Source organism: Apteryx mantelli, chromosome 5, assembly GCF_036417845.1.
Source record: "Apteryx mantelli isolate bAptMan1 chromosome 5, bAptMan1.hap1, whole genome shotgun sequence".
Lineage (NCBI taxonomy): Eukaryota > Metazoa > Chordata > Aves > Apterygiformes > Apterygidae > Apteryx > Apteryx mantelli.
Window position 1 is genome coordinate 76177629 of NC_089982.1, and position 71824 is coordinate 76249452.

Sequence of the window (71824 nt, forward strand, 5' to 3'; positions counted from 1 at the left end):
AATGAGAATCAGACTTAGAAAAGAGGTTTTCCAAAGCAAAAAAACAACCCTCCCAAACTGTTTTTGCTCTTCCAAGAGGTGACATACTAACAAGAAGCCAAGAGCTTAAAAGTTAGGGCTCTATGCTGCACTGCTCTTCACACTGCACACAAATGTTTTATACAAACATACAGGAACCATGGGAACAGATACTTGCTATTTTTCTGAGAACTTTAATACCTACTCACGTATATCTCACACCACAGAAACACAGAAATATCATGTCTTAGGAGAACAGTATATCTACCACAATAAGCGAAGCACTCAGGGCCCATTTCCATTTCTGTTAAGACCAATCTAAATGCCATTGTAAACAAGGCCATTAGGTTTTACCAGTGAAGACCCTGAGACCTTGATCTGACTCTAAGGCCAAGACCTTCCACTGCTGTTACAGAATATCAGGTAGCTCTCTAGATTTTGAAAGAACTCCACCATTTCCAGCAACTAGGCTGTAACCCTAAGTCTCTCATGTGCTCTTTTGGACCACACCAATGACAAAGACACAATATACTCCATCTATCTTGTTCTTATGACATATGATTTTTCCCATGTTTTGCCAACAGCTTTGCATACCCCGTGAAAAACATTCCCTAGGCCAGTTCCCCCTGCCTGAAGCCTTGTGAATGTCCATCCCTAGTTGTTAGATCTCTCAAACATCACTCCATATTTAAAACAGCCTTTCCTTTAACTACTCTGGCACTGCACTGAAAGCAAATAGGCCATGGGTGTGATTTTAAAAGGCATCTGGAAAGCTTCTTGGCTAAAGGTTTTCTTTCTCCTACCTCCTCCTCTTCTCATTTCTTTTCTCCCTCTCCCTTGATGAGAAACTTTCGATCTCAATCATCTAGATACAAGGTTTGAGGAATTTAAAAGTACTGGCAAAGCTGCAGTTTAAAGCCACAGTCCAAAAAATGCATTTGTCCTCCAAAATTCTCACTGGAAAGGTGCAATATTCCACCACTCCTGGCCACAGCTGCACCCTCAGCTATCACTGAGTCCAAGCCATCCAATGCTACATGCAACTCCTTTCACAGATAACTCTTCCATATATTGCCTGTATATTTTTTTAAAAAAGCTGTTCACAAGCTATTTCCTAATTTGCATCTTTATATCTTCCATGTTAAAAAAAAAAAGAAGAAGTAATGCCAGCTTTCTTGTCTACCAGAAATCAAAGTCCTATAACAGTCTGCCTCAGATTGTGTTAACTGGCAAATGAAAATACATGCTTCATTTTCCTGTCTCACTTACAGCACTGGGATATCATTTCCTATTCTTCCCCCATGTCACAGCCCAGATCTTGCTCATCATAGATGAACCAACCAATATACTCTTCTTATGATAAAACTAAGCAATCCTGCTACTGTAAGTCAAAGACTTATATTCAGCAAAACAGTGAAGTTTGTGAGGCAGACTAGAGCCTATCTTTTTTTCAGAAGATAACTTTTCTAGCATGTTCATGTCCTCCACTTTGCTGAATGAACCAGCCCCAGAAATGGGCCAGCCATTCTATTTAAGGCTTTTTTAAGTGGCCTTTTTCTAGTGGTCAACACAAAGGAAGTATGAATTTGAGTAGTATACAATGAGATCATTATTTCAGTACTCCCCTGCTGCATGCAGGAACTGTAATTGTGCTAAGATCTTGTATGGACAGAGAACAACATTCTCACAGCCATACACTAGACATGATCTGAATGAACTGAATGTTGCGACAACAGGATGAACACCTACCCTGATGGACAAGTTTTCTCTGCATGCTTCAACATGGACTCTCATTTGCAAGGGCAAACTTGGGTTAAAGTTTTTTTCTCCTGGGCATTTGCCGTCAGCTTTTCTGGATTTTTTTTTTTTTTTTGCTACAAGTTTTACTCCTTGTGCAAAACATCACTTTATAGAAATTTAGACTTTCTTCAAGAAAAAAAAAAAAGGCTGAAAACAGAAATAAAGGCTGGTTTTCACAGCTGTATACGGTTTGTGTGAATCCAAAACCCAGCATTTGCCTACAGAATATCACAGCTGAACCCTTCCAAAAGTTATATGTAGCCTGATTTACTCTTTCAGTGTCAGGCAACTTGTTGAGAGTTGTTTTTAATTTGAGTTCAAATCTGGAGTCTTCTCTGCGCAGGAAGACCTTTACATTCATGCAGAAATTCATTGCGTCAGAAGGACTTTGCTACCTAATGGGTCTGCTTATGATGACTGAAGGACTGAAGAATCCTTTTCTAGGAAAGATCCTATCATATTTCTACAGCTCCTTAGGCATTGTGGGCCAAAAACCTTATAAAGCATTAATAGAAGATGGTGTGAGAGAAGATTTAAGAGAATCCCATTTCCTATTCAGGAAAACATCCATCCTCAAAGGAATGATTTAAATTTACTTATAGATATGTACTTGCATCTTATTGAGACCAACGATATCAAAATAGACACTTGATTGTCTCTGCTTCCTGACAAGGGCACTCTTTGACAAATTTTACCTTTTTGTGGACAATAGTCTCTTGCAATTCTTTTCAGTGCGTTTTTGTTCTTTGTAGAGAGATGCAGCACAGATATGTGAAAAATGAGTCTTTTCATTGGTATTCAAAGATTTGTTTCTTATTCTTGTCCATACTTGTTAAAGGTTATTGAAATGTGTATTGGTAGCAATGGCTTATTGCTGTAAAGTCATCCTCCTACCATCTACCCCACTTTTGAAGAGCAAAAAGAACAAAATCTGGTTTCTGTTATGCAGCTATGGTTCCCACGCAAACAACTCACCCAGAGGAGGCATCTGGTGGTTGCCTACACTTAATTTCCTTTGAAAAGTACAGGTGCCTGATAATTAATAAATCAAATCTTTACTAAATCCTTCAGTTTACTTTTTCAACTTTTTCTGAAAATTAAGCTGTTTAGACTAAAGTTAATTCAAGCCACTAAAATGGCTTGAAAACTTACCGTTAATACTTCATACTCTGTGGGTTTTTATCAGCCATGAATGAGCAGAAGGGCCATTGCCTGGTGTCCTCTTGTGGCTGCTGTCTCCTCTTGCTGCTGGCTATGATTCAGGTGCTTTGGCACGTCCGCTAGAAGCAGTGGAAGCAGACCCCCCGCACAACATCTGTTGTTTGTTTCCGGATGGCGTCTTCCACGGGTGCTCTAAAAGCGACTGTGCCATGTTGGGTGTTGGCATCAGAGGCTATGGAAATATAGGCATGGCCGTCTTCTCACTCCTGCTGAAAAAAGCAATTCTGGCTTGAGACTTCACTGCAAGATCAGCTGAAAAGCAGAGCTGGAAATAGCAGTTCAGACCTATTCCTCCTGCATGAGGAAAGTCAAGGCGAGCCCCGAGAACAAGAGGAGAGGCCAAGAGCATAGGCACTTTCCACCTGTGCTGTCACCACAGTGGAAGTTTTAATCTACTCTGATTGTTTCCAAAACCCCCTCAAACTATTGTATGCATCATTGTGCCTGTTCACCATTTTCAAAGAGTCTTCTGAACTTTTCCCCCCTCCCTCCTTTCCTGTCTCACACCCCAGGCATAGAGCACTGCCCTGTGATGTGCATGCACAGAGATGAGTGCAATGAGAAGATGGATGAGAAAGCTGCTACTTGCTCACCAAGTTATTCCCAAAAGTAAGGCTACAGATTTTCTGTAAAAATCTGTAGTCCTTTAAATTAGTTGGAAGGGGGATTTAATATTCTGAAGTGCTCTGAGAACATCCACTTGTTCCTGCTACTGTTGAGAATTGTTTATGTTTTCCTTTGCTTTTATAAAGCACTGCTCACAGTGGCAACCTCCCAGCTTTTTCTGATTCAAGTATGGTCTTACCCCCTATATCAATGATAGAAATCATGTCTGTGATTATACAGACACCCCCACTCTCAGTTTTCATGATAGATTTGTTATCTTGTTATTTTGAGAATTTAATAGGTCCATGTGGAGCGTTACACTTCTCTCACTGTGGGTGATGCAGTGCTTTTGAGAGTAGAAATGGATCTAAACACACATCTAAACCTAAGCTCATTCCTGCTTTGCCTAGCCAGGTTCTGATTAACCCTTATAAAGTCCTGCTAGAGGTAATGGACAGCAGGGTTGCTTTAAAACAATAAAATCCATTAATAACTTTCAATTAATTTTATCACTTTCTTTTTCAATAATTTCTACCAAAACCAGTTGGTTTTACCCTTTTAGGCTTAGTCAAGAAAACAGATTACATTTTTAGCCGATATGCCCCAGTACAAAATGCATGTCTGCTGAAAAATCTCGTGCATCAACTCTGCTCAGCTGTAAAGTGTCCAGTTATCATCTTTTCCCTTACCTCTAACATATATTTCCATGGCCAGAACCCATCTGAAAACTTGTCAGTTAGGATGGTTTTGAGCACCTGTTCATACCAAGATGCAAGTAGGCAGATCCATGAACAGACTGCCAACTGTGAACCAGGAGCTGAACAAGAGCAGAACCAAAAATACAATACTTAACTAATGGAGTCCTGCTCTATAACAAGGGCTCTACAATGATGCAAAAAATACAGCTACTACTAATAGCAGCAATCAAATGCAAACAGATTCATCTGGGAGGGGTGAATGAAATTTAGATTTAAACACCTTTCCTCCACTGGGGAATCAGGACACTTACATATACGAAATTCTGAAAAGAAAAATGCATGGTATAACATGCTATGCCATTTTGTTCAAACCTTGTTCAAACGGTGCCTTTGAAAGCTACCATGGAAGCAGGGGGTAGGAAGAGTGCCTGAGATTGCAGATGGGAAATCTGATGCTCCAATTTAAAAGTGAAGAGTGTCCGGTGTCTATAATAGCTACAAATGAAGCCAATCAATACTATGTACGAAATACCACTATAATGCTCTATAGTCTTAGATATCACTAAATGAATACAGATGGCATGTCTTCATCTGAAGTACTTTGATCAGATGGAATATAACATAGATTTTTGTCCCTAACAAAGCTTGACTCAAAACAAGACACAAAATAGAATGGGCCAGAAGGTCGTGTTAACCTTGTGGTTTTATAGCAAAGTGCAGTGGGAGACAAAAGTGGCCCAGTGTTTAGAAGTTTTGCACATGGGTAGAGCCAGAAAGTCTGGCTAGTATCTGTTATCCTAGCATTAGCAGGCAAAGGAAGAAGCGTTAATGGGGACTTAAGGAAAAGATTGGTAACCCAATATTAGTGAACCAATATGTCTGTCACTTTTGTGTTCATTAGTTTGATCAAGCTGTCAGAACTTTAGGAGACTGAATGATGGAAATAAATCTAACAGGTCCCATTTAACAGCAAGCACAATTTCTATCTGTGTACAGTCTGCTTCAGAATTTTCCACCCGTGTTTCACTGCAGTAGTGTGTCAGATGCTGCACCATTTCACACACGGCCTGAGACAGACCACTGAGTGCACTGAAGACTGCAGGGAAAGAAAAAAAAAGAAAAAAAAATCAGTAGATTGTATGTTATCTAGGGGGAAAGCATTGAGAAATCAGATACATCTCCTGAAAAATATCGGCATGTTTAATAGAAGAATCTCTGTTCAGTGCAAACTATAGCAATAACAGCTGCTTCAATTTCATATAGTTTTACAAGCATGCATGCACTTTCCCAGCAGTCTGTCTGGATAAATAAGAGATATTTATGGCTGTTTAGCAGACAGAGGCAGAAGGATTTCTTTTTCCAAAAACAGCAGCTTGCATTTGAGCTTATGCAAATGGCACTCCCCATTTTTATACCAACCAACCAGCAAATACATGCCTAGCAGAGCCAGCTGCCTGCTTACAGGCACAAAGCTGCAGCTCCAGAGACTTCCCAGACTAAGGTTCATTCTCAAAGCAGGATACTTTGCAAAAGGAAAAGATTCTTAAAAATAAGAGACCAGCCTTCAGCAGAGGATATCTGTACCATTACCTGGGGCTTTGATGCTCAGGTCTGCCATACCTAACAGACCGTCTTTCTGGCCATAAGCAGAATCAAGCAAGGAATTTCTCTAAAACTACCATCCTTGTTCTCCTGTGAAAACAATCCCCTGCCCTCCACACCTTGTTGAACTTTTAAGTACTTTTTCACTTATATTTTGTGGAAATCCATAGACGTCAACAACATTTGCATTGCTGCTTCCACAGAGCATCATTATTGCTGCTATAATAAACAATCTTTATGGCCTAGAGCTCAACGTAATATTTCAAAGTTAAAGAGCCTCAATCAATACTTTCATTATCTGTGCTATAAATTATCCGTTAATGGAAGCTCATTAGGAAAGGCACTGTCTTTTTCTCCCTGCACCTCTGAGTGTTGCTCTGGGCTCCACAGCTGGAATTTGCAGGCTGCATAGTTTTATGGAGAATGTTTTCCTTAGAAATGGCCAGGAAGTCTGCTGGTCTGGAGCTTTGGAAAGCCAGAATGGAAGAAAGCAAGGGAGGACCCAGGGCTCTTCTCCTCTTTCCTCTGGGCATAGATCATAGCAAATTGCTTGCCTGCTTTGCAAACTTTTAGCAGGAATTAAGCCAATCTTAGCACTTCTCTCTTCAAAAGGAGTGAGTACACCAGGAGCATATTCTTCCTCCTTATTCAGATACAAATGTCTTCATTCAGTGGCCCTCAAGTAGCAGAATTCAGAGCTTAAAATCCACAAACTGTTCACCACAGCTAGATTAATATACCAGAGGATATTTAATCCTCCTGGTTTTACAGAATTCTTTCTCAAATCTGAGGTACACACTAATTCCAGCAGAAAAACAGAATAATAGTCAAAGTTGCTAGATTCTGGTACCAAATGACTTTACACACATTCAACCAGCCAAGGTGAAGGAAGTAGATGACTTTAATCAGCTGTTTTCCTAAAAGGAAGACTCCCATATCCACATCATTAATTTCGCTAAAAGAAAAAAAATGTATAGATTAAAGTTTATTAGGATGAAATTGGCTTATTTAGAAAAGGAATATAATGATATTAGTTCAAACCACTGTATTCTAGAGATGCATTAGCTTTCTCAGATTCCCTTGACTGGTAACTGCAGGCACATCATAGCTCTGAGGCATTCAAGAAAAATGGAAACTAGTAACATTATATGAGCATACAATTTGGTGTTGTGCATTGCCTTCATCTGTGCTTGAATTCATCTTGCCTGACTATAGACCTGCTAACTAGAGGGGGGAAAAAAGGAAGTGTAAATGGCTAGAAGAGCAGATGGCAACAAAATGCAGGAACTAACAGGAAAGCTTACTTCAGCAAGTTATGTGGCTGATCAAGACACGATGAAAAAACATGGGAGCGAGCCTGCATTTGCAGCAGTCCATGTGCTGCACAGTCAGCATTCAAAAGTGCAAGTTCACCATCCGTAAAATGGTTCTTAATGAGAGTTTGGGGTTTTTTCTCCCCCAAATTGCTATTGGTATATGAGCCTTTTAACATATCCCTGATAAAGGAGAAGCTGAAGAAAACAGCTGTAATACAGTATGAAAGGCTTCTTTAACCCCCAGAACATCCCAAACAATAGGTTTGGGGGGCTGTTGAAAGGAGCAGGCTGGCAACAGACATTTCTCTGGAGCAGAGGCACCAGCCCCTTTCACAGCAGGCTCTTGCTCAAGGAACGGAGTAGTTCCTGAAAGCCACAATCTTAAAAAGACTCAAAGAAGTAGATCAGAGCTATTTATAACTATTCAGTATTTGATTTAAAGTCAAAAATGCAGCTGTTTTAGCCGATTTCTTGGGAGCAAGGGATGTAAAAGACTTTCCTAATTCTACATCACGTTAAAGAACTGCCTCAAGGAAAGCAAAACAGCAGCTATACAAATTCACATACCCTGTTCTCCTTTAAGCAAAAAAATAAGGGGAGGGAGGGAGAGGAACACAGCTTCTTAGTGCAAAGGTAAATTTCTACTCAGTGTATGTAAATAAAATCCTGGGTTACATTTTTTGCTAATGATATTAGTAAAATGGTTTACTTTCCTAGACTGCTGAATCTTCAGCTCTCTTAAAAGTCTTCTGATTCTCAGAAAACTCTTCAGCCTGAACTTGATTCAGAATGGTCTGAATATATCTGGAAACAGATTTCCTAACTATGACATAACACACACATAATTTGTTTTATTTCTATTGCCATAAAACCTCAAGTTAAGCCCTTCATGCCAAGCAAATGCAGGAAAAAAAAGTACCCTACAAGATCTTAATTTGAATGTGAAAAATACTGCTTAGCCACCTTGTGAAACTGTGTTTCTAAGTTAACAACTTCTTAGTTTATGTTGGTGACACGCCAAGCTCTCAATCTCTATTTTCTTGACTGAAGCAAGTGTTTCTCAGGAAAGAAAGTACTAAAATATATATTTTTTCTTTCTGTAGAAATCCAAGTACAATGCAAAAATACTTGCCTCAAACTCATGCAGCCTAAACCTCCTCATTTTACCACTATGAAACATAAAGAGGAAATTACAAATCCCTCTCCTCATATTTATAGTGCTGAAAACTTGTTTTCTTGGGGGAAGGGTACAGGGAATAACAACTCAATATCAAATTGCTTAACTTTGTCACCTGGAAAATACTGTGTTACTGAACAGAATCTATTTTGGTCTCCTGCTTTTAACATTTTGACTTCCCTTTCTAACTTCCAGATTGCACATGCTTGCTCCTGCCTTTTCTTTCTCCCATGCAGCTGCCATAACTCCACGCTACATCCTGAATCACTGTTTGCGTGAGCGGCCACGGAGGCATGCAGCTGAGCACCAGGGCGAACTGTTGCCTCATCCTACATGTGCAGCAGTCCCTCTGTTGCAAGTTCTTCCTGCATTCCCCAAACAATTTTGTGTATGTTTTCCATGCAGAATTTTACACATCCTCTTTCAATAATCAGGCCAAATCTAACCAAATCTTTGAAGGTAACACAACAGCTCCACTGCACATGGCATCTCCATTTCTGTTTTGGCATTCCCCTTTAAATAACCTGGCAACGTCAACATATATGAGACAGACAATCAATCCTCATGTTATTACCAGCTAGAAAATACTATATTATCCCGAAACAATGAATCCCACACTCAATACCTTACTCAAAGTAAAGGCTGACTTCTTGATCAAGATTCACCCAATCTAAGGAAGAAAGGTATCGAAATGATGCCTAAGAAACTGAGGATCATGTCAGACAGCTGATGTGATTAAATTCAGAAACAGAATTATCAATCTGCAATTGCTGACAACGATCAAAATAGATGTCATCTGTTCTATTCTAGATCATGGGATTTAACCTACTCATTATTCCTATGCTGGCAAAATTGGTCTGCAGATTTCATAAGTTTTCTTTAAAGACTGTTAACAGACTATATGCTTCTGATCTACCTTGGACCCCATTCTTACAGGGCTGCAAAAATCTAACTCACCTTTTTGGTTCCTCTCTCTCAGCAGTTTGCAATCATTGCCTCCCTCTTAAGTTTAGAGCAAAGTCTATTTTAAGCAAATGCAGTCGCTTTGTGGTACACTTGCACAATTAAAATTCTGCCGTAATGTAAATAAGGAATAATGTTACCGCCCAAAAGATATTTGTAATGGAGCTGGGAAGGTAGGACTTACAGATGACCTGAACTCTTTACAAACCATATTCCCAGTGAATGAAGGGCACTTCAGAGCACTGCCATGAGGTCCGTATTCATCTTGCGCATAGGCAGGTGAGGAAGCGAGCAGTTTGTTCTCTTCCCCAACAGTGGGCAGCAAGACAGCAGGGAAGCCAGAACTAGCCCCGAGGCCCCATTGCCACCTCTAAAGTCACACCTTCCTTCCTGGCTATACAGAAATCATTTTCAAAGTATTCAGCATTCAAAATTTACCATGAGTGAGTAAAAAATGATTGGGGAAAAAAATCCTCAGATCAGTTTCTTATATCTAAACTTGCTCTTTCATTCTCAGTTTTCACCTTTCCTATGCACTCAGTGACATCAATGAGTTGAATATACAGTTTATGGGAACCTGAGGCAGCAAGGCAGTAAATACCCTCGAGGAGTCTGAGTGGCTGTGCTGGAGCCAGGCTGAGACCTGGGAGCGCTGAGCACCTTTGCAGGGTTCTCAGCACATTGCCAAATTCAGCCTTCTCATTTTGAATTTCCACCTTTTGTTTTTTCAACTTGTACTTAGTGGTATCTGTGTTTCACACCACACATTTACAATTGTTCTGCAGTCTGAGACCGTTTTGTATTCTGGTATCTGTGTGCTGATTTGTTAACTTCATTTCTGACCATTTTTGAATTTCCTTTCCTTAGGGGCAGTATTTTGTTATTTCTCTCCTATTACTTTCTTTGATTCTGGATTGGCTTAACATTCACCAAAGTATTGGTATGACCAAATGATTTGGGTCCAGCTACTGTCTCTCCAGCAGCAGTGTCTCCTCTGCAGCTGAGCATCTGATCTGGATCTTAATTGCTCTAATATGGCTCTGCAGTCATTGCATTGAATTCACTTGCACTATAAGAAATTCATATATCCTTCTGTCCAACTATTCAGAGTCAGTCCATACCTTCAGCTTTCATGAGCTCTGGGGAAATGAATGCTAAGACTTAACATGAGTACTTGTGGGAGCTTGCAGGCTGTCATTGACAGGAGTTGATGAAGATGGTAAAATATCAGTCTTGGCTAGCAAACATGAACAGAAAAAAAATTACCTCCTACTGAATAACCCTGCTAACTGTTTGATTCATCTTTCCCCAAACAAACTAGTGTCAAGAAAAGCTGCTAGGTAGATAAGAACATTATAATTTGAGACAGACTGCAACTTCTCTGGCATAAGTAATCTCATGTTCCTTCACACTCTTATGGTCTCACCATATATCCGTGATTCAAACTGTGAACTCGTTAGGAGAGAGAAAAATGTCAGCCCAAGCATGCATTAGGCAGAGCATCATGGCCTTTAAGTGTTCTGGCAAATAATAAATCGCAGAAAGAGGTAGGTGAAAGTGTTCTGAGTTCATGAAAAGCAAAAGTCCAACAATAAATGATAATCATAAGGATGAGAGTGGTCTGGAGATTAAGGCACTGCCTAGCATTCATAGGGCTTGCTTCAACTCCCAGTTCTGGCAGAAATTTGCTTTGCTCCCCCACCCCCCAACACAGAGTAAGAAAAACAAACTATTTGTCTCACTTATTTGGACTGACAGTGATGAGCAGTAAAATCTGTTTTTATACTGTGAGCACAAACCCACACAATGGATCCCTTGGGCTGGCTAGTGCCTTTAGATATGCTATAATACAAATATATCACTGTGCCCTTTCAAAAATGAAAAAGGAAAAAGCAATATTTTCTATTCAATTGTGGAAAAAAAACAAAACTCAGCAGCAGCTGTTGTCTGAAGCATCTTCCACAAGTACTTTATTCAGTGCAATAGCAGGCCTGCAAGCCATAGCAACCATTTTCCTGTCATTTTTAAGTGCTATTTTCATTGTATAAAGAACAAAACGTTGAGAGAAAGATAGAAAGACAGAAATGGTGTCTGCCACCAGGCTATCACTTCATTGACATAGCCACAGAAGACAAATTAACCAAACAAAATGCACTTTATTGAGGCAGGTTGAGTTTTGGGTCAATTTCCCAGCTGGAACAGTTGTATGGAAGCAACTACTCATGTGCCTGAGAGGGCACAGCACAAGCATATGCAGGGAGAGGTAGCTCAAGACAGGACTAACAGAGCCATGTTGAGTAAACCAAGAGCAAAACCAAGGAACCCTGCTTTTCATTCAGTACCATGACACAAAAGAACTTTTTCCTCAAAAGCTTGACTGGGACTCGATGTAGGGAGCGTCTAATAGCTTTAACATACAGGAAGAGCAGAGCATTACAAAAAAAAGTTCATTCTGTGGATAAATGCAGATACTGCAGATTCAGTGTGAACTAAGACTTTCAAGGTTTATATTATTAGCTACCACCAAGTTGTGACAATGAAAATAAGACCAGATAGCATGGCTCCAAGACTAGGCACATGATGCAGAGGAAATATAACAAAATGGCACATGAAGTTCTCAGTAGCACCATGCAAAAATAAAGAGGCACATCCTAAAAATTAAATGAGTGGAAACTACTTAGTATTAGACCCTATCCTCTATTAGCTAATAGGAGGGGGGGAGGGGGAAACACCAAAATAAGAAAACCCACACAACTTTCTGTGATGTATTTAATGAGATAGTAGGGCTTTAACTGGTGAATGACCTACACTGATGTGACATCACATTTCTCATTCAGCTTTAACATAAGACACATGCAAGTTATTTTTGTTTGTATTGGGTTGGCAGATGCATCCATTTGAAAAAACGTAAAATGGGAAGCTTGCTAGACAGTGACGCAACATAATGTGCAGTGCCAAAGCAAACTTTGTGTCTGTTTCTTTTCACAATGACATTAAATGAATTGGAATTAAATCCATTAAGAGACTGGATTTACACTCATCTAGAAACCGAGTTCAAGTGAGACTCCCATACAATGTCTTCTCACAAGCAAGGAAGCCACGAGGTCCTTGTTCTGCAGCTCTCCTTTTCCCCTGTTCCATTAAGGGTTCTGGGCAGTGCTACGCCACTAAATATCACCAAAATGTGTTCTTCAAAGGGGGCTTCATCTTCTGGTCTGCCTTTAGAATCCTTCAATTTCATAGGAAGCAGATGACAGGATTCTTTACTCTGTTAGAATGATTTTACTCAAACCCATACAGTAAAACAAGGCAAAACATAGCCCACAAACTTTAAGAGCCTTACTCAAAAACCCTAAAGAAGTAAATCACATTTAGATCCCTCAGTTTGCCAGAAGCTTTCTCTCTTCACCTATTTCACAGTAGAAACTACCTAATCACAGGCAGCAGACCTTCTAGCTACCAGAAACACCTCACACCATAACTCACCCTCAACAAGGCTCCAAGTCAGCTTCCCGTCATCCCAGGACCTAGCTTTGCCAGCCTCCCAAAAATAGCACTACTACCCAGTCCACTGTTTCTGCTCTATGCTTGCTGTTTAGGACATTTCCCTCACAAAATCCCCTATAAGTAAAGACCTTTATACTTCACTGGAAAGCATTTATCTCCTCTCTAAATCTTGGAACAAGTTAAGTGGCCACACCTGCTGCAATAAGTCTCTGTGGTTTAAAAAAAAAAAAAAAAAAAAAAAAAAAAAAAGTTGACTGCTGCTAGGGGAACTTGTTCATGCAGCTGAGGTGAATAAGCAGGAGAGCTCTGACAGGGCCTGTGTTAAAAAATGCAGAAAACAAACCCTGAATCTTTATTGGTTATAAATCAGTGTAACTCTATGTTTTTTAATAAATCTATGATGATTTATTGCAGCTGAAGACTTTGTACAATGTCCTTCAATGGGCTGAAAACTCTCTGTTTTTATTAGAAGACTACTAAAAATGTTTTTCAGTCCCTGGAGAAGTAGCTTGAGATACTCTGGCTGTATGTCCAACTTGTAGGGCTTTGCCTTTATTGCAGACTTAGCAGCTGTGGCTGTTTTCTTGCCTTTAAGGAAGCATGTGTAGGGAATCCTTATGAGGTCTTTTGTGTACAATTCATTGCTTTTCTAGCTGTGATTTTTAGATAGGTTAAACGTATCTTCAACTGTTGCCAGTGAGAATGCTGAGCCAGAGCTAAAGAATTGTAAACAGAGCTGGGTATTAATGCAAGAAAATGGCCAGATTAGTTTATGCATATTATCTAGTCCTGGATGAATCTTCCTCTTCAGGATAGAATTCAGTTGAAAATATGTAAAAATCTTATTGTACACTTTTTCCAAATCCATTGCAGGCTGCAAATCTAAAAACACTTATTCATATATTTAACTTGATACACATGAGTAGTTCTATTGATTTCTCTCTATATTGAGTTCAGTGGAGCTACTCACATGTGTCAGCGTAAACAAAAGCATAAGTGTTTGTGGGACAATGATTTAATTGCTCTGATCTCAATTTTTATGCTATTCTTTACCAAGGATTAACTACTGGAAAAAAACACCAGAGAATAGTAAATTTTGCAGTTCTAGCACTTTCAAATTAAGATCGCAATTCTTGCAAGATTGTAAGTATTCAGCACTAAATATCTACTTCTTAAATCCTTTTCAATTTGTATAATATCTTTGAGTTTTACACCTATATGTAAAAAATATAAAATATATAAAGAAATATATAATGTGAGAACACATATTTGCATGCAGTTACATACCTGCTACATATATTGCTATGGACTGAAGGTAAGAGACAGACTATAAAGATTAGAGATTTATGTAGTTAATATTTATGTCTTTTTTTTTTTACTTTCAAAGCACTTACATATTTGCCATTCTCAAATATTGAGGATCCACACAAACTTCTACCTTGCTCTCATTGCTTTTTAAGACTGCTTTTGACTTGCACTCCCCACTCAGGATTTTGAACATTAAACAAAAAGGCTGAACACTGAATCTATTTCTCAGTGTACTCTAGTCTATGCTTGTGCTGACCATGTTCAAGAAACTGCATTAGGAATTTTCTTTTTTCTGCTGAGAAGGAGAGGATGAAGGAGGAAAGAATGACCAATTATAAACTCTGTTGTCTTTAGATGAAAGAACCTTTTTGTGGTATTCTTCGATCTCTTGTTTGGGCTGTCAACAGCAATTTGATAAAGAATGTTCCTATGTCTGACCTGTTTTTTCAAGATAGTAACCTATATTGTGTATCATCTAAAGCCAGGGGATAATCATCCGTTATACTCTGCATTGCTGTTCCTGCAAGTTGAACATAGCCTTTAAAACCCAGATGAGTTGATTGATAGTTGTGTTGAGAAAGCTGCTACTAACGATATTTTAGTTAAAAGGGGGAAAAAATAAAGTTTCTTTAATCTGATTCTCCCCTACCCCCAACACCACACTTCAGAGGCCAAAGCTCATGATAACTGTTTTGTGGTGAATGGTCAATTGTTACAAAATTCTAATTGGTTCTGGGTCAGTCCCTTTGAAATAGCTGCTGTGCTCCAGTAATTTTTTCAATTAATTCTTAACAACTGACAAAACTTTGGATCTTGTCAAAAATTGTTCGGATTTTTATAGTAGGTAAGAACACGGAACAAGATTAGCCTGGATTAGGAAAGATTCCTAAATATATTATCACCTAGGATATAATTATAGTTTACTTCTCTTTTTGTCTTTGCTCCCAGAAATTAACTAATTCTGTAGGGTTTTCTTTCCTGTAAATGCTTATTGAAGACTTTTATAAGGATAAATTCTATAAATGCATGTGTGCATTTCCTTGTGGATTTATGAATAAATTGGGCAAATACATGCTAAGAGAAGGACTTCAGTTAGGAATACTATGAGACGTATTTTCGCTAGATTTTTGGATCCACCTGAGATCTGTGCAGAACAGGACTTGTGTTAGCCAATCTTATGCCCTCAGTGACATAAATCAAGTGAGCAGGGACCAGTTCTCTGCAGTGTAACTTAGAGCAACCCCAAGACTAATTTATTTTCTACTGAGTTTAACAACTCCAAAGAGAGTGGAGCTTGTTGAAGCACAAAGTCAAGCCACACCTTTTTCTTTCACCAGAATGACCCCAGATAGAAAATGAAATTATCTTTAAGGTCCCTTTTCTACAGCAGAAAATAACTCATACAGAGTCCAGGAACTTAACATATTATTTTTTTGCCTGTAAAACAAGCAGGTAAGTATAAACATTTATCTGAATATTTTGTATTGATCCTTCCTTCTGCAGAAATGTATATAAATCCAGATATATTATATCACCAGAGACAGTAAATCCAGAGTTCATTAGTAAATCTGACTGGATTATAAACTTCAAGTATTTTCACAAGTTTTCTAAATTATCAATAAAGCTTAATCATTTGTACGGGATCTAGTTATTAGCTCTGTTATTTGTTCATGAAGCTTAAAGAACTGAAGTTTGGATCCTCTGGGACTTAAGATTCTGATATAATCCTTTTGCTGTAATTCAGGAACAGTTACATTGGCTTAACTAGAGTTATCACAGTTTTATACCATAGTTCCTGACTGGAAAAGCTAATCCACTATTTTAAGAAGAGATCATCTTTAATCAACTTCACATATTTTCATCCAGCTTGACCTGCTCCATAGAAGTTCTCAATAGTTTGTATTTCCTCAGCTGTTTATAAAAGTTGTGTATATAACTGTTGCTCCCTTAATATGTATGCGTATGACATGGAGAAATGTCATAATTTCTCACTCTTTTCAGAGAATGATAAAGAAAGTATGGTGAACTGTAGACACTGTTAATAGAGCTGCAGTTACACTTTAGACTTCTTATTTCATGCTCCAGAGAGCGGTCATGGAAGTCTGTCAAAGTGCACAAAGCTGGGCTATTCGGAGCTAATTCTTGCTGGTCATGTCAGACTCTATTTGTTACACTTGCACATGTAATGTTGTACTCCTCCTCAACTTTTTGTTTTGGAGCTAATCCATGGAGTACTTCCAAAATATAATTAAAATCAATACTGATTTCAGCATATCTTCATTAGAGATACTGCTGAAACATTTTGTATGCATTGACTTATGCTATGGAACAGGGCTGGGAGAGGAGGTCTGCCCGTGTTTTTGTGGGTGTTTAGGTGTGTTGGGAGTTGGAACCTGAAACATGAATTTTTGTTAGGTTGGCCTATAATATTACAAGAAGCCAGCCTAAAACCCTGAGAATTGAACACCACTTTGAGCAGTGAAATTAGGAAAAGCCTGCTAGAAAGGATTTGAGTTTCACTTGTTGCTAATCCTTATAGAACTTTTAAATCTGTTAATGAAATAATTTTCCAGTCCCACAAGCATTGTTGTGATTTGAAAGATATTCCTGTTCCAAATAAAGATGTCAAAAACTGAAAAAATCAGAAATATCTGAAAAACATTTTCTCTAACTTGTCAATATTTCATCTCCACTTCAGACATTTAAAAACATATTCACTTGATCTGTAATTCTTTTTCCTCTTTTAGAAAAGGAATAAAATCATTATTTAGAACCATGAAGTTAGCAATTGTCATTTTGAAAATGTCGCATCTAAAAATTCGGATGATTTTGAAGTGTTTTTCAAAATGCCCTAGAGTCAAGTAATTCATCCAAATATTCCCTTTCCTATGATGGGTTTTAGATGAATCAACATTTACAATTAAAAAATATTTTGCTGAAAAAATTCCAGATCTACAGCTGGTATTACTGGCCAAAGGGGAAAATATAATAAAATAACATGAACTTGGAGATTCTAGTTACAATAGCCATTGAGGTTGTCTTTCACCTGTGGGGATATCGAATTTCTGTGGGCCTGGAGTCTGTTTCTAGTTGTGTCACAGATTAACGACATAACCTTGAACAACTTAGTTAATTATCCCTCTCCTTTAATTGTCCCCACTTTAGTTTTCTCATCTCTGGGTCAATATTACCTGGTAAATGTGTGGAGAGGCAAAGCCAGATGAGCTAGTGCTGAGAGTGACCCTGCACTGGGGGGCTGCCAGGGTGATGCAGGGGTCAGCAACTCCCTGGGACCAGGCGCTGCAGGGGCTCCTCGCACCTGGGGCTCATCCCACCGCCCCACGAGCCAGCAGGATAGTCAGGGGCAGCCCTGACATCGGGCACTGCCATGAGGACGGTCCAAACAATCACCCATGGGTTGAGGTCGGGGTTGGGATCAGGCCACGCAGGAGCAGAGCCATGGTGGGGCTGGAGCCCGGCACTGCTGCGGCATCACAGGGCAGGGACTGGTGGCCCTGGGCTGGGCTGAGATGGGGGCCCGGGGGTGGACAGGACTGGGGAGGCCACAGCGGTCAGCAGAGGGATGGTGAGGTGCATTCAGGGCCCTGGCAGGGGCATCTAGTCTTGGTGGTCAGAAGCAGCAGTGATGGGAGGACACTAGCACTAGCAGTAGCTCTGAAAACCTACTAGAGGGGCGAGAAGGTTATGCACTCCTCCTTTGATAGTCCATTTCCTCCACAGCAGTTGTCAGGTGGAAGCTGGCACAAATCTGAGTCCAGACTACACCTTTTCTAGAGATTAGCCAGGCCTGGTGGTACATCTTTTCCCCTCAAACCTATCTTCCACCCGTAGGAACTCTGTTACTTCTCCAGCCATTTCCATCCATCCACCCATATTTCATGTATGTAAAACTTCCATGCATGTGTTACATGTAAATGTAATAGAGATTACATATGTAATCATAGAAATCTTCACTCGTAGAAAATGTTACCATCTTGCTTATCTTTATTAGGTCACATCTAGGCTCTGCTCTTAGGCAGGAGCCTGCCCAGCTCCCTAGATGGGTTTGTGTCCCAGCATGTGCAGACTGAGAAAGCTGGAGCAGATCTCAAGTTACATCGTGTTTATTCAATGCAGGATCTCTAACCACATCATCAGCCTCATCACCATTGCTGATGATGTGACACACATATATTTGTCAGCCTTAAGATTACAGCCAAGATCGGTTCTGTTTTGCTAAGCTAAACATGTAATAAATTATAGTTCTACTTTACCATTTTCCCTTGGACGTAATATTTAGGGCAGTGGGGTCATGGGCAAATGCTCTTGAGAGAGGTGCTGTTTAGATGAAAATAAAGGTAGGAGCCATAGATCTGCTTCTGTAAGCAAAATATGTGGTGTTATTGATATACTGTGGTCAAACTGCATAGAGGAAGTGTGAGTGAGATAAACAGGTTGATATACAGACAGATAGGTAGATAGATAGGTAGATATAAAGAATTATTCTATAAATAAAACAAAGCAACATATTAAACAGCTGATCCTGAACAAAATAATATAAAACTATTGTTGTATTGCAACATTGTGTCATTGAAATACAAAGGAAAGTGTATAGAGCAAACTTTTTGAAACTTTCATTGTAAATCACCAGCTTAGGTACTACATCAATGTGCTGTGTGCATTTCTGGTCCATACATTCTGGTGGGGGAAAAACACACCCAGAGCAGAGCACACACAATAAAGACTTCAGGAAAAGGTAAAGAAAAGCCACATCCATGCTAGAAGGATTGGATAGAATCCCAGTTCATAAACCTGGGGATGGAAGAGATTACAGAACAAGTCCTGATGATACTATAAGCTTCTTCAAAGTAGAGGTTTCCAACAATGTGAAAGTGATCAAATCAACGAAGATAGCCTAAAATTATGCATTGAACGATCCGAGTCATTGATTAGGGGGAGAAATCATATCAGACAGAGCGGTTAGGCATTGGGAGAGAGGTAATGGAGGTAATTGAGGCACCATCACTAGAACTATTCAATAATAGATTAGATAAGTAGTAGAAATAATGTAGGGAAATATCGTGCATGAGGCAGGGAGCTGAACTGAATCACCCAGGAGGAGAATAATTGCAGTTATGGATCTGTTCCCTTTGTAACTTGAAAGTGGTGGTGCCAGGTGCAAATATTAATTCTACTAAAAACTGAGCTGGAATGTGCCTACTCTAAAATGTAACCAGAATCCATTCCTGCAGCACAAATATATTCTACTTAGGAATGAGATTCAACCTCATTTCACAGACCTATGTATTGTTGTTTTTATTTTGATTTTGCAAAGTTAATGCTGTCTGACACTGGAAAAGAACTTGACCTGCAAAGTTTATTGAAGAAAAATCCATGCTCCTTGATCCCATTCATGCAGGGAGAATGTTATGCTTGATTTGTGAATCTAACATTTCACTGTAGTTTTGCATGTTCATAAAAGAGACCTTAGAATAATCTGAGTGTATAACACAATCTGAGAATATAAACAGTATATTCCTCTGGGCTTTGTAGCAGAAAGCAGAAACAGCAGTGGAGAATTAGTGCACATAGCCTTTCAAAAGATGCAAGAGCTTCACATTTTCTTTAGATATTTCTAACAGCCTCATGTCTGAGACATGTCATATATATAAAATGGACCTGGTCCTGTTTCCAGTAAATTAAGCCACATTTTTCCTATTACTTTTATTGAGAAGAGTAGCCAGATTGTCTTTCAGGAAAGACCTGATCAAAAGCTCGTTGAGGTGAGAGAACCTTTTCAAGTCACTTAGTTCGGTTTGGTCCCGTGTCCCCACGGATTTGTTAGACGTTTTCCTCAGCTTCCAAGCAGATCTGCGAGGGCGGTAGTAATCTAATCAAGTCTGACAATAGCGCTTCGCCAAAACATAGCTTCGTAGTGAAAAGCCATATGTTTAAAAATGCATGCCTTGCAGAAGTTCCCAGAGCCTCTCCCCAAATTGCTTTCACTTACTATGTTTCTCAATGTTTGCTTACAGTAATCCTGGGCCAGATTTATGGTGGGAGGCACTTTCAGTTCATCAAGTGCAGTCCCCTGCTATTATTGTCACTGCACTAAGTAGTCCCTTTCATAATATGAAGTCAGTGAATTCAACAGAAAACATGAGAATCCATTGATCCTGACATCTGACCCAGGTCAAAAGATTATACAACAAAGGGACAAGTAGACATATTAGGGACTTTTCCCCATCGATTTAGATCAGAGTCCAATGACATGGCAAAGGAGACTGATCTCCTAACTGTATCAGCCATCTGTTACTTTTGATAGTGATGCTTACAGATTCCTTGTCTCTCTTGAGACAGAAGAATTTGTACATGCAAATGACTGCAAGATCGAGTTTCTGTTTCTGGAAGAATTCGTAAAAGATGGGAATTATTTCAATAACTGATTTGCTACTTTTAATTTTTATTTTCAAACTACTTCATGCTACTGAATCAGAAGTCTTCCTTTCAAAAAAATAATTTTTCCTTTAGGATAAAAGCCATCTAGCAAAATAACAGCATGGAAACATTAAAAAACAGTTGCTTCTTGTCGTGCTTTTGGTTCTCTGAGCCTCCAATAAATAGAATACATCTTTATTTTCCAAGTACAATCTCATAGATTTCATGAAGCAATCTCTAAGCTCATGATAGTAAGCATACATTCTTTTTTTGAAAACTTAGTTGCTCTCTTGTCATCTATTTTGCTTTGATCCCAATTCTACAACTTATAACACATGGCTATATAAAGCTCATTGACACAAGGATATATAAACTAGTGCAGTTTTCCTCATCCATTAAAAAAGTCAGGTTTAGGAATCTAGGAAAGCAGACATACATATGTGAAGTAATTATCTAATAATGGAAACTGAATGCAGATATTTAGTTACAAATCCACAAATTAAAGGCTCTTTTAAAAACACATGGTAATCCTACCACATAACATTTCCTAGAGAGTAATTAGAGTTCTTTGCAATGACAATTTGCACATTAATGACTCTCTAAGAAAACATTGAAATTACACAGTGATATACCATAACAGCTCCAGGTTGATTCACTTATACTGTATGAAAAGACAGACAGATAGCTATGTCACAGTATGCATTAGAGAAGTTATCAAATAATCTTGTATGTATAAAATATTAGAGATTAGTATAAATAAAACTTTGTTTACTATTTAACATTTTTCAGTGTCTCATGCTAAAACACAAGGAAATATGTCTGAAAATACATGAATATTGGTTATTTATTCAGCTGATGACTAGGAATCATCGTACAGATATAAATCTCAATAGGCATGGAAGAACATGGTGATATTCAGATCCTTTTCCACTTGTACAAGGTTTCACTCCGACTTCAGTAATAGACAATGAAAGATTCAGTAGACATTGAAGCCCTAAGAAAACAAGAAAAGCTTTCAGTTCATGGGTCCAGCCATTGATTTGCAGCATAGATCTTATGTACAAAAAATGAGAAATGAGGATGGTTATATTGTCGGAAGTAACTTAAGGAAGTATATATTTCATGGTGAGAGTGACTATGGTTTCTACATACGGAGCAACAAGTTTCACCAGTTTCCAAGCCTGTCCATCACATCTCATTTTTTCAGTATAATTTCTTTCATATTATAACTGCAGGGATATTAATATTTCACATAGTTAACCAAGAGAAAGATGCTAAGGACTCAGTCTGGCAAACTCACCTCTAGGTCAGGCATATTCTTGAGGTCATATCCTTGCCTTCAAACTATGTGTATGTAAGGGAGGGCAGAGCCAGCCCTAGCCCGAATTTAACCTGCAAAGCCAGGCCACTAGATACATTCACATGAAGAGGCAAGTGGAGACCTACCACAAAGGTGCAAAGGCTCGATGCAAGATGCAAAGCGAGATCTCATCACCCCAACACCATTGGCACCAGGGACTTTACGTCGGTGTAAGTGAGATGAGAAAACAGTTTCAAGTCTTCAGAGTCTCCTTCCAAATGAATGTTTTCTTATCTGTGATGATTTTGGATGATCACTGTTGTGCCCTTCCTGAGCCTCTTATATTCTTTCTGAAATGTGCTGTATAGCTAGGCTATTTTTTCTAACTGAAAATTCATTCAATAGTAAAAATGAGTCTGACAAATGTGTATCTTTCTGTACATATGTGTATACTACCTACATCCTCACAAATCTAGTAGAAAATATAGGACTGTTGGAACTGTTTGCAAAGTGGTGCTGTGGTAAATCTCTCTTTCTTAAATTTGATTAATTCTGACTGGATTCAAAGGAGTCTCCCACTGGAGGTAAGGATATGTCTCTTCTAATTTTGATAATGTAAATTTGTGGTAACTTCCTTGCAGAATGTGAAAAAATGGTGTATATTATTGGGGTACCACTGCAAGCCCTCCTCCAGATAACTGAGGCTTCTGCATGTCAACAGACAAAAGGTCTAGTAAGATCAGTCCTTTCCTAATAAAGGAAAGACTTACTATGATTGTTGGAAAGGGAAGGGGAAGGGGAGTGGGACAGTTTTCTGTAGTCTAGATCAACAGATCAACCCTTGGCAAGGCCAAAGAGCTACCCAGAGTAACTTTTCTCTCTGTAGGCTGTTTTGTACCTTCTCTCACTTTGGGGAGGTAAGCACCAGTCTAGATAGCAGCAGAAGTCCAAACAGGAACAGAGGTGATAAAAAGAATTGCCACAATGTCCTTGTGCTGGTCCATAAAGCTGTCTGTTTACATAGTGATTAGAAAAGTGATTAGAAACAGCAAAGCCCAGGAAACAGTAGCAAATGTCTGATTTTGGCAGATCAGGAGACTCCTAAAGGAAAACAGCCCTAGGGGAGTTTTGCAAAACCTTCATACAGGGAAAACACACCCCAAAACTTCACTCACTCTCCAGTCCAAAGTAATATTTGGATCTTCTGATTCTCAGCAAGGTCTTGGACAAGAAAAGTTGCCACGCACACCAGTGTGGTTGAGTGTGATCGTCCTTACCCCAGGGAATTTTACACCACCACAAGTGAGATCAGAACCAAGTTTCCTGAGATTGCTGCCTGGAGGATCACCACCATGTGGCTTTTATGAAGGTGGAGGAAAGAGAGCCAGGGTGGCTTTTTAAAGAGAGTATGACTAATAACTATCCCTTGTATTGAAGTGTTTCATAGGTAATGTAATTATGTGTATATCTAATTGCTTTTCCTATTGAGTGAAGTTGTTTGATTACTCACTTTCTTTTGGAAGGTCCAAGGGCCAGATACCATTTGTACTAGAGGCATCACTTCCAACATTGCCCCTTTTCAAATGAATTTTAAAGGGGAAAATCAAATAAGTGAATATTGTCCTGCTTCAAGTTAACATTGGAAACACTTTGTCCCCCTCCAGTGTTTCTCAGGTTAGTCAATATAAAAACTACTATTGTTTAATGCCAGGGCATTGAGGTCATTCCCAGCTCTGCAGCTGAAGTCCTGCCAGGTTTTAAGCATGTTTTCCTTTTCTGTTTAGTTTACAGAGTATTCTGAGGCAGGTTGTATGTCCAGTGTCTAATGTAAGAGACCTCCCATTGCAAATAGGGGGGCCTCCAGCTGTTCTTCTAATGCAAAAAAATTAACTGCAACAAAATATATGCTTGACACTCCCACGATGAGCTTCCAATAGAGAATCTCTCTAACGTGGGAGTAGGTCGTGTCTTCCACCTGCATCTCACCCAGCTGCACTCTCTCTTCTTGGCGTGGGAAACTTTAGCAGCACATTTTTAAATGTCAGTTCAGGCAACTAATCAGCTCTAGCTAGCTCTTACAGAGTTTTTTAAAAGTATCTGGGTAATATGGTAGCTAGTAGTAATCTCCTGCTGTAGTAAGGAACGATTTGTCCTTGCAGAAGCAATTGTTTTAAGGTTTAAAAGAAATTATAGTAGTACTCAGTGTGACTGGAATGGAGGATTCATCTGGGAATCCTGATACCTCATGAACTCGGTTTTCTTCGGAGAAAGCTACCTTGCCACTGGCCGTGTTATACTGAATAGTTACAGTTTGGTTAATATTTTTGATCAATGATCTTAGCAGTAGCACTATCTTGGTGGGGGAAGGATATTTAGGGATGGATATTTACTTCTCCGTCTACCTGAGTATTTTAGACAGTCACCGATGGCAATATTAATTCTTTAAGGACAGTTAGTAACTTTGGAGCTAGGTCGGAAGCAAGTTGAGAAATCGAACTAAACATCGGAACTACGGTTATACAGAAGATTTCCTTCGAGTATTGTTATTATAAAATAAATCTCTCAGTGCTTTGGGGCGTTATTTTCCTTCATTTGCCGATGTAACTCTGGAAACTCACAGAAATATTTCGGAGGCAAATGGATAAAATAGAGAGCAGAGTAGGACTCAAAGTGGTGTGGTAGGTGTGGTGAAAAGCAGATTAAATACAAAACAGCAGCTTTTTATATAATTATCTTTTTTTTCCACGGACACACCTGTACTTGTAGAAGGAGAATTTCTTTAACTGAACTTTAGTTCCATGCTAAAGAACCAGAGAAAGGGTTCTTAACATATAGCTGCTACAGTTGATGAAACAATCATTGCTATGAAATTTGAAAAAGCCGTTTCTGGCTCTTTACCAGTATTGTCTAATCTCATCACAATAGTCAATTCATTGTGTATCGACACTGGAAATAATAAAAGTAATTACTAAAAGTAATTACTAAAAGAAGGTTCCCGTATAGATCATCAGTTAAAAAAAAAAAAAAAAAAAAAAAAAAAAAAAAAGAACCATATCACATCTTTGGAAATAAGAACATCATCACTAATGTGTCTCCGAACGCGTTTAGATATGGAGTAACAGAGGGACTCAGAAGAATTTAACTTCTTTAAATATCCTCGTATAGTCGGATACGAACCGAGGGGACGGTTCAGGCTCTTAATTCGTCGTCTGCACCTTCATGGGAGCTGCAGGTTAGGGAAACCTGAGCTGTGAAGTGCGCCCGAGAGGTCTCCTTGAACACTTAACGTGTCCATTTCATTATATTATTCTTGCAGTAGTGTCAAAAATATTTATTTTTCCAGCGCAGAGGTACTCTGAGAGACTCCTTTCATCCTTGCACCTAATTCGAGATTAAAAGCAAAGAGGAGAGGTCCAGCATGCGATGCTCCTGTGAGCATACATCCACTCCGCAGCCGCGGCGCAGCCGCTAATCTCGCTGTCGAGAGCTCGTCCATGGTCATGTCGGCACCTTCTGCCTTCTGCACTACACCGGGCGATATTCCCTTTAACAGCAGTTTCCAGGCTGGGAAACAAATCACGAAATCAGCGTGCCTGAGAGTCGCAGTCACGGAGCCCCCGTTTACGCCAGGCTCTCCCCGCACTGCCGGTATTCATGGTACTCATTGGCATAGAGGTTTAGTCCATATATTTATTAATTGTCCATGAAAATAAAAGTGGGATAGAGGTGGGGAAAGAAAGGAAAAACCTGGCTTATCTAGCCCAAATGCCTTCCTTTTCCCACTTAGAAACTCTACAGCTTACCGCCCTACCTCATGAACTTGTCCAATAGCTCCTCGCCTGTTCCCCCCTCACAAGGAGTTTCCTCTCAGCGGCTTGGAAGCCGGGCCTGCTTTTTTTAACCGTGTTCTCGCTTTTCCAGTTCTTCTTGCCAATTATCTTACCACTCATTTGGGGATTTTGCCACATTTTTTCTGAAGAACTGCGGGTCTAATCGTAGTTGATTTTAATTTCCCTGATGATTTTATAAACAGCTCAATTATTATTTCGTCTAGCCTGCAAATGAACTATGCGGGCGATATTTAATGCAGAGTAAAATGTGAATTTCATAATACCACAATTGTATTTTTAACCTTTATTTTTAAAATAAAAACCATCGATGCACTCTAGGAAACATCTTTCTTTTTACACTGCCTAGAAGTAACTGTATTGAAAAGGCATGCATTTCAGCTTCCTGATAGAAAAGGCTTATTTCCCGCCTTTGACTATAAAGAGTGTGAACTTGAAAACGAAAGGAAGATAAATGAGTTTGGAAATCTATTTTTTAAAAAAACACACACACACTTCTTTATTCTAGGATGGATAAAATTGTCCCACAAGATTTCAGAGGGGTTAGCACAAAAAGTACGAGAGCGTGTCTTTTCTTGAAAAAAAAATCAGGCAAGCCACAGTTTGGTTTGAGAAAAGGTGTTTACATTTTGATAATATCACTGGGGGGGGGGCAGTTAATTTGAGGGATGTTACAGGTGGAGAGTTTGAGATACAGGAGAGTATCCCGACCTTTGCTTTTAAAATGCTGCATTAAAAGTGACACGGTTGCGCGGTGCCGTTGATGGTTACTGCGCCCGGCCCCCGCGGGCTGCGGCAGAGCCTCGGCTCGCCGGATCGCGGGCGCGGGTGTTTTGGGGGGCCGGGAGGCGCCCGGGTGCCGCGGCGGCGGCGGCGCCTCGGCGCGGAGCAGGGACCGCGGGAGCGCGACGCGGCGCCCCCGGGCGTCGCGGGCCCCGTCGCGGGCGGCCCCTCCGCGGGCCCGGGCTGCCGTCGGGGGTCCCCGGCGCGTGGGGGCGGGTGCCCCACGGCCTCGCCAGGCGGAGGAATAACGTCGGCGGGTTTCCGCGGCCCGGGGAGCGGGGGCAAGAGGCCCGGGAGGGGGCCGCGGGGGGGTTATACGTCCCCATCCAGCAGGCTGAAGTATTTGCCGGGGCTGGGGAGGCAAAGGTAAGGGACGGCACTGCCCGGGCAGAGCAGCGGGAAGGACACGGGCAGCAAACAGCGGCTGAGGAAGGTGCTGTCCTTGTAGAGGGCCGGGAAAGGCAGAGCGGCGGCGGCGGCGGCGGCGGCGGCGGTGGCGGGCAGCGGCTCCGCGGGGGGCTCCGCCGGGCCCGGGCCCTCCGGCTCCGCCGACATCTGTCTCTTGAGCTTGTTGCGGCGGTTCTGGAACCAGATCTTCACCTGGGTCTCGGTGAGGTGCAGCGAGGCGGCCAGGCCGGCGCGCTCCGAGCTGCTCAGGTAGCGCTTCACGTCGAAGGTGGACTCCAGCTGGAAGACCTGGCTCTTGGAGAAGATGGTGCGCGTCTTCTTCTTGCTGGCCGCCGACTTGCTGCTCTCCTTGCCGCAGCCTGCGGCTCCTCCGGCCTCCTCCGGGCGGCAGCGCAGCCCCTCGGGCGGTGGCGAGCCCGCCCCTCCGCTCCCCTCGGGGCCCCGACCGAGGCCGCGGCCGGCAGGCCCGTCTGCTGGGAGCCGGCCGGGCTCGCTGCCTGCAAGGGCAAAGCACAGCATCAGCCCTGCCCGCGGCCGCGGCCCCGCGCCCCGCACCCGCCCGCATGCAGGGCCCGGCGCGGCCGCTCCGCGCGGCGCCCCGGCTGCCGGGGTCTGGCGGAGCGCAGGGAGCGGGGCCGGGGCGAAGGGGGACTCCGGGAGCTGGCAGCGCACCCCCACCCCTCCGCAGGGGAACGGCACCTACGGAGAAGAAGGGTGAGGAGTTTCCATTAAGGATCTAAAGAAATCTCTCTGCCTGCTCTAAGCCAGGGAAATTAAGGGCTCCTGGACTTGGGACAGAGACCCAACGAGGCCGGGGGGGAGGGGGGGGAGCGAGTAAAACACCCTGCGCAAGACCCTGGGAGCAGGTTGGGGGGGGCGGGTGCGCCGGCGGTGTCTCTTCCCATCCGTCCACAGCCACGAAAGGGAAAGCCTCGGTTCCTCTTCTTGCCTCTGTTAACTGAAAGAGGCATGAGCGCCGCGAGTGCTCCGGGGCGCGCGCGCGCGTGTGTGTGTGTGTGCGCACCCCACCTGAGTCGCCTGGCCGCGGCACGGCCCCGGCGGCGCTGGGGCGGGCAGGGGAGGGGGGCTGGGGCCGGACCCCTGTCCGGACGCCGGTGCCCGGCAGCGGCGCGCAGGGCTGCCGGTGCGGAGCCGCCCGCGGAGCCGCCCGCGCGGGGGCCGGGTCGCGCCCCGACGTGCGAGTCAGCCTCCCGCAGGGTTCAGCCTCTGTACCCGAGTTGCCGGAGCCTTTACTGGGGTCGCGCTCCGCAGGCCCCTCTTCCTCCTCTTCCTCTTCCTCCTCCCGCTGCTCCGGCAGCAGGCAGCGGGCTGCGCCCCGCTCCCGCGGCCGCGCGGGGCTGCGGGCCGGGCGGCGGGGGCCGGGCTGCAGGATGCTGGCAATGCTGAAGGCTGGCGGCGCGGCCGGGGCCGCCGAGGGGGCTCCGCGGCCGCCCCCGAGCTGCACCATGGCGCGCCGCGCCGAGCCGAGCCGAGCCGCGCTGCAGGACTGGCTGCGACGGGAGGCTGCAGCGGCAGCCGGGAGGAGGGAGGGAGGGAGGGAGGGAGGGGAACGGGGGGCACCGGGGGAGGGTCGGGGCGGCGAAGGGAGGGGATAGAGCTAGAGGGAGCCAAAGGGCTGGAGGACGGGGCGGGGGGGAGCGGTGCAGGGATGGAGGCAGGGAAGCGCCGGGAGGGAGAGAGCAAGGAAGAAAAAGGAGCAGGAGCAGGAGGGGAAGGAATTGGGGGAGCTGCCAAGGTCCCCTGTGGGTGGGGAGCGCCCCACGGGGGGAGCCTCGGGCAGGCGGCAGCGGGGCGGCAGTGCCGCCGCTGCTGCGAGGGGAAGGGGCAAAGCCGGGCCAAGGGGGGCTGGGGAAAGGGAGAAGGTGAAGAGCAGGTGGGATGCCAGGACGGAGATCTCTCGGGACTGGGTGAAGGAGGAAGAGAAGGATGAAGAGGGAGGCCTGGGAACGGGGGGGGGAGGGGGGGCGGGGATGGGGCCCGGGATGGAGAAAGAAGCGGGCCTGGAAGAACAGGAGGAGAGCAGAAAGGTGGAGAGGAAATACAGCGCAGAGGATAAAGGTGTGGTAGAGAGGGAGTGGCAGTGGGAGATCATCAAGAGAAAGGAGGCAGCGAGTGGGAACGGTCACCGAGGGAGGAGTGGGGGAAGTGGGTAAAAAGAAAGAGATAAAACAGAGTGGATGAAAAAAAGTCAGCAGGTAGTAATAGAGAACTAAGAAGCAGGAGAGAGGCGGGAAGTGTAGAAGTGAAGGGAGCGGTGGATGACGCAGAGTGCAGTTTGGGGCCGTGCGACAAGCAAAAGGAGCGATGATGAAGTGAGATAAGGCGACAGAGAAAAGAGAAAGCCAGGAGCCAGCCAAGCTCCTGAGTGTGTTTGTACAGCATCTGGCGCAGCGGGCCCCCAGTTTGGTGTCAATCATTGCTAAGAATTATCGATGCCGTTTTAAGGGGGTGGGGGATGATGAGAAAAAGTGCTTCCCGGGGCCGGGAGCGACCCTTTGGCCCTTCATCCCCTTCCACCTGCAAACCACCCCCCCGAGTATGCAGGGTGACCCTCGGGAGAAAGGGAGCCCCTTTTCTCCCAAGGAGCCCAGTGGCTTCAGGCCGCCCCGCAACCCTCCCGCGGCTGCGCAGAGCCAGCTCGGCGGTGGTTGTGCAAGGTGTGCAAGAGCGTGTGCGTGGCACGCGAACGGTGGGAAGGTGCTGGCTGCGGGGCCGGGGAGATGGGCTGCTGAGGGCAATGCACCGAGAGGCCTGAGGAGCCGTCCAAGGCGTGCGGGGCCGTGGGGTGTGTGTGTGTCTATGTGTCAGTGTGTTTCTGTGCATTTCTAGGCTGTGCCTGTTGGAGGATGGAGGACACGCGTTCCCAAAGCAAGCGCTTTGCGTGTGCTGGGGGAGATTTCTTGGGGATTTGGGGAAGGATAGGTGTGTTTGTGTATTGTCCGGATAATGTTTGTGCCCCAGCACCTGCAAGCAGTTCGAAGTTTTTAAAACCGTTTGCACTTTTTAAGACAGCGAGTTCTGCTACGTTAGAGTCGGCATCAGTTATTAGGCGCAGGAAACCGTTTCCTTCCCCACATCCCCCTTGAAAGCCGGAGGAATGCTCCTAACCGGCTTTTAAGAGGCCTTCTAGTCCAAGACTCGAAGTTTCAACCACGAAAAATGCTGAGGGCAAGCGAGAATCCCTTGAAGGAGGGTTGACAGCAGAGCTGCTGACAGGATCTTAATATTATGATACCACAGATTCCGTGAGCTGAAATCAGGGCATCTGGAGGCTTTGGACTGCGTTAATCTTTAACGCACTTGTTCTTGGGAGAGCGGGTTTCAGCTCTTTTTCATGAAAATTTGTTTCACTTGATAAATGCACTCAGATTTTAATGCAGCCGTCTACTGGAGAACTGCACTTTTCCACCAGGCGAAAAAAAGAATTCCATCTTCCATTAACACGATCACTGGCTAAATGTCCAAACGCTTTTTATTTGTCTTGCCACCTCCTGTACAAGTTAGCAGTTCTGGTAGGGCGAAATGTCCCGTTAGGAGAGAGCGATAGGGCAGGAGAAGGGACAGGGAGTGCAAACTGCGAAGAAGAGGCAGAATAGATAATTCAATAATTCAATGTCAGCTGGTAAAACTTGGAGCATGGGGGCTTTGGATCACAGTTCGGGCTGGTCTTTGCCCCAGCAGATGTCTCAGCCTCCTTTCCCGCTGTTGGAAAGAGGTGATCTGAGTACACCCAAGGTACTCGCATCCGTTCTTGCTGCAGAACATTTCCCTTTTAGTCCAGCAAAAATCCATCTTAAAAAGTAAAAGCACTGACTCCTGAGCGTGTTTTCTTAAAAGACTTTTACTTGGAACTCGAAAAGGACAGAAAATAAGAAGGCAATTGAGGAAGGAGACATAACTTTTACCTCTATTTTTTACACCCTGGCAAAAGTACTGCAAACGCGCCGGTGAGCAGACTTGCGCACAGTTTATAAACTCAGACTGAAACAGGAGCTCCCCGATCTGGAATACTTTTCTCCTCTTGATCTGACGGCCGCTTTGCTCCAGCACCACCCGGCGCCGGCAGGAGAGGTGCGGCCAAGGCGCGGCGCGGGGAGCCACCGCCGCGGTAACACCCCTTGGGGGAGGCTGCTCCTCGCTCCTCGTCTCCCAGCCCCCTTTGGCTGCTCTAGAGAAACGGTGGGTAGATCTCCCGCATCCTCAGGAAGGGTAGTAAGGAATTGGCTCCGCATGCAGGCTGGTAGAGATCCGCATACTGCAAAACCCGAACAAGCGGCGCGCAGCTGCGGCTCGGGAGGGAGCTCCCGGCGCAGGGGCAGGCGGAGGCAGAGCGTCTCCTGCCCCAGCCCGCTCCGAGCGCGGCTCCCAGCAGAGCCCCTCCGTGCCGGCGCCAGCCCGGGCGGCTCCCCGCAAATCTCGCCCAAAATCCGAGAGAGCCACCCCGGGGTGTCCGGGGTACCCGGGGTGTCCGGGCCGGGCTCGCTCCGGGCGGCGCCTGCTGCGCGGAGCCGCCGGCCGCAGCCGCGCTGCCCGGGCCGGGGCGGCGGGGAGGGGGAGCGGGGCTCAGCTTCCCCCGCAGCACCTCTCCGCACCCGCGCAAGTCACTCTCCGGGCTCCAAAAGGCCGTCGGACAAGGCGCATAATCGCTTCGTTTGAAAGCAAATTTCCTACGGTAGTTAGAGACCTTCCAGCATAGGTATTTTTTGATCCTGCACTTCGTTTCCATTCTGTCTTTAAATAATCCTGTCGTCAGACGTGTCATTCCACGGAGTCCGGTAACACACAGCAGCGGCTCAGCAAAAACGAAACTTTTTTATTTTTGCCTTTTTTCTTCCCCACTGACATATTCCTATAATAGCAGCTAGCATTAAGCTGAATCCTGGGAAAGCTTTTACCAAAAATCACCTGGCGCACATATCTTTATTTCCATTTTAGCCCAGGGTAGAGAGTCTTCTGCTCTTAATCTAAAATTGATTGAAATGAACTCTAATTAGATTCTAGAGAAATACGAAAGAGTGCGGCTTTGCTTGGTGCACGGATTTGAGGTTGTTTTATTTCCATAGGTACTCCACAGTAAAATAGGCCCTCTCTGGATTTCAGAGCCCCTTGCAAGTAAGAACCTAATACAGTCGAGTCATAGCCAAGTCTCGAAAGTCTTTACAGTGTCCCCGCCCAGCACGTAGCCGGAGCGACTAGGTGGGGGAAAAAAAAAAAAAGAACAGAAGGGCTGTCTGAAAAAAAGCTCACCAAATTAACCTTGGTGGCTTTGGCTCATTTAGCGCCGCCAGTCCCGAGAAGGGACTCGATTTTGCGGTCAGCAGCAGCTGGGTGCAAAGGTCATTATTCCCGGGTTTGGGTCCCTCTGCTGCAGCCCGGGTCCTCCCGCTGCGGGGGAGCTGCGGGGGCGGCAGCGAGACCCGCCCGGCGGCGCCGCAGCCGGGGGCGGCGGGACGCGGTGTCGCCGGCTCGGGGCGCCCCGACGTGCGGGGAGCCAGCGGGCGGCGGGCGGGAGCGGGCCCTCGCGTGGGACCGGGCAGGCGGCACCGCTCCGCCGGGATCTTCCGCTTTCCCTTGGGGTCGGTGCAAAGTCCTCGGCTAAGTCGCCTTCCTGCAGCATCTGCACTTGATACCAGAGGCGTGAGGTTAAAATCCGAGAGCGGATTTCCGAATAAAGCGATTAATTATCAGCTGTTCAGAAGACTAGAATTTTTAAGTGGAGGGGAAGGGAAGGGAAGGGAAGGGAAGGGAAGGGAAGGGAAGGGAAGGGAAGGGAAGGGAAGATGGCAATTTTAAATTTCAGACGTATGTCAGGATTTTCGTAGTAGCATGTACACACAGATGTACATGTATCTCCTTACATAGAAATTAAAACGTAGGATCTGTAAGAACACTTGATAAACTCAGGACAGTTAAATGAAGCACTGAGAACTCCTTCTTAAAGTTACAATCATTGGGAAAGTAATAAAATTGCCTGGATCTAATTTCAGGTAGAGAGCACTAAATGCTCCAAATACATTGGAAGTGCTGGAGCAAGTCTCCAAACCACGGTGAGACACAGAGCGCACATCCCGCCAGGCTCACATGTTTACAGAGGGAAAAGAGACAGTCTATTCCAAGATAATGCAGTATAAAAGAAAAAAAAAATCGATCCAAATATATTGTTCGACCGTGGAGCCAGCGCGCACCTATGAGATTTATCAAGCATTGATTTGCATGAATATTTTAGATCCATGCCTATGAGAAATGTTATAGGCCATCTTAAGCCGGTGAGCAATGTACCATTTGCAAAGTAGCCATTTAACAAGGTGCTTTCCAGCATATTGATCATTTTCATTCAAAGTGTAATTAATAATAACATCCTACAGCAGCTATACCAAGAATTTATTTCAAAAGGTCAGTTCAGACTGTATTTTGATTTTCGTTTGGTTTGCTTAGAATTTTTTTTTTTCACTAATTATTTTTATTAACACCCAACAAACACAAGTTATCTTTGTAAGCAGTCTGGCAAGGTTTTCCTTTACCTCGCCTCTGGAGTGCCATCTAGCTAAGCTGTTGTAGCAACATTCATTAAATAAATGTCAACAGACAAGGATTTATGCTGCATAATAATATTACAGCTGTAGTATAACTGGATTTATTTTAAAGCTATTCTGAGGTTGCTTTGATCTATAAAGAAGCAACGTATGTCTCTATATGCCACAAACAGCCTTTGCCAAACTACTTTGAGCTCTACAGTCCGCCAACATATTTATTCCGAAAACATTCTATTTGCAGAAATACAAAGCGTGACTCTTACCTCTTTAATTTGTTTAATAAAAATATATACAGGGAATAAAACTGCGAGAAATATGTTGTCTTGATTTGCGGATATGGGTTTGTTTGGTTGGTTTTTTGTTTTTTTTGGGGGGGTTTTTTGGCCTGCTTTAAAGTCGTCAATGTACATTCATCAATATAAATGGTAGTTTTTCAGTGACTACGTCTTCTGTTAGGTATTTCTCTGAATCATGCAGCATGCTCTTGACCTCAGGAACAATGAAAAGGACCATTAAAAAAGCTATGAGGTAAAGAAACCTGAGGTGTATATGTTCCCACTTTTAGTACATACTTTTAACAATCCACTATAAAGCAGTCCCTGCATGTACAGAATAAGGCATAAGTAAGCACTTTTTCTTAGAGGAATTCACGTCTTGTACCTTTTAATATTTTACTATGATCATAAGTTACAAATACAGTGTATGAAAAAAATCTGTTTATTGATATAATCAGCACGTCTTTAAAAAACAAACTAATGTCAAAACACATTTTAAAAATCCGATTGATCATTTAGCCCTGCCAGTTCCTTAACTTCAAGAAAAGAATATTTAGTAGAATCAGAAGTATGATAATCTCATATGTTACTCCAAAGAAAAGGCATGTGGAGAGTGGCAGGCGTGTGAAGTTTCGCGTTGGGTTACAATCTACTCCGATATGGTTGGTGCGAGTCAGAATTCACTCCAGTAAGTAACGCTGGGAGACCCGTGGGGTGGGATATGACGGGGGAAATGACCTGGCCGTTTTTTCCCAGACGTAAGAGCGCTCTGAACGGTGTCAGCTCAGGTGCTGGGCACAAGGAGGAGGAAAACCTCCCCGAAGTCACGTCCCTGGCGCACCGAAAGGCGAAAGCCAACCCCGGGCTGGTCCGGACGCAGTTAGAGGCACCGGCACCGGCAGGCTGCAATCCCAAACCTCACCGCTCCCCAATCCTTGTTACACTTTCCGGTAACAGATCACCAGATTTTAGAAGCTTTCGCCCCAAAGGTGGGTGTTTAACTGATACGCAAGCAAAACAGCTGGCGAAGGTCTCCTGGTGTCACACAGGGTTTTTTTGTTGTTGTTGTTGTTTTGGGTTTTTGGTTTTTTTTTCAGAGCAGTTGAAATACAGCTCCCAGCTCCTCCTTGTTTCGAGTCGAAACAAGAGTCCCGACAAGTTAACGCTTTTCTCAGAAACACGGAATATATATATATATTTTTCATTCTCGAGTGATTTTGAGGCTTTCAGAGTCCTGACTGCAACTGTGCAGGCTGATGCCCAGAGCCGCGTTTCAGGCCGAAGCGAAAAAGCAGTTGCGAGGTTGTAATCCGTCACTGCACCCTTTTTTCAGATTTTGTATCAAAGCTTAATCTCCGCTACATCTCGCTGACCGATTTCATAACAAGAAAGCATGAAATTGCTCCAAATATAATTCAAACCGTAGGAAACGGTAACAATTAGATTTCTTTTCCTTCACTGGGGAAAGGTCCGCATGCACATACCCCAACATATCCATGATCTAGCTTTCCCTGCAGGGACAGCCAGTGCTCCGAGCTGGCCGTTAAATTACATCTGATTATGCCCTAAAACGTACGATCAAAGCTTGACCTTCCATCAAGGCTGAGTTTTACAAGGTCATTTTTTTCTCCTAATGTTCAGGTAAAGAAATTCAAACCTTTAGAAATAATAATTGACCCGGTATTCATTTTAGCAGTGGATAGACAGGGGGAAATAAAAATTATTAAGGAAAAATAGCTTGGCATGCATAATACTTCATATAATATCACATTACAGTTTAGCTTACATAAGTAGCCATACAGCTCCCCAGCCTGTCGCCACCTGATTATTTTTCTTGCTTTCTTTTTTAATCGCCAGTGCGGACTATCAATCGGTTACATAAACCGATCCTGTAAGAGGCAGAAAAGCTGAGGAGTGTTTTCCTCAGCCTGGTCAGGAGACCCAGCTACGTGGCAAATCCAGCTGTTAAAACACCGTATGCAGATTTTTTTATTTTTTTCCCACCAGGTATTTCAGTTGATAGTTTGTTAGGGAAATAAAACGAAAACAAAGAAATCAAATCCTCACAGCTCGGATTTCAGCGGGGCGAATTCGTCCGCACAGTCTGCCTTCGCGCTGTTACAAATCAAAGAGCCTGCTCTGAGGACCAGGGGGCATCAGCACATGCTTGGGTATCGATCTCGTGAAAATAACATGGATGGTCACAGTGCGGCGGGGGGGGAGGGGGGGATCCGTGCGGACTGAGCGGCTGGAACAAAGGGCGCTGGAGGAGCTGCTGGAGGCGGGATCGGCGGCGCCCCGCTCGCAGCGGCGGCTCGGACGGGACGGGACGGGACGGGCTGCCGCAGCCGCAGCGCCCGGCCCCGGGCTCCGCGGGCGCGGGGGGACCCCACGGCGCCGGGTCCGGGCCGGCTGCTGGAGCCGAGGGGCTTCTCCTTGCCCAGCTCTGGCGCCGCTTCCCCCCTCGACGCCTCCGGGCCCCGGCCCCGGCCGAGGCCTTTACCTTCGTCTCATGCTCGGCCAGCTCTGCGGGGCAGGATTTAGCTGCGGGTTTGCCGTGAGCCCACGGGAAGGGAAAGTCTCTGCAACCCAAGGGGGTGCCGACGGGTTGTTGCTCCTGCGGTGCGCAGCGTGCGGGGCGGCAGGGACCCCGTCGTTGCCACGGGACTGCATTTTCTTTGGATGTGTGACAGGCAGAGACTCCGACGGACCAGCTCCCGGCTCGTCGCTAGGGTCCTTGTAGTCCTTTTCTTTTCTCTCCTGCTGTTGTTTTTTTTTTTCCGAGTTACCCCAAAGTAAGTTTATTGCACGTTTAAAAAAGTCAAAAAGCAGAAACTCGAGAAATGTGTAAGTGGAAATAAAAATTCGGGGAGGAAGGGGGGTAGAGCTGGAAGCCTGGCGAGGGAGCAAGGGGACAGCGGTCCCGGCGCAGGTGGGGCTCAGACGAGTCCTGTCATCTGCGACCGTAGGAAGGGGAGGGAGGCGGCGGGGAAGGTGCCCAGGGGGTAGCTGACGGCGTTGGAAAAGCCCACCAAGGGCGGCGACATGTGAGGCAAGGCGAAGCCCAGAGCGCTCGCCGGAGAGTTCTCGTGGTAGAGGATGGGCACCCTCACTATCCTTTGGGCCGAGTGGGAGATGTTGGCCGCCTCCAGGTCGGCGGCCAGCTGTCTTTTCCACTTGTTGCGGCGGTTCTGGAACCAGATCTTCACCTGGGTCTCGGTGAGGTGCAGCGAGGCGGCCAGGCCGGCGCGCTCCGAGCTGCTCAGGTAGCGCTTCACGTCGAAGGTGGACTCCAGCTGGAAGACCTGGCTGCGGCTGAAGACGGTGCGCGTCTTCTTCTTGCGGCCGGCGGCGCGCTGCTCCGGCCCGCCGGGCTCCTCGCCGCGCTCCTCCTCCTCCTCGCGGCCGCCGGGGCCCGGCCGCCCGCCCGCGGGGCCCCGCGCCGCCGCCGCCCGCCCGCCGCCGCCCGCCCGCTCCGCCGCCGCCGCCGCCTCCTCGGCCGGCTCGGGCGAGTCGCGGTCGCTGGCTGCGGAGAGAGGGACACGGTCGCGCTGCCGCCGGCGCCTGGGCCGCTCCGCTCCGCGCCGCGCCGCGCCGCCCCGGCCGGCGGCAGCGGGCCCTCCGCGCCTGCCCGCGGGGGGACGCGGCGGCAGCGGAGCCCCGAAACCACCCGGCTAGAAAGCAGTGTGTCTGCGGAAAAAGGCAGGACGCGGGCGCCCGGGTCGGCTCCCGGACAGAGGTTTCTCTCGAGAAACTCGGGGGCTCTAGTATATCTGTGTGTATACACGCACACATGCTCACACATATTTATGTAAAAATATAGATAAAATATATGTGCGCACATACACACATATAAAAGTCTATATAAATATATAACAATTGTATATTTAAAAGCATATACACGTTATATATATGTATATAGAAATATATAAGCATATATATAAAAGTGTACATATATAAGCATATAAATATATTTATAGTCGTTTTATAGATATGCATAAGCATACTTTCATATATAAATATCAAAATGTGTACATATATAAATGTATGCGTACACACATATAAAAAGTCTACACATATTTATAGACCCACGTGCACGTTTACACATATACTTATATATATACATATACACACGCACGTATTTACAAGTGCATATGTAAGTATATTAAAGTGTGCGTATATATAAAAGGGGAGGAGGAGAAATATTTCTCGCTTCACATTATTTAGCACTTGGTAAACACATTCGATCGGATCATCTACTATAATATTGTGACATTGCCTCTCAACACGTCTCCGTGGAGATTCCAATATTGTACTTTCCAACTGTTTTAAAGGGGAAATATATTTCCTAGTATTGATATTGAAAAACATTTCCTAGTATTGATAGCACAGAGAAAAAAAGAAAAAGCAAATTAGAAAAACAAGGCAGCTGTTTTGGGTGTTATTTTCTGTTTCTAGAATTACTTTTGAGTGAAATTAAAAATATCAGTAAACCCAACACTGTTAAAAGAAACGCTTTGGGTTATAAATCATGTCTCTTCCCCTTACTGAGTAACCAAGTGAACTCCACAGGCTATTATAGAATCAAAGAGACAATATTTTTTTTCTATCAGAAATAAAAATAACCACTGATCGCGGCCCATAAACTTTTTCAGATGTTAATTTTTGCCCAGGAGCACAGGCTCTTTCTCCAGCGCATTTTCCCGCAGGAGCCCGTAGGTGACAGAGGCCCTGGCGGAGGCGGTAGCTCAGCCGCCCGCTCCGCACTGCGCTGCGCTGCGCGGGGATGCGCTCGCCGAGGCGAGGAGCCGGCGGCCCGCGGGGGAAGGGGAAGGGGGGAACAGCCCGGGGGACACGCAGGGGCCCGAGCCCGGCCGCTGCTCTGGGTGTCCAAACCCTCTGCTGCGCTACTAGAGACGGCGGCCTGCGCCCGCAGACCTGGCTGTCCGGGTCGTTAGGGCTTCCAAAGCAGCCAGTGCGCCTTCTTAAAAAGAGAAAAAGAAAGAGGAAAAGAAAAAGAAAAAAGCAAGCAAGCAAGCAAGGAAAAAAAAAAGGCAGGCAAGCAAACAGCCCTAACTATTTATATTTTGGGGAGAGCAGCAGGCGGGGCTGAGGCTCCAGGTGCCTGACACACTCGGAGCATTTCCGGAGATTTGCTCCGGGCGGCCGAGAGCGGGGAGGCCGGGCGGGGGGCGCCAAGGGCCGGCTCCGCGTCCGCGGGGAGGCCGCGGGCTGCGGGGGGACCCGCCGAGGGCGGAGCGGCAAGAAGGGGTAAGGGGAAGGCGACTTACTGTCGGGGCTGGCGCAGCCCAGGAAGGCGGCGTGCGCTCGGCGGTACCAGCCGACGGCGGCGTCGCGGAGGGGGCAGCCCGGCGCGCCGAGGCGCAGCGGGGAGCGCGGCCCGCAGCGCGGCGCCCCGCGGCCGCCGCCGCCGCCCGCCGCTCCGTGCCCCGCCGCCCGCCGCGCCCCGCCGCCCGCCGGGCCCAGCAGGTCCTCGATGAAGAAGGACGAGACGCGGGCGGAGGTGGAGCCGGCGCTCTCCGTGGCTTCGTCCGGCATCGTGGCGGGAGTCCCCCGTGGGGCGGGGGAGGTAGCGGGGGTGCCGGCTCCTCCGCGGCTGGGTCCTCGGCTCCGCGGCCCGCCGCTGCCCCGCAGCCGCCGCCTTGCTCTGCCTAGCCCCGTGGATGCTCTCCTGGTATAAAAGGTTTTTTTTCCGGAGTAATCATTTCAGATCGCGGTTTGCCATCATTTCCTGCAAGCTAGGAGGGGAGGGGGGAGGGGGAGGAGGGGAAGGGAATGGAGAGGGAAAAAAAAAAGAAAAAAGCAACCCCGCAGCCCATCGGAGGCGCCAGATTCTGCGCGAAAACGATAATAACGAAATAAAAATGTCATGCAAGTTAAACGTTTTACAAGTGAGGGGAAATTCTCCGATTGGCGGAGCGGCGCGGCAAATGGGATTTCCGCACGGGGAGAGCAGGGCGACGGCTCGCGAGGAGCTGGGGAGGGCTGGGGCCGGGCGGGGTGTGTGTGTGTGCGTGTGCGCGCGCGGGGTGCGCGGGGTGCGCGTGTGCGCGTGTGCGCGCCCGCCCGCCCGCCGCCGCGGGGCTGCCGCTCACGAGCTCCTGATTTAGGTCAATTAGGGAGCAAATGCCGGCGCGGGGGGAGCGGGAGCGCCCGGCCCCAGCTCACTGGCCACGGCCGGGGCGGGGGCTTGGCCACCACCAGTCCCGGCCCTCCCATTGGCTGCGGCGGGCTCAGCGGGCAGCCCAGCCAGCCAATCGGCGTCCCGGACACCGCGCTTATAGTAATATCATTAATAATAATCTTTCCCCCCCACCCCCTCCCTCGGAGCGCCGCCGTACGCTCCCCGCAGCGGCGGCGGCGGCGCCGCTTTTATGTTTAAGACGGCGACGACGGACGGAGGAGATCTGCCCTCCGCGGCCCGGAGGGCGCGCACCGGGCCCGGCTCTCCTCGCCCCGCACGGACCCCCCTGCCGCGGGCTCCCGGCGGAGCGGTGAGGATCCCCCCCTTCCCTGCTTTGCACCCTCGGGTTGGAGCATCTGCACCGGGACGGGGGGGATCTCCCTGCCCTCCGCCTGCCCGGTGCCCCCAGTGTCTGCGCCTGCCGCTCCGCGGCCGCGCACTGCCCCGCTGGCGGCGGGGGTCTACCTGGCACGGGGACCCTCGTCTGCAGGGTCTTCCGCGGCCGCGTTGCTCTTCATAGCCTAGCTGGTGCCATTTAACCTTTTCATTTATATATATATATGCATACTATACACACGCACACAGACATATATACAATTTATTTATAAAAAGCCCCAGCTCCGTCGCCCCGTCTCCGCAGCCCACGTTGCGGCCGCCCCGGACTGGAGGCGGATGCGCGGCGCTGCCCGCTCTAGCAGAAAACCCATCGCTCCGGGGGTTTACGCTCCACAGTCCGGCTTTTTTTATTAGTGTTTTTGTTGTAACTCCACTTCATGGAAAGCTGCAAAGCCACCCTCCCGTGTGTGTCCCCTTTTCCCGGCCCTTCTGATGCGTCCGGCTCGGGAGCGGGACTCACAGCAAACCCGCACACCTGCCCCTCACTGGAGGGCGCCGAGGCAGGAGCGTGGTCCTCTGCCTTTTTCCTTTGGACCAGGTGAGCCAAGTTTGCAGAGGAACCGACCGATCCAGAGCGCACGTCGGAGATCCGGGACGGTTTGGGTGAGTACGCCGATGTTCTCAGAGATCCCCATTCAAATCACTCGTCTGCTTTTGCGTGCGCTGGTTGAACGGGTTAGAAACTCGGGTCGCCTTGCACGACCCCTTGCCCTTGGACAGATGCGATGCTCACCTGCAAGACAACTGCCTTCTCCTTGCTGTCCTCTTCCTCCTCTACCGGGATATTCCTGCTTGGCCCCGGCTTGCAATATTTCTGGCCAAGCAAGCCTTCCCCAAGCCCCGCCTCCCCCGCCGCTTGTGAATTTGGGGCACTGGTGTGGCCGTTCCCTGCCCGGCAGAAGCGTTTGAGACGTTCCCGCTCCGGGCGGGCAGCGGGAGGCGGCGGGGTTTGAACCCGCCCCCCGGGACTTCCCGCAGCACGGAGAGGTCTCGCTGCCTTTCCCGGCGTGAGGGTGGGGTCAGGGCCTATTTAGGGGGAAAAAAAAGGAATATTCCCATTTCTATGGAGCCCCAGAAAAATGCAAATACCAGAGCTCTGAAACGAACCCTCAAAAAGCAAGAATGTGCAGGAGTATGTCTGAGTTTCCGTCCTATCTGGGGAAAGACCGAGGAGGATTCTGGTGAACTGTAAACAGGGAGAAAGTGCATTCATCACTTCTGGGATAGGAGCGATGCTAACTTACATTTCTTTCATGCTCTGCGCATCTTGGTGTGTGTTGATAGATAGGAAATATGCGTCCGACCGATGTGTGCTAAAAAAGCATCTGCTCTGTTTCATTGGCAGACTTAGGAAATATATGCGTGCTTTCCAGAACAAATGATGAAAATGTGGACCCTGCTTACTTCGACAGTTTTTATATACAATGTGCAAACAATATGTATGTAGCCTGTTCCCATATTTTATGAAGTGTTCCTACAGCGTCGTCGTGTAACTTACATATAGAATATTCTATATGGAAAGCAATTTTTTGCTTTCCATATAGAAACAGTGTAACAAATGTCCAGTAATTTCTCTCTCGTTTTTTTTCTCCATATTTCTCTAATATGGTATATAATTGTCTAGTGTGCTGATCTATGTACATGAAAGTCAAATGTACACAGATACATCTTGAAACACGTGATGAGTAAGAATACAATTCTGTATCTGAAAATACAACATTTGTACATATATGTGTGTGTGTATGGAGTATTTTCACGCTTGCAAATATGTACATGCAACTTTCACATAGATATAGTAACACGACTACAAACCCTTTATACTGCTTGTGCGTGTTATGGGGATGAAAACATCATTTCTTGTGCTTTACACAGAGGTGGGTGGCTGCAGTGAAATCTCCAGGAGAAAGGACTGGCCTTTGCTGGAGGTTTGACTGTAGCCACCCAGCTCTGCGCAGAGCGTAATAAACGGTATTTTCACAGATTTATTGTCAGAAAGAAACGGCGGGGCCGCGCCGGGTTTGTGCCCTGCCTTGCGCGGCCGCCGGGCGGCCCAGGGGACAGACCTGTGCTCGCGGGTGCTCGCCCTCGTTTACCCGCTGTGCCCCCTGCCCGGGGGGCTCGGGGGCCGTTCCCACCGCGGGGGCTCTGCCATCGCCGGCACCCCGCCGCCAGGCACCCGGCCCGGCGGGCGAGGGGCTGCCGCCGTCGGGGGGACCGGCGGCGGCCGGGGCCGAGGCAGGACATGGCCCCTCTCTGCGCCCATCGCCTTCTCCCCGACAGCTGTCGCTTTCTTTGCGGCGACGAACTTTTTTTGCAGAGGGATATAGCTAAGAGTGGAGAGTTTTTCAAGGGGCAGCGAGCTCCTGCCTTCCTCTGGCCGGTTAGAAATGATTTCCCAGAGTTTTAGGTTAATTCTGGCGGGTTTACGATCAAGTTTAGACTACAGGCTGTGTGTCACGTATTTCCTCATTACTGGCTCTCTTTTATTCTCAGATACGTTTTCCTTAAACAGTCTCAGGAGAGCTACAGGACCAATGCGCCTGCCCGTGGGTTACTGCTGAGGTTGCGGCCTGCGGATCCTGGCGTAGCGCTGCCAAAACAGGGTCTGTTGCGGGACGGCCCCGGTTAAGCAGCCCCAGTCCATGCCCACGGCTGGCGTGAGATGCCCCGCAGGGAGGGAGCCTGGCGGGGCAGCTACCGGCCCCACTGACTGCCCCGGTAGCGTCTCCGACGGCCCTGAGCTTCGGCAGCGTTTGCTCGACGTGCGCGTCGTTGCACGGCCGCCGTGAAATGGGGATCGGGGATGCGGGGCCGGGCTCAGGAGGGGAGCAGGGCTGCGCTCTGGGGCTGAGTCTCCTGAAGGCGTGTGTGTGTGTGTGCGTGTGTGTGTGTGAGACAAGTGGCTCCGCCGAGGGCAGCGCCTTGCGACGCCGGCCCGGCCGCTCCGGCCGACGCCCCCTGCAAGGGCTGGGGTGAGCCTGCCTGCAATATGAATGCAATTACCCTGCTTTTGTTTGATGTCTCCTCTTCCTCTCCCCCCCACCAGCGCTGCCTCGATATGTCGTAAAATCGAGGCGAAATGAAAGACAGGCGCTAGCGCTCGCTACCTAACCTCTGATCCACTCTGCTTTTAAAGAACCGCGCGGTATGTTTGGAGCCCGAGTCTTTGCAGGAGGCGTTTAACCTCCCAGCGTTGCGAGCAGCCGCGGCTTTCTGGGAAGGGGAATCACCTCGCCCTTCCCCATGCCAAAAAAGTGGCATTAAATTGATCGCTCAGTTCCTATCACTGTCCTAGTAGATCAGACGCCAGCACTGCGGGTAAGGAAATTCTTGGCCAGCATCTGCCTTTGGTTGCTGTGCATATACGCACACACACACATATGGATATACATACACACACACACAGACACACACACACACATAAATAAAAAGTAGCGTTTCAGCCAGTTTCGGCTTGACTATAAAAATAAAAGAAACAAGGGACCACCTTCGCGTCTTCAGTAAACTGACGGGAGCCGAGAAAATGGGAAAGAACACACTCGGAGGCGGCGCTTTTGGGGTCCCAAACTCCTTTAAAAGAGCAGAAGTAGTGGTGAAGAGGTTTGGAAACCTGCTTAGAAAAGAAAAAAAATGTTACTCGGCCTCTGCATGAAACATCCTCCTCTTCCTCCTCATTCCAGTGAGTGCTGGGAGGAAAAGGGGCTCGCTCAGCTCCTCTCCCTGCGGGCAGTTCCGTACGCACCTCTTGGGGGCACCACTTTTGGGGTGGTGTTTCGGGCGGGCAACACGCCACGATCCAGACCAGAGCGAGCCTCCCTGTAACCGCGGGTGGGAAAACAGCCGCTGCCCGTGGCTGTCCCCAGCCCCAGGAGGTCTCTCCCAACTTTCAGAAACCCCTCGGGGCTCCGGAGCCTGCACGCCCACAGCCACAACGTCTCCAGGCCCCGAGGGAGTAGGGAGTGCTGGACCTGAGACCTGCTGGGACCACCAGCGCGCCCCGGCGCCCGCCGGCCCCGAGCCGCCTCTCAGCACCGCGCCCCCCCACGGCTCGGCATTGCCGCTGCCCCCCTGCATCAGCCGCGCTGCGGGCTGCCACATGCCCGGGGAATATTCCCGGGCTGGAATGTGCCCGGGAAGATCTCAGCTGTGTCCACAGCACTGCCAGTGACTCCTCAGGTGGTAACACACCTCCCCGCCTTCTGTCCCTTATCGACACCTGCAGCTACCTCAGAGCGTGTTTCAGGGACTTTATCCCAAAACACTTCAAATGGCGGTTAAATAATGTGTTGCGCTGAAATGCAGCAATACTTTGCTGTTTTCTTCTCTTAATTTGGAATCCATTTAAGGCGTCCCTGAAGATGCAGAAACAGAGAAACTAATAGATACGGGATTGTTCAGTAAACTATTAACTCTGTAAAACCAGTCTTATTGAATTCTTCATTGTCAATAATATCGGCAGAGAACTTTTCCCCTTTCAAGAATGCTGCACAAACCAGTGCTGATCCCTATGAATGTGCTCATTATTCACAGATAATCACTGAGTAGTTTGGATGGAAACTTTCTGTAGCTTGTAGAAAGTCCTAACTGTCCACGTTGCCTATTTGTTGTTTCTTATACATGGCATGCAAGCGGGAAAACGAATCACCTAAGCGTCATTTCCTTGGTAATGAGTGAAATTTATCCGAAGGACAAAATTAATGATAAAACAGGGGAATATCTTTGAGTATATGAATAAATTAATGAAGAAAGCACTTTGAGAGTGACTTGGGGGATAAATATTCACATGTGCTAAAATTCCAGAATCTTTTCAGAAATATTTATTCATTCTTTGACTGGAGGTGGGAAAAAAGAAAACACATAATCAGCGAATATGTGATAACTTAAAAAAAAAAAAAGTAGCCCCTTCTGAATAGAACAAACAATTTAATTATAATGCAGCCCTGTCTTAAAGTGGCTTTTCCATAAAGATATTTGGCATTGATTTCAGTATACAATTTTAACGTGACTTTTTTTTTTTTTTTTTTTGGTATGTACAGTGAGAGAATGCATGGTTTTATTGGTGCTGGTTAGGGTCAGCCACAGGAGAATTACAGAGATCATGTGAAATAGGTGCCAATAAAGCTTTTATTATTGTTATACAGACAAAAGAGCATTATGGAAAGAGATCCTTACCAGACCTAACCACGGATATTTTGTTCTGTTAACAATCAAGTTGGAAAATAGAGACACAGTAAAAAGTGACTTTTCAGAGCTATTGAACATGAACCTAATATCCATACAAGTTTTGGAAGTGTTTTTCATCAGAAAACGAAGGTCTCTTGGAATGAAACACAAAAAATGTAGGGAGAAACAAAAATATTGCAGTGTCAGAACTTGACATTTTCAGAATACACCTGTTTTTATTTTGAAATCACCTTTAAATTTGATTTTGTGTTATGTAATATAAAAATGTCAAACAAAATATTTTTTTAATTGACAAGGTAAATTTTTCTTCTGATTTGTATTTACCTACAGAATTGGATCTGAAGATTTTTTGCAAAAGCTTGAAGTTCAGTATTCTAAAATAAATTTAGAGAAAATGCTCTTCTCTTTCCTTCATCCATTCTCGAATGATTTTGGCGGAGCATTAAAGCACTGTCAAAGATTGTAATGAACTTGCCAATGTGTTGATACACTGGATTCTTAGATCAAACTTCAGAAACAGTTGAAGCTTAATGATCTCAGTAAAAACTCCTACCTTCTTAAATCTGATTGACTCAGGAGTTTTAGATTAATTCCAGGACAGAGCCAAGTTCAACCAAAGAAAGCATTAGAAACTGTACAGTACAAAACAACCTTTGTATTTTTACACTTGTGTTAAAGGAAAATTGATGCAAAGATCAAAGTTGGCCCCAAAATACCACCAACACAGAGTTAAAAATTATACTAGCTTTTGCACTTTGATAATAAAATGATTCAAACTGTATATGTTCTAAGGGAAAGCTTAAAAAAAAAAAAACTTGTGAAAATTCCATTGAGCTTTATTCTATGTAAAATCACCTAATATCGTCTAGTTCTATTAAGAAGCAAGAAATACCTAGTTCTATTAAGAAGCAAGTGCTCTCTATATAGACAGACAACAGAAAATATCTCCTTTTTATTCATATTGTAATTCATTTATCATAGTAGAGAACAACATATCAAGCTTTAAAACTGTCATTAAATAAAGGAAAATATTTTTCATTGTGTACCTGTGAAAACTATAACTTTGCAAAACTTATTTGAGTGAGTCATATACTTTTTCCCCCAAAACTCTATCAACAATTATATGTATAAGCCCATGAATTTTTGAATCAGCTCAGAAATAATCTTAATAGAAATCAAGGAGTAGTTAGAGTTTATGTGAGTCATTAAAACCTGAGGATAAATGCAATTTCCAAATGGTTCTGTGATGTATTATAAGTGGTTTTGCAATGCTTTGGCATATGTGGAGATATGTATCTGGAGATATATACAGTTACATACACATGAATATATTTATTACGGTATATGAAAGCTACATTTTCACATAGCATGAAAATAGTGTTGAAATGTCTTAAGAAAGGGCTGGATCTAGTCAAAATTAGTATCATAATGAACTCAGATCCTAATGTAAATCCATGGAAACCCCAAATGCATTCACTTTCTTGTCCTGAGTTATTTTATTATCAAGTCTGATTAGTCCTAGAAAACCCTGAAGCAGTAGGAAAGCTGGGTCAAACACTGCGTGAACTCGGTGGTAAAGCTCTGCTTGTTTTCTCTCAGAGAGCTGGGCGGAGATGGGCTATCTACCCCGGGATCTGCATGGAGCTCAGCAGGAAACCCAGCCGTATCAGCTCCTTCTCATAAGATTCCCTTTGACTTCGCAAACTCCTCCATTTGGGTTAGGATGGTGCGAGCCAGTTCCCACAGTAATTCCTCATGAAACCTGAACACCGAGGCCTACATTCTGCCCTTGCGAGGATGTAAGAAGTCAGCCTGGAAATTTACACACGCCTCTGGCTACGAATAATAAAAGCTACACTGCAGTTATCTGAAATTGGAGCGATAAGTACATAGGACTTGCTGCAGGAAAAATTCCATATCACACTTTGCTAAATCCATGTATTACCCAGAGGTAGCCTGATTTAAGCAGAGAGGGTACTGGGGAGATGGGCAAGGAGAGCTGACGGTGTACCTTCACTGTGTGTCACAAGCATGTGCGTGGTGACTGATTAGGAAGAAATGCCAATGCCCCTTTATCTCCTTCTCTCATACAAAACCTTACCCCCTCATCCACTTGCGTAGCTTTGGAATTAATGTGGGGGATGATTCATCAAACCAAGTGGACACATCTCTGTCTGGGCTTTTCACTCTATGCTCCCCTTAGAGCCAATGCATATCTAGTCAATATTTTCTATGAACTTTGGGGGTAATAGTTCTCATCCTACAATTGCTGTCTAAAATAAGCCAGATGAATTGTTCTCCGTTCAGTCAGTGAATTGTTCCCACTGACCAGTCTTAGGGAAGCTTTCCTGCAATTTTTTTGCAATATATACCATGGTACAGGATGTTGGAGGGTAGCCCTACAGAGAAGATGCATTTAACTGAATTTTGTAAGGGGGAGGCACTTAGTGGACAATGGGACAGGTCTTTTCAGCGAGCGTGCTGCAATGGCTTTGCCTCTGAGCTCCAGGTCTCAGGTGACTTGGTCTTCACTTGTACTCAAACACTTCATATGGCTTGCCCTTCTTGGCCATGTGTGCATCGGCAAGCTGAAAAGAATCATGGCATGAGCAGGCAAATGGTTCTTCATATTCTTCAACTGTAAGCACACTCCGTGGCAGATTTTGGCCTACCAGCCCTCTCGCAGAAAATGCCAGGGCATTCACAGGGTAATAAAGGCCAGGGACTGTTCCCGGTAGGTATTAGGCCACCCTGTTTTGCAGTGGGGAGAATGTAGTCTGTGGACCCAATCCATGTCATCCCACTTGGCCTCAGGGCTAGAGAATGTGGCCAGCACGGGTCCAAGGCAGAGCACCCAGACCTGGCCAAAACCCTGCCATTCGTCTGGCAAGGATGGTAGGAAGAAAAGGTGCACTGCCATCTTGGTGAGCAGTTATGGTAGTTCTGGTAGGCTGCGGTGTGTTCTGCAAAGGAGAGCATCCCTTGCCTATGTATCCTTCTCTCCCCAGCCAGCATCCCCACAAAAACCTGGCAAACACTGGCCCTTTAGCAATATTTATAGCTATATCTCTATCTGATGAGCCACTCTCTAAAAGTAGGCTAACTCAAAACATACCGCATTGCTGCTTGGAAATGCAGATGTGAAGGGATATCTGGTTCTAATATACAGATCACCTTATGGTGTGGCAGGTTTCAGTTTCCACAATAGAGAGTGCATTTGTGCTAGGAGTGATTTAAGCCATTTGGGACCTTCAAAAGCAGAAACCCTTCATGAACCTTATTGGAAATGACTACACTTGCTGAAAAAAAAAAAGGAAGAGAAGCTAGAGGGGTGATCCAAGATCACACACATCTAAAGAGGGGGAATGAAGCCTTTTCCAAAATGTTGTTCATTTCTCACAGAAAATGCATAAGTTGAGTGTGAGACAAATATCTCCATTCCCTTGCTGAGATATGAAGTCCTACTAATGTTGATGGAACCGATAGCTTATTGCAAAAAGCCACCAGATTTAGTTCAAAATAGTCTGTTTATTAAATATTAGCAATATTGGTCATCGTTTTTTTCTATTTCATCTTGCTTTTTGCGTTTTTTCCTTCTTTTGCTGAGGGAGGGAAAGGGAAGGACAATAAAGCAAACTTTTCTTTCAGGTATACCTGGTGGATTTGAGCTCTGATATTTCTCTTTCCCTCATTGCACGGAAATCCCCTAGGAAGAGCAAAATATCAGCATAAAGATCGGTTGTGCAGATTTGAAAGAAGGATTTTGCCCTTGGGTCCAAAAGCTGGAATGTTTTCTGCAGCTCATAGACTCCGTAAAACATATGTACTTAATAAATAAGCAAACAAGCCTTGTGCCTGAATGGGGCTGCCGTGGAGTTAAGGAGAACAACATTTGGCCACTTGGGGTGGGGGGGTTTGGCAGTTACATCCCTCATATCCCAGAGTCACTCCATAAAATCATTTTTTGCGAATATCTGCTTTTCTCCTCCATGCCAACTGTGGTTTTAAGGTGTATGAAAAGAACCTTTCTGAAGCTTATTCCAGATGATCTGAAATGGTGCTACCTCGCAGAGCTGACTGACCCCATGCAGAAAATGGAAGGAATATCTCTACCTTGTCAACGAGGTAAAACAGATGAGCTGAGAAGGCTTTGTCTCATTCACATCTACTGTCTCACTGTCTGCACTGGTCAGTAAGGAAAACAACAGGGGAAAAGTAGCTGGAACTATGTCAGGGTTCTGTGTTTTTGGCACCCCTTTGCAGCACCAGCCCAGGGGCTTTTTGTATCCCTCCATTCTGGAGCTGTCAGCAGGTAAAACACTCTGTCGTAAAACTCAGAGCTGCTGAAACTTTATGTGCCCTGCTGCCACTTTTTTCCAGAACTTGCCTGACCCTGCTATGCTCCTTACTCCAGGTGAGTCAGCTTCAGTCCCCTCTGCAGCCCCTGATGGACCCATTCAGACTTGGCCATGCCTAAGAACCTGTCTTCTTACACTTGGAAAGAGAGAAATATGTCCAGCATCTGCTTGCAATTGGTCTTTAAGGTGCTGAGCATGCCCTGTGCTTTTACAGGTCTCCAAGACACATGGCAGTCAGGATATTCAGACTGTAGTGGGATCTTACTGGTACCTTTTGACTGTCAGACCCAAAGCCTAAGGTTCTCCCTGGAACACCTGCTCCCACAGCCACATCTAACCCTCTTGCCCTCGTCCTCAGGTGTCACATCTCCTCTCGGGTGGTGACTTGCTTGCAGATCGATGGTGTTCATGGCTCCCAGGGTGTGTAACAGCTGTGGTGTCGCTGTGCCTGAACACTGACAGGTCTTCAGAAGGTTCAGCCAGGCTGGAAGACGTGTTCAGCAAGGTGAATGTCCACAGTATCAAGGATGTGTTTTCAGCATGCCTTGTCCTCCATCTCTGGTAAGGGCCAGCCAAAAGTCGGATGTCTAGTCTGATATATTTATCTAGGCTTTCTCTGTGTGGAAGGGAAAGCGAGGCACCTCCAGAGAATGACTCATCTCCCCTCTCCTGTGCATCTCCATTTGGCTGGGATGAATGTCTCTGGAAGTGCCTCCAAAGGTCACCAGAGGGTACGGCATAACACAGCTACATTAAACTGAACACCTAACTTCTAGCTGGCTGAAGTTAATTGAAATTAATCTTACCTTTATTTTCTGGCTGCTTCTAGCTTAACTAGCTAGTCTAGCCCTTTGCTCTTCCTTCATATGTGCTTTTTAATATTGTGAACAGCAGAAGCAGACCAAGAACATGAGTCATTATCCTCTCTTTTGCTTGTCCTTAGAAATGTATATACGTAGCTTCAAAACTATGCTACACAAAGATGCATGTCAGCCATTCCCTTAAGTAAAATGGCAAGTTTTGGGGGTCTGTGACCAAATTATTACATGATGCAATTATGTCAAAGTCAACTTCAGTCAGGGATAAAATGAAGAGTGTTTGTTTAGATTTGTTGTCATTTTAGCCCACAAGAATAAAAACAATAGACTCATCTGAAATGCTGCATTTCCAGAATACTTTTAGGTGTGAATGATTAAACAATTATATTAATCTGAATTAGCTATATTTGGTTATGTGTTTAACCTAGCTTTCAATCCAGAAAAAGAAAAAAAAAATTCATGTAGGGACAATGAAATGTTTGCTTTAACTTTGTAACAGGCAGTAAAGTCTTGTGGGCAGCTCTGGTATCAACAGTGGACTGAAAAGAGACTTTTATTCTGAATCAGAAACAGCAGGCATCTTTTTATCTAATGTTGGTTTGTTACTTTTGATCTTGTGCTCATACTCCAAAATGTGTTCCTGCACGCGGGTGTGTCCTTCTGGTGTATCTACTAAGGTCAGTTTTAAAATTCTGGACTCCACAAAGCAATTTGACCCCAAAATAACTAGCTCAGCCTTAGGAAGTACAAGTTTAAGCATAGATAATCCTTGAGAAGCTTGAACCTGGGGAATCTGAACTTCCTCTTTCTATAAGGATCAAATTTGAAGTAGTGATCTATAGTTGGATAGGAAGGACTAATTGGGATGTCAGCAGTACTTGCACCCTGCGTATCTTTCAATTACATTGAGTAACCTCAGTGTAATTTAGAGAGATTTGCGAGCCCTGTTGAGACCAAAAAAACCCTATAAAATCTTTAGATTCAATTTAAATTCAAATTTAGATTCCAGATTGCTACTATTCATGTTGCAAGTATTAATAAATCCTAAAGGTATAAATTACACATAACTGGAAATTTAGTGGCATATACAGATACAGATTATTTAAAATTTTATGATAATCAGCATGTTTAAGAAAATAAGTGTAAAAATCTTAAGATTGTTTTTTGCAGTATTTGCATTGGGAAAAATTATGAGTCGATGTCCAAGTTTATATGGCTTTCTTTTGCTTTCATTTGGCAGGAGTAGTTTGGATCTGGACGAGATCTGAAGAAAGTGATCCAAAATCTGTACCTTTCCCTGAGTTGGGAATTTCTTGAGTTAGTTTCTGGATCTGACCTATTTTAGGACTGTGATCAATCTGGGTCACAGGTGATGTGGCCTTTGTTTTGGGTTCTGGACCTGGCTCATTTCTATTCTGCAGTCCTATCTGAGATTTCTCCTATGTGCACATTTAGCCACCCTTTCTTGGTAGGAAACAGCACACCTACGAAGCAAAACATGTGAAAATATTTTTTGCTATCAGGAATCAGCATTTTGCATCATTTCCTTGTGTAAATAGATACAAAGTCAATAAAGAAGTGTCTGAAGAGTCTGGACTTATTTTGAAAGAGATTAAAATCTTTCTTCTCTTTCTTTTTTTTTTCTTTAGTTTCCTCATTTAGAAAAAATGTAACTTAATGTACTGGATTGCTCTATCAGGTTATTTTAATCTGCTTTCAAAAAGTACCTATGCTTGTATTTACTTGCATGGAAGTAAATGCAAATGTTAATGAAAATGAAATGTGAGTGAAGCTAAGATGACATAAAAGAACATCTTTGTTAAGCCTCTCCCCAGTATGTATAGGTGTGCTTTAATTACTTATTATGAGGACAGAAAGCTAATTGGAATGAAGGCAATGTAAATCGAGAAGTCAGCCTTATCACAGTGCCACCTCGAGGACAAATCGCTCCCTGGATCAAGCACAGACCTCTCTGGAGCCCTTTCTAGCCACAGCAAGGGTTGCATTTTTCTGATTTCTCTTATTGAGAGCCCTGTCAAAATGAAACATAGGTTAGGTGATGTCAAACTGCTCTGAAACAGTCTTTCTACTTCAGCATTCATTGGGATGTTTACAGATGTTGATAGAGCATAGTGCATTAAATTGATCTCAAATAAAAATGATTGCTGTGGTCTAGATGGATTAAGATTTTCCTAGCAGTTCTGTATTGCACAGTTCAAATGCATAATAAACTTAGATCTGTACTTTTGCCAAATTGCAATTTATACATAAAATGATTCAGTCCAAGCCAATTTTCCTATTTAGTTTTAATAGCTAATGCTCTGAAATCCTCAGGGCTAATTAAACTGTTCATTGTCCTGCTGCATTTAATTATTCAGATATTGATCTGACACCTTAACACACAAGACAAAACAGGGACATAATTTAAAATTGGAAATAGAAAAAATAGGAAGCAGGCCTAGTTTACAAATGATTTAGAAGTTAACAACTAAAGTCAAAGAACAGCTTTTCCAAGTGTTGATTTTTCACGAGCCATACAGTCTTTCTGTTTGTTAAAAAAAAAAATAAATTACAGAATTTTGCTACAAAGCTTGCTTTCAAATGTCACATCTAGTCTAAAAACCCAGATAGTATACTGCCCAAACCATGTGTTCCTACAAAGGTGAAGTTACGTCATTTGGCTAGGAAAATTAGACCAGGACACAGGAACCTTGTATTCAGTTCTTCTCTTACCTGAGACAACCTCTGACCTTGGCCTAATAAATATTTAACCTGTCGTGTTCCACCACTGCCTGGAAACTGAGCCTCATATGTTTCCCCTTTTCCTGTTATTTTAGTTTATCTCACCATCTTTCTGATATGAGGCTTTCTCTTACTAGGTGCTTAGTCTTGGAACTAAAGCAGAAATCCCTCAATGACACCATGCAAGCAGTTCCATATGGAAACCCCATCAATGAGGTTCTTCTTCTAAAAGAATGGAATTGCATTACTCCTTAGGGTTTCTTTCCCCCCCTTTTAATGTCTTGGAAACATCATGACATTCTTGTGAAGCATTTTCATAACTTTCTTTTGAAAAAAACTACTCTCTCCCTCCCAAACAGAATCTGTGAGGCCTCTGGAGAATAAGAAACACAGATGTTCGGGTCCGCCAGCATCACTTCCCTTTTTATTACTACACAAAACAGAAAAACAGAACCCGGGTATTTTGGAGTGGAATTCATCTATAATTTAGCTATTTACATCTAACCTAGTCAACCTGAACTGCACAGAAACATCCAATTCTAGCACGCTGTCTGTCTCATCCACAGGAGACATTCATCAGACACACTGCACCCGAGAAGTGCCTAATACTCTTCACTGACTATCAGGAGAACCCATGGTGACCAGCCGAGGTACAGGCATCCAAAACACAATTCAGTTGCCTAAACACAGGCATTTAGTGCCATTTTATATTCCCAAGGATATCTAAGATTTTTGCATAGGACTTCAGATATGACTTGGGACCTGTGGGAGACTCACACAGTGCTGGAGCAGAACCTCGCACTGGGATACTCTGGGATGGCTCAAATGACATTGGACACCCTGCATAGGAAACTTATTCCCACTTGCAAAGACAATGAGATGAATTCCATCATTAATGCCTGCATTTTTTCAGAGGACAGACTGAACACTCTTGGCTCCTCTGAAGGGGGAAGGGGGACAAAATACTGACTTCACTGCAAAACTAATGCAAACTGATGACTCTTCTCTGAGGAGTTCTTCACAAATAGCAGCAAAGACTGAGAACTCAGATGGGAGAGACAAAGCCAAGGCTGTTATGGTGAGAGGCAACCAGAGACAGCAATAGGCTGTGGGGAACAGCTTCCTCATGCATCACTCGGTGCCAAGGTTGAACTTCCATTCAAGACTGTGACCCTGCAAGCTGTTAAGGTCTTATGGCTGGATCTTACGTAGCTCCAGGATAGTATTTTTCTCTGGAAAAAGTTAATTTAAAGTTCTAAAAAGTAACATGTATTTCAGTACAATGGCTCAGTAGGAGGCTGACTTAAAGCCTGCCATTTGAGACTCATCAACTTTCGATAAAATGAAGCATGTTTTGCTTTGCATCAGGAACAAACATGGTTTTTCCTGTAATTGACTCTAGCACAAGTTATAGGTAGAAAATACAGCATACAGCATTTGGTCATTATTGCACAATCCACTGGCTGGTAATTCAGTATACTTGTCTCCAACTTACAGTAACTGACACCAGATAATACAGTTGGAATTAATCCAGACCTTATGAAGTGTTCCAAAAACTCAAAGCTAATTGCTACACTTGAGATTCCCAGATTGGCGCATGGTGTTAAAAATTATTGTGCAATTTAGGGAAAAACTTAAATTCTACAATAACTTTTTTTTTTTTTTTTTGCCAGAATGCTAGCTTTCCCCTCATATTATTTAGTGTGAGTGGCATGGAAGTCTTAAATATGCCAATGCATGTCTTTTTGAATTTATTAGTCAGGTTTCTGGTGCCCTTCTAAAAATGCTCTCATTAATACCATCAAAAGAAAGTCTTGTTCCCAGTTTGGCCAAGAGAGTAGAACTGACTGTCATAAGCTATAGCAGATCGTTTTTCATTCACATTAAAATAAAGCTTAATAACAGTAAAGCTTGTACATAGTGGGGAAATTCCACTTTAAATTCCTTCACCATCTGTTGAATGAAAATCAGCCATGAGTATTTCCCTTCAACTTCTTTTTTCCCTAGGTCACTTGATGCACAGATGAAAGTTTAAAAAAGCTGAACTCAGCGGGGAGCATCAGGAGGGCAGGCAGGATTACTGCAGCCAGACTGAACTGGGAGAGCGAACTCTGCCGATCATCCTCTGGCACTGAATTGTCACGTTATCAGAAATTGCTTTGCCACAATGAAATTATTCTACAATGAAGCTCCTTGTTAAGCCTTTTCTTAATGTATCTTCATTTTTTATATTTTGGAAATGGCATTTGAGCAATCTCTGTTACACAACTTCGGGTAAGCAAGCCAGTTTTTCAAAATATAGCACTTCAGCATAGCAGTCTGAGACCTTGCTTCTGCCATAGAAACAGCACCATCTTCAGGTAACTTTGAAAACCTATCAATTACCTAACAGGGACTTGGCCATTCCTCTCATTGGGGAAGCTCTGTTTCTCATGCTGAAATTGCAATTCTTCTAATGTTGTTTTTTGTCCTGCTTTTTTTGTCTTCTTTTAAGCCTCGCAATGAATTTCTCCAGTGTGGACCTCCAGGCAGCACATGGAGATGAAACCTGTCCTGCATTTTTACAGTTTTTACAAGAAGATACAATCACAATGCCACTCAGAAATAATCCCAGTGCTCTGATTTATGATGTCAAAGTTACCTTCTCAATTTAAAACACAACGACCAGGCTCCTCCAGTAACACCCTCTGCTTCTGTGTATGATTGAATCTTTCCTCAGGTACACTCCAAAATTTTCTTTGGACAGCTGTTTCACCGTTGTATCTGTTTCATACTGTTTGTTTCAACAATTTCATGTTTCAATAATTTGGTGTATTTCTTTCCATCTCTGCAACGGAGTTAGTGAGATTTGCCACCAGTTTATCTTCATCAGGAGGCCTCAGCCAGCATATTTCAAGCCTCTGTTTTTTAAGTTTAAAAGAGAGAGAAAGAGAGATAGATCGACTATATTTCATGGCCTACTTGATTGATTTAAGTATATACTTTTAACACAATAAAGGTCTAGCTAAGGCAAAAGAAATAAATGAATTATCAGGTTCTAGCATGCTTTAGTTTCATACATAAACCAAATACAAATCTCGGCTTGATGAGTGTAAAATCACGAGAAAATACAATGAGAAACACTCAGTACACTTTATAATGTCATCATAACCACCTACTGTTACTTCCGCTAAAGAAATGTCATGCAGATTGTTTGTTTATTCCCCAAATATTTTTCTATAGGCTGTAGACAAATTGGCAGCACAGATCCATACGTTCAGTACTCAAGAGCCACGAGGAAGTTATGTGGAGTGATGCAGAGCCTCATCCTGGTGGTGCCCAAGCTGTCCCAGTGCAGCCAGTAACCCCGTGTACTACAGTCTTTGTGCAAGGCAGATCACAAGGCGACCTTGTCCAAGCTGGAAAATTGGACACTTGGGATGGGAGGCCCCTAAGAAGCACACAAACTCTTTCTGTCCTTTGTTTGCCAGGTAATAAATGGGAAAAGATGCATCACTTCTTCCCTGTCCTCTCTGCTCGAGATGGATGATGCTTAACTTCAGGGGAGATCTGCACCTCCAGTGCTCCTCCATCCACCAAACTTCCCCCAAAGCCACGGGTTACCTTTAACTGTGGCTACATTTCTTGCAGCACTAATGGAAAAACACATTATCCTGCCTTCACATGGTTGAATAAGGTAGTTAACACGCTGACACTAGAGGTTTTCATTAGCCTTTATTCTGGCAAGAGAAGTTCTTCAGTGATAAAACTGCTGCATTAGCCAGTTTTCAATACATACAATTTTATAACACAAAGATAATTTTGAGCAAAAACCTGGTTTAACCTCTGCATAGAGTCTGTAGGAAATACTGCAATGGGCAGCATGCTACAAGTTTCTGCACGGATTTTAATGCATATATTTACTGGACACTGTCACAGAGTGAAAAAATCACCAATAAAAGAGTAAAGGCAACGTTACTTTTCACTGTTTGAGGTCAACGGTCCTTCGTAGCCCAAGGCTCAGCACTGGGATGTCCCTGTTGCCCTTGGCCTTGCTGGATCCCCATGGCTGGGCTTTGCCCCGCTCCCGGCTGGAGCCCTGGCCAGGACGGGGGACACGGGGCAAGGACGGGGGACACGGGGTTGGGCCGGGACGCCCCGCATGAAACCGGGCAGCATCTCACCCCGGAGAGCCGCGCCGGGGGCTCCGGGCCGGGGGTCGGGCCGAGCCCGGGCCGCTGCCGCCCCGGGGAGACGGTCCCGAAGCCGGGCCCCGGCGGTACCGTGTGTCCTGCCCTGGCTGTCGCCGCCCAGAGGGGGCTCGGCAGGACAGGCCCCCTGCCCAGGAGCGGAACTGCGCTGTTCATAATGAGGGGACTTTTTGATGTCTTGCAGCGAACGACAAATCCCCCCCATCCCGCCCCAGCCTTTCCCGTGCCCTAGTTCTGGGGCAGAGATCGCCTCTGTGGTTTAATTTAAGGAGACGGAAGAGGCTGAGATAGAGAGCGAGAGGGAAGGGAAGGGAAGGGAAGGGTGGGAAAGCACCGAGCCACCCCAGGGAGCCGTCGCGGGGGCAGCGGGCCTGGCCCGGCCCCGCCGTCGGGAGGCGCGGGGGGGGGGGGCGAAGCCGCCCTGCCCTGCCAGGTCCGAGCCGCCGGGGGGGCAGCGCAGAGCACAAGGCGACCCCGTCTCCAACCAGATGCTCAGCTCGGGCCGCCCGGCCCCCTGGCCCCAAATCCATCCCAGCCGCCTCTGCCACCCACCGTGGGAAGGGGAACCCCCCGGAACCGTGACACACGAGGATGTTCCCCCCTCGACTCCCCCCCCCCCCCGTCGATCAACCCCGGCTCGCATGGGCAGCTGGTTTTGCGGATCTCGCAGCTCCCGCAACGCCGCGGCCGGGACACGGGCCCGATCCCGGCGGCCTCGGCCCGAGCCAGGCGCTCACGACGACCGCATTTCCAGCCCCCCCTTCACACCAAGAGGAGCTACCGTCGGCGCTGGGGCAAAGGAGAGATCCCAAAGCCCTCTCCCGACAAGCCAAACCCGTCACTGGCCCCGATCTCCCTCCGCTGACGGCGGTCGCCTCAGATAGGGTTCAAGCTCCCATTACAGCGGGATGCGGGAGCGACGTCTGGGGAAGCAGCCCCTGAGCCGTCCGGGGGATGCCCCCACTGCACGCACCGGCTCGCTAGCGAGGGACACGGGAGCAGAGCCCGCGACACCACGGGCAGGAAACTTCAGCGCAGCAAAAAGCTTGCGCGGAGGCGCTTTGCGCGCAGCGCGTCCTGGCCTCTCCCGGGGACCCGAGGTGCTGGCCCCGACGCCCACTTCCACCCCGGCAGTAATCAGCGGCGGAGGGAAAGGTTTTGTTTGCTTGTTTACTTATTTTTTGATGGAAAGCGATTTTGCAAGTGCAGCTCGTTTTGTCAAACCATTTTGGGGAGCGCGGCCCTGGGGCACGGGTTTCTCGGCCCCCTCCTTAGCTTGGAAGAAAGCGATGCGAGCGCATCTCCCGACGCCTGTGGGGGCCGCAGCATCCCCCAGCGCGGAGCTGGGAGCCGGCAGGGCCCGGGCAGCCCCGGCAGCGGATCGGGGACCTGCCGCCCTTCCCCGGGCTCCCTCCAGACGGGTCCTCGGCCTGGAAGAGCGCAGCTTTTGAAAATCGCAGCCACGGTAGAGGTGCAAGCGGGGTCTTCAGCGGAGGGGCAGGGAGGACTGGGAGGCAGAGAAGTGAGTTTCCGTGCCCCCAAATAAGCCTTTCTCCCAGGCTGGAAGCAAATTTCGCTCCTTGCCCCGCGCCCCCCGGCCGGGAGCGCTGCCCCGGGAGCTCGCCCAGCTCCGCCGCGTCTGCTCCTTTGCTCTGGCCTCCCCCCGCCGCTGCCGGGCCCCGCAGGGTCTGCCCGAGTTCAAGCAGGCAAAAACGAGGAGGAAAGAGGAGAAATGCTCCTTACTCCGCCCCGTCAGCATTAATTAGCCGGGAAGGAAAGGGGTAGGCAAAGAGGCACCCAAGCCCCCAGAGCCCCGCAGGGCTCGGGGCTGTTTTTGTTGCGGGGCGGCCGCGGCTGCACGTCCCTGCGGGTGCGTTTACAGAGATGCGAAAATACAGGCCAGGATCCGTCCGCACACGGCTTTCGTTTGGGCTGCGAAGCTTCCCAGCTTTGCCCCGGGAATCGCCGGCTTGCAGGTGGCTGGGCACCAGTAGAGCCTGCCGGTCCTTTTGGGGCCGGGGGCTACTTTTGTTCCTGTGCTCTTTTTCCCTCGGACACGCGAGGCACCCCGGCGAGGTCGTTTCGCGGAGGCATCCGCGGGTGCGGATCTGCAAGGCGAGGCTTTGTGCGGCAGAAAAAGGGGGCAGAAAGCTGAAAGCGAGCAGGCGGGTCGGGCTGCGCCCACGGCCCCGCCGGGAGCCGGCAGCAGAGCGACGGGTTCTGGGTGCAAATTAACCGAATTCAGAGTTTCCTCGATCGCTTCCCCTCGGCCTCTAAGATGATGCTGATCCCGTGAAGTTTGGGGGCGAACATAGATCCAAAAAGCAGAGTGCGATGGGGGGCAAGGGGGATCCTGTCGAAGGAGGATCTTCACAGAAGGGGTTTTGGCACTCCCTGGGCTGGGTTTGCAAGGGCAGGATTTCCCTGACGGGGAGATTTGCGGGGAAGGAAAAAAAAAAAAAAACCTGCAGGATCCCCTCTCAGCCTTCCTGCACTTCGAGGAAAGCTGGATTTGAAAGGGTAAGGTGTTTTGTGTAATAAAAGAAGAAGAAGAAGAAGAAGAAGAAGAAGAAGAAGAAGAAGAAGAAGAAGAAGAAGAAGAAGAAGAAGAAAGAAAAAAAAATTCATCTAAACACATAAGTTTGATTTTTAGCATCAGGAATCTCTCTTTCCCTTCTGTCGACTTTATTCCAAAACAGGGCGATGTTTTGGTGTTTCTGTTTGTTTTTATTCTTTTAGAGGTGTTGCTGTCTTCATTGTCTGTTTGGAAAATGGAAACAGAAAAAGAGTACATTTCGAGCAGAGTATTTGGTTTCGCTCTAATAAAGATCTTATTCTGGCTAGCACCCTCTAGGTTTGGACAAAACAGGGGAGATGAATTCAAATCACTATGCAATAACTTAAATTCATACACTTGAATTAATACTTGAAAAAATAGGTGATTTTTCAAGATAAAAGATATAAACCCAGCCCTATAGGTTTCACAAGGGAAGCTCTTAAGTCCTGGCATTCCCTAATCTCTTTCAGTTTTGGCTTTAAAAAGGCAAAAATCCTTTAAAATAGGTTTAGAGGCTTCTGTAGTGTGTGTGTGTCCATAGTCATTTCCATGCTCTGGAACCTTACGCAGATTCATCACAGAGGAAATTATTACCTCAATTTTTGCGAAAATCAATAGCAGACTAGGTATTTTTCTCTGGGAAAAATCCCATAGAGATATGCCCTGTTCCCAATGAGTATAACAGTGTTTGAACTGGGATACAGAACTCCCATTGAAATGCTGGTGTCAGCTGACTTTCTGCACACAGAGTTTGTGGCATTTTTCCTCCTGTCACTTCTGTGCTCATGCCTTCGTCCTGTTTTCCTCATGCCCAGGCCCCTGCAGAGTTCTTCTCCAACCAACCCTTCTTGTTATTGTCCCATATTCTGTTTATACGCTGGCATGTTACCCTTTTTCCCCCCTCTCAGATGATAAGGGAGCCCATTCTTAAAAGCAGCAAAATCATTCATTTGTAGTAAGCCAGATTCAAGCTCACTTCCCTTTCAACTTAAAAAAAAAATGCTTCCCTATCTCTTTTCCCATGCCTGCCTCTCTGGAATCTCCTCCTGGAATGCGTCACTCCCCTGTGTTCACAGGCCTTCAGAGCTCTCTTCTAGGTTTCTGCTTTCTTCTTACCCAGAAAATGCTGACATCTGTTTCTGAACTCTGCTCTGTCCAATAATGTTGTCACAGCAGTAATACTCATCAAAAAGCAGATTTAAAAAAAAAATTGTAAAGGATAACTGGAATGCAACACACACCAGAGCTCTTCTTTCTTATTGGTCAACTCTCTCTTTGCTCTCCTTGGAGTAAGATTCTTCTGGTGTCCAGAAGATTCAATTCTGAGTGATATTTAAGCTATCAAGGGTCTCAGAAGTCATATCAGGATATTGTCCATAGAATTTCTTGCCCTGTGGAACACGATTACCCACCTATAACTTCTGTAGCTGCAGAGATGCTAAACTGGCTCTTCTGTGACAAGTCTTGAATATCACCATCCCAAAGAGCAACTTGGGCTCACTTTATCCGTGCTTGCACAAAGCTGTGAGATACAAAACAAAGGTCTTTTTCAGGGTAGACTGTAACCTCTGGCTGTATCCCTGGCAATGTGATATGTTGTTAATGGACTTTGGCATTAGGGAGATGTAAATCTGTTCTTACTCTGAGGTTTTGCATTTTGGAGCTTTTCCATACTATTTTTCTCAGAGATTTCTGGTGTGGTAAGATATTTAAGCTCCTATTTTGTTACTTTCTGAAATCATTTTTGATTGCTTGGTAACTCATTAATATCAGTGTAAAATCTTACCTACAAAATTCATCACTCTGAGTGAGGAAATGCTGGAATTAACTTTGAAAGTTTGCTTGAAGACCTCTTAATAACCATATTTTTGGAAGTCAGAACTACAAGCAATTGATGTTCATAACACATGAGAAAATTAGAGAAGATTGAAATTATTGCTCAGATCTCAGTGCTCCAAAACACAGTCCACATGTTTTCAGGGTCTAGGTTTGAACAGCAAGTTGAGTTAATTCAGATCTGATCCTGTACATAATTATGGATAACATACAGGGCTGATTCCATGCCCCACCAGTAGGATGTTTGTGGTATCTGCATCTTTTTGATGAGGAAGAGAAAATTAAGCTTAATGCAAAAACAATTGTGTCGCTTATCTAGATGAAAATGTCCATATGATGCCTGCAGCAAGAGCATTGCTGGGTGTGGACTTTCTCTGGGCATGCAGATATTTTAAGCAGGAATAAGACTGAACGTGCAGATGGTTTCAGCAGGGATGGCAAACTCTGGTTCTTCAGCAGTCCAAGTGCATCTCTCCTGCCTGGGCTATATCACATGAGAGACTTCAAGTCTTTGCTTATTGTGGGGCTGTTGAATAATCTGAATTTCATGCTGTAGAGAAAAGGAGGCGTTTTGGGCGTTGGTGAGGTTGGACTCGCTGAGTTGCTCTGGGGAACAGCTGCCACAACAGCAAAGGCCCGTCCTGCAGAGGAGCAGTAGATTTTCACAGAAACCACTGTCCTTTCGCACTATAACTTGCTTCCAATTCACTGGTTCTGTCCCTGCTGGTCTTTTCAAGCTACGTGTCTTGCAGCTCCCATCCTAAAGGCATTTTGGTATGTTGCTTGCAGAGTTGGGAAGCTTGGCTGGCATAATGATCAACAGAAAAAATCCTACAGGATAAAGGAGATCTAGAAAACAGGAAGGTTGAAGGATATGGGTTTGTTTAAACTGGAAAAAAATGACTAGGGGGACAACAGTTTTCAATATGTAAAATGTTGTTAAAAAGTTGCTGGTGATCACTTGTGATCCACTGAAGAAGAATGAGAAGAAACTACTTATATGTGTTGCAAAGAAAATTAGGATAAATATTAGAAAAGCAATCTCTCTCTTAGGGTGATATCCTAGCAAAGGGTTTGATCAAAACTTCAGAATCCCAAGTTAGAAGAAATAACCATGATAGATGGTAAGCTGGTTGACTTAACCTCCATGCAGGGGGTGGGATGGTGGGAGAGTGGCCTGGAAGATCTCTTGAAATCTCTTTCAGTGCTTCACTTCTATGAAAGTATCATTCCCGCAGTCAAGGGCACTATTCAGTTGGCTAACAGCTGATGCAGGAGGGAATTTAAATTCACCTGAAGCAATTCAAGACTGACCATGGAGGTAGAAAAACGTTGCTTCTTATGGAATTCAGGTTCTTAATTCACACCAAAATCTCTGGCAGAACTGCTGTTCTTCCATAGCTCAGGTCCTGGGCTTTAGCTGGCAGTTGCTACCATGTCCATTTTAATTCTCTTTTGAAAAAAGTGTTGCAGGATCCATTTCAGCTTTTTGAAATATGATGGCTGTTTCAGCATGAGTTGTTTGACAGTATAATATTGGAGGGATGCAGGAAGGTGACTAGACTATGAAGTTCATGTCATGTGACCAAATGGAAGTAATAACTATTTTGATTGTTTTGTTTGAATAACCTTCATCCTGGATCTTGAAGTTATTGCTTGAGAAATGGCTTCAGTAGTGCAGAATGGATACAAAATTGACCTGTGCATAAGAGGAGGCTTTGTATTCGTATTTCAGTCATCAACAAGATTACTCAGAGGAAAGCTCAAAGTGGGAAGTACTTTACTAGCTTGCATATTTCTATCTTGGAGGACACTAATGGCACACATGAATGAAAATGTTGTATTGGATAACATGGGGGCATTACATTTTTTAGGCAAACATTGAATGGAGTTAGGAAAGTGCCTCATTAACAAATCCTCTGAAGCTATGTTCCAGTTATTGTCCTGACTAGGTAGGTGGGAAGGCAATAATTCAGGCAAAGTCAATAAATTTGGGTAAGCAAGAAGACCAGTGAGTACAGCAAATAGGGACAGGAGCATCTGGACTTGTTCAATGACATATTTAGCATATATAGGTGCAAGTTATTCCTATACTACATTCATAGCCCATCTGTACATACCATTCACTATTGTGGTTCTTTTTTGGTCAAGACACACAAAGACCTACATTCTCCTTAACAATTGCTCTTTATCTTTCACTATCTACCCCTTGTGTTCACCTTTAAGGCATTTGATTTACTCTGCCTATTACAGGGTAACTTTTGACCACCTCTTTTGATCAATTACAGAATTTGGGGTACATTTTATATATAGTCAGATTCCTATTGATTTTCAAAAAGTAGGAAGAAAAGAAAATCCTGATTCAGAGGCAAAAGAAAATCCCTTGCTGGCCTGGAAGCATAGGCAGTGGACTTTCACTGACATCCCCGTCTTATACCATCACACACTTACAGATCTAGCTGGAACAGCTGAGAAGTGGTGGCCTTTAGCTGGTCCTGTTGCCGAGACTCTGCAACTGCTAGTCCCTTTCTCTTTAACTAAGAGAAATTATCTTTATTGTTTGGCCAAATTAATCAGTTTTACTTTGCAGTGGAATAGATTAGGAGAGTTCATCCACTACAGCATCTCTGATACAGGATGGTGATAAATAAGAGGGAGGTGGGAACTTTTTAATTTCCAATCTGTCTACAGCCTGAGGTGGAGAGTGTGCATGGAGGAAGAAGGTAGTGGAACAGGTAGACAGTGAAGTCTGCCAAGGTGGAAATTAGGAGAAGGATGTTGAGCAGGGAAGAGTAGGAAGGAGAGGAGGGCCCAAGTTAACAAATCACTTGGCCGTGAAGGGCAGAAGAGCTCTGAGAAGAGACAGCAGCAGTGTCTGAGACCCTCACTGCCCCAGCTCAGCTCTCATCGTACATCCTGAAATAAATCACTTGGGACAGAAGAGGCTCTCTGTCATGCCCTGCTGCCTCCACTGCACCTCCAGTGAGCTGCCTGGTCTCTGCGCGCTCCCCAGTCTCCGGGTGGGAGGAATCACACCACCCTGTTCCTGCTGTCATCAGTAGAAGAGGACCACAGCCAGTATTATTTACTAAGCAGCTCTGTGAATAATACAGCAGGAGAAATGGTCCCTACCCTAAGGCATCTACAAGAAAGCACAGTTCAGGTGTATAATGCGCTGGGTAACCAGTAGATGGTCTCGCCTCAAAATGGGGCAGCAGATACTTTTCTAAAAGCCTTCCTATCTACGGGGACTAACCCAAGAGGCTTTCTTTCCAAGTAAAGCACCAGATCTGCAGCCATGGTAGAGAGAAGTGGAGCCTGAGCTTCTATTAAAAGTTCCTCCAAGCCCCATGCAGAAGGTCGAGGTGCTTTTCATTTTTGTCTGGGAACTTACCCCTCATTACCTTCCTGATGGGATGGGTGCAGAGAGCATTAGGGACGCTGGGCTACACACCAGCCCCAGAGGAATGTTCTCCACAGCAGCACCTCGACGCGGGAAGAGGCACATGAGTGCTTCCAGCCAAACGTCTTTCCGAGGGGATTTTTTTTTTAGCCCAGTGTGGCAGAGAACCTCCATCCCCATCCCTCACCCCCGTCTCTCTGCAGCAACACAAGTGAGATTGGTGGATGTCTTTTCTCAGGAGTAAAGGGGATTGGTGATTAAAGGGGCATTCTGACCAGCTTTCCCCTAAAAGGAGCTTACAAAGTCCGTTTGTTTAACCTTTTCACAGCAGCTTGACCTTGTCATAAAGAACAAATCACTTCGAAACAATGTCAAAGTGTGAGACTGGCCGAGTGGCTCAGAGCCTCTTCCTCCTCTTTTATTGCATACCCAGGCTCAGACTCGGCACTGTCGAGGAAGGAAGGAAACTTTTCTGAGACCCACCGATCACAAATGTTTCAGCACTGTGCAGCAGCTGTGAGTTCTTATCTTCATGAAACAAAGGCTGCGTCTGTGCAATTGCATGTTTGATGCAGATTTAAACCCATGGCAGAGCTGAGTTCACTACAGACACAAATCCACTGACTCCACTGGAGTTATGGCAACCCTGAATTTGTGTTCCCTGCTTAAAGAAATTAGGACTCTTATCTCCAATATGTATCAAATATTGGATGCACTTATGTGGTTGTTCAGATTTTCTGATGCTAACTTCTTTAGGCAACTTTTGGGTTTCTATCATCTATTTTATAATTGTTGTGAATTGCTTAATGGTGAATTAAGAAGGCAAAGGACAGAGGACGTGTAGACTCATTAGTGAAGTTTAGAAGTACATGATACTGGATTGTTTAAACCTTGCTGCATTCTCTACATTATGGATGGGGAAGTGAACTATTCAATTAGAAGTAACCAATAAATGCTTATCAAGACACTCAGATTTGAAATGATGATTCTCTTTGCGCAGAATCACAGAACAGCTGGAGCTGGAAGGGATCTCTGAAGATCGTCTGGTCCAACCCTCTGGTCAAGCAGGGTTAGCTAGAGCAGACCATGTCCAGTTGGGTTTCGAACGTCTCCAAGGGCACTACTGAGAAGAATCTGGCCCCTGTTTACACCCTCCCATCAGATATTTATAAACATTTCACTGAATACAAATGATTAAAGCAAAAATGCAGAAAGAATTGAACAAAAGTTATTACATTCCAGTGTTTTCATGAGGTGATATGCTACATGATCAGGAAAATGAATCTTAATTGCTTACCATGAAAATATCCTCAGGCTACAATAGTGCAATTAAGATTTTTTCTTTAAATAGCATGCAAGATAATGCAGTACATGTGTTCCCATTAGAAACTTCAAACCAGCATTTGGATATTCATATAATTTAAAACAGTGTTTGTTAACACGAAGCTTAACAGTAATAGTAAACATGAACTTGGGTAAGAAAACAAATAATATCATCAACATTTAAGACATTAGCTGAAATCAACAGAACCTGATTTTGATAGCAGGTATAAGCACTACATTTTTTCTTTTATAACAGCTCATTTTTCATCTTGTTTCATTTCATTTTAAAAATAATTTCTGTACAGAATAGTTATGTTTATACTGTTTGTTTGTGTACTCAGTGATTTTCCTTATTATTAACTTTTACTTTGTGTGTGAATACTGAAAAAAATCAGTGAGCCAACAAAGTAGTGAACACCAGCAGGACAGGCTCTGCATAAAATGACGAGATGGATTCTCTCATTGCCATTGCAATCTCATCTGCAAATTTAAGTGTATAAATTACATACTGATATCTTTGTTTTTTCAGGCTGTGCTACCTAATAGCATTAGATGCAGAACAGTAGTATGAGAATCTCATGAACTGAAGGTGGCACAGTCAATTGAAAAGCCACATGGAAAAACAGCTATGTTTGTAGCCAGTTGCTATAAGATCCTTTTCTGTAGTGCAGACTAGGTTACCTGATCACTCTTTTAATCAGGACACTTCTACAGCTTGTGGAGAGCTAGTGAAATCAAGATTGTCCAAGTGCTGAGGGTAATGTGGCCCAGGTATTCAGATCACCACTTGCAAAGAAGAATATTAGTTCTCATTCTCAATTCGTTTTAAACAATGTTATTAGCCGGGGGGGGGGGGGAACCCTAACAGCAGTAACCCTGACATTTAGCAAGTAAAATATATAATACATACATAAGTGCTTAGGAAGAATCAACAGGATGAGATCATTTTAAGTTTTTTTTTTAATGGTAATGGAAGTTTTTTTCATTGCAACTCTGTTGTCACAGTAGTTCCCATGAACACCATGGATCAGGTGCTTGAGCTAAATCCCCATGGAAACTTGGGTTTCCTGCTGCCTCTTGAAGCCCTAACCCTCACTGTAGCTGCCTAAGCTTCTTCTACCTCATGGACAACGATGAGGAGAATTGACAGAAGCCAGCAAGTTAAGTGGGCAGCCAGCTTAGTAAAAGACTAATCCTTGACCCTCATCAGAAATGAGTTACCTACTGGTGGGCCAGGGCAACGTGCCCACCTCTGTCAGGCACCTCAGCCATGAGTCCTGCTGTGGAGCAAGGCAGAAAAGTTAGCCGTCGCTCGGGGAGCAAGAAAGAGAAGTTAACAAATCAAAATGAAGTCAGGAAATACTTACTTGGAAAGGAGAAAAATTGCATCAAATCACCATGCTGGCTCAAAGGGAAGGGATTTTCTGCAGTGCAGGAGAGTGCTCAACCACCAGGCCATCAGGCATTCTGGCACATACGTCCTTCTGGCTGAAGCTGTTCCATTTTGTATAAATAATTAAATCATCTTTGGAGCAAGGACTTGACCCTGCATCTCTCGTATCCCAGGTGAGCACCCTAACAACGGGGCAATAGAATCAATCTCTTGCTTTTCTCTCTCTGGCCCAATGAATATTTAATAATCTATACAAAGTGAAGCAGCTCCAATGGGAGGGAGTGAAAGCCAGCCACCTCTGGAAGACTCTGCAGCTTGATGGGCCATCTATTTTTCCACAAGAATTCAAGTCCCCATGGACAAAAGCCCTTGAGAGAGAAGGTTGTGCTGACTGGCTGCTCCCCTTTGGCAAAGTCCTGAGATGGGGGGGACGAAGCTCCTGTCTTCTCACCTTTTCTGTCTCTAGCATGCCTTTGCTCTAAATAGACATAGAAAGGATGTGACCCTCATTTCAAGGTGACACTAACCACTGGGCAAGTGGTGTGTGGAAGATGGAGGGACAGGGAAATCCTGAGGGTGTTCGTGCAAAGGAAATAAGAGGCTGGTAGCTGGGAACTCCAGCTGTGGGAAAAGAAGGTAGTCATCTACACATTTTCTCTTATAGCTGATGAGGTTGATGGCAATCTTTTCTATATTTACCTGATGATTATAAATAGTGGCCTAGGCAGTAGAAGACCCAGGCAGAACCTGCATCTCCATGAGACTGTGCAGCTGCCAGACTATGTGTTACTCCAGGAGGCTGCCGTGTATGTTCTTCCATAGGTGTTCAAGTTGGTGAGAAAATATGAAAGATGAAGTTGGATAAGAGGGAATGTACCCAGTGATTAGAGCTTATGTCTTGTCTCCCACATGATCCATGCTTCCACACCCAGTTCCTTACTTTATCCACCAACTAATGCAAAACACAATCCAGTACATCACAGCAACAAAAAGCATAAAGAAGAGCTGCAGGGAATAAGAATGCAAAGAATAAGGTCATTCTGCCTAAGGCACATTTTGGTTTTTATCATTCCACAGGAAAGTAGGCCATCCAGTAAGATTTTTAAAGCTAATGCAGATTTTTAAAAGAAAGCACAATGGAGGGTTTTTAAAAAAATGTGCTGAGCCAGAAAAGATGCTAGTCAGGTATTTCTGTAGCCTATCAAGGTCAAAGTGGAATGAGAATTGTCCTCTGGGAAGAATCACTCCTAGTCTCACAAGACTCTGAACTGTCTCAGCAAACATTTTCTTAGCACTTTGTGCTTACACCAGCCACAAAGATTTAAAAGATAACTACTATTTGAAACTGTACCAGAAATCCAATAATGTGACTGCACAGGAAATACAACGAGGAAGGTATTTAATCCAATTAACACAGATAATTGACTATATAGCCTTCATACTGTTGGTTGTCAGCATGTTGTTGCATTTTCCCCAATAGAATTTCTCTTTGGAAATTTGGATCTTTATTGTCATCTCAAAATAGGACAAGATAGAACACTGTATTTCCTCAGAATAAAAAAATTCTCAATTTTCAGTTCTGGTAATCTCAAAATGAGACATTTTGTCTAGAAGCAGCAGTTTTTTGACACTTCTGAATGTCATTGCATAGCTACATGTTTTGTTTTTAGAGTCTTTTTTATTTTTTCCATTGAAAATTATCAAAAATCAACATTTCAACAAAATCTGATGGTGCTCAAGAGGGTTATTCACATGTCTAACTCCAGGCTTTAAATTTAGGTGCCAAAGTTGGAAGTTAGTCTCCCCTCTATAAGCAATGAAGAGATCTAGGATCCTTCAGGCAGCAGTTCACAGGAGGAGCTCCAAGCCATCCTCTGGAGGTGCCTAATGCTACTGGTGTAAGACCTCCTCTCCTGACTTAACATCCCAGGCAGGCTGTGAGAATACTGCTTTCAGCTGTCTCCATTTCCCAGTCCTGCGCATAGACCAGAGGTGCTAAGAAACATGTCACACTCCCAGGTCCTGCATTCCCACCTTAAATACTCGAAACTGAAGGGCTCCTGCAGGTGGAATTGCACACTCCATCCTGCCTCCTCCTCCTGCCTCAGCAGGAGGGCATGGACTACTTAACCTAATAATACTTCGTGTCATCTTTCTTGAGAGATTTAAATGCCTCTACAAAGCAACATTCCTACAAACTCAACATATATCTGTTCAGTAGGTTTGCAAGAAAATCAAATATCAGTATGACAAATGCCTCCAAAAAAAGGTCCTAAAGACTAATTTAATGATTATGTTTTATAGGCTAGTCTTAAATACACACTGAAAAACCTTCTGAAAAATCAATTAGCATCTATTTCTGAATGTCCAGGTAAGGGCAGAACCACTTTCTTAAAACAGGTTTTGCAACTTATTGTTTCATTCCTGCATCCTTTGCAAGTTTAAATGATCACATCTCTACTGTTTATATCATCTTGCTCAACTCTAAAAGTAACTGCTACCTGCTGGAGAATGAAGAAAAAGAGTCTGGAGAGTCAATGATGGGAAAGACCTATCACAGTAGGAGTATCATCTCTTCAGTTAGCCATGCTGACAAATGAAGATGAAAGCGCAAGCATAGTCCTTCTGATTTCAGAAAAGGCCAATTCATTTAGCACAGTCTTGTATTCTTGTAGTGAATTCATTTAACATCTGATCTGTAAGATCTGGGGGCAAACTTGCTGAGCCATGGACTTTACCCCTTCTTCTGAAATGAAACTAAATCCTGTCTGCTAGGGCTTCTTGGCAATGAGGGTACTAAGACATTTCTGAGTGACAAGTCAAAATAAATCAAACCAAGAGGGTTTGATTCACACAGAAAGATGGGCAGGAGGGTTTTCTGATCCTCTCCCCACTCCTAGCTGCAGAACAAGTTACCTTTGCTGAGTGTGTTTAAATTATTCCTGATAAGGCAAATGGTCTCATAACTACTGCAGGGCATGGGAGATACAGTGCTAAAATATTTCAGCCAAAGCCACTTGACACAGACCCACAGCATCATGCAATTTCATGTACTACCCTTCATGAGACCTGACTGGCTGGAGAAGGGCTCAGCCTTCTCCCCTTCATCCCCAATTTGCCTTGCGCAGGGTTTGTCAGCCATGTTCAAGGCACAGCTCTGGCAGACTGTACCCAAGAAAACCATACTAATTTTATACCTTCACCTGTATGCTGTTTGCATACTAATTTAGCAAGAAGGCTTTTTGAACTCTGCCTGTTTCACTCACTCTCCAGTCTAGTTTGCTTTGTATCTGAACACCTGATTGATGCCTGCAAGCTAGGACTGAAAAGGATTCCTTGTCTTCCCGACATGCTGATTTATCACTCTGTGAGGAGTTCCCAGAGCAAACCTTTCTAAAATTCATCTTGAATAAAGGAATGGCCTTGACTCTGGGGTTAGATTTAACCACACATTATTCAATTTAAAGTGCCCTGTTTTGGCTTCCAAAGGCTGAACAAGCACTTTAAGCTGTTCCTCAGATTTTCAGTGATATCATCTCAGTTCAGTTAACACTGTGGGAAGTGCAGTTGTATTCTTCCAGCACTCAAAAGTACCAT

The 71824-nt window shown here is 45.0% G+C and overlaps 2 protein-coding genes across 2 annotated transcripts; both read right to left on the reverse strand.

Annotated features, from left to right (window-relative positions):
• Positions 1 to 26897: 26897 nt before the first annotated feature.
• Positions 26898 to 28461, reverse strand: LOC106498656 (homeobox protein HMX2). The gene is made up of 2 exons (XM_067297189.1): positions 28227 to 28461; positions 26898 to 27490 (listed from the first exon to the last, which is right to left on the reverse strand). Exons 1-2 carry the CDS (start codon positions 28459 to 28461, stop codon positions 26898 to 26900), a joined length of 828 nt encoding a protein of 275 aa, XP_067153290.1.
• An 8300-nt stretch (positions 28462 to 36761) lies between these two features.
• Positions 36762 to 39381, reverse strand: LOC106498657 (homeobox protein HMX1-like). Its single transcript, XM_067297190.1, has 2 exons — positions 39114 to 39381; positions 36762 to 37348 (listed from the first exon to the last, which is right to left on the reverse strand). Exons 1-2 carry the CDS (start codon positions 39379 to 39381, stop codon positions 36762 to 36764), a joined length of 855 nt encoding a protein of 284 aa, XP_067153291.1.
• Between the last annotated feature and the right edge of the window lie 32443 nt (positions 39382 to 71824).

Coding starts and splice junctions, on each gene's coding strand:
- LOC106498656 (XM_067297189.1), bottom strand. CDS start 28,461: ATGGTGCAGCTCGGGGGCGGCCGCGGAGCCCCCTCGGCGGCCCCGGCC. Junction 27,491..28,226: donor TAAAGGCTCCGGCAACTCGG/GTACAGAGGCTG, acceptor TTGCCCTTGCAG/GCAGCGAGCCCGGCCGGCTC.
- LOC106498657 (XM_067297190.1), bottom strand. CDS start 39,381: ATGCCGGACGAAGCCACGGAGAGCGCCGGCTCCACCTCCGCCCGCGTC. Junction 37,349..39,113: donor GGGCTGCGCCAGCCCCGACA/GTAAGTCGCCTT, acceptor CTCTCTCCGCAG/CCAGCGACCGCGACTCGCCC.